This window comes from Vitis riparia, chromosome 10 (genome assembly GCF_004353265.1).
Source record: "Vitis riparia cultivar Riparia Gloire de Montpellier isolate 1030 chromosome 10, EGFV_Vit.rip_1.0, whole genome shotgun sequence".
In the NCBI taxonomy this organism is placed as follows: domain Eukaryota; kingdom Viridiplantae; phylum Streptophyta; class Magnoliopsida; order Vitales; family Vitaceae; genus Vitis; species Vitis riparia.
Window position 1 is genome coordinate 13278057 of NC_048440.1, and position 60948 is coordinate 13339004.

General features: G+C 31.5%; 2 pseudogenes; one reads left to right on the plus strand and one right to left on the minus strand.

The window, feature by feature from the left end:
• Window positions 1-10846: 10846 nt before the first annotated feature.
• On the plus strand, window positions 10847-13059 carry LOC117923109 (annotated as a pseudogene).
• Window positions 13060-19326: 6267 nt separating this feature from the next.
• LOC117923110 lies at window positions 19327-60499 on the minus strand (annotated as a pseudogene).
• Between the last annotated feature and the right edge of the window lie 449 nt (window positions 60500-60948).

Consider the following 60948-nt stretch of genomic DNA (forward strand, 5'->3'; position numbering starts at 1 on the left):
TACCAAATGAGTCATCAAAATAGGGGTTTTCATTAAGGTAAGTACAACATTGATAACGAACCAACTCTTTTAGCCATTAAACTTGATCATCTTTTCACTTTTTTTTTAGGTGGGATCTTCAACTTTTATAAGACTTATGCAATTTGAGTAAGAAACATCAATTGTTTTTTTTTTTCCTCAAAAATATCAATCATTATCTAGAAAATGAAGTCCTCATAATGGGGGTTTTCACAAAGGTGAGTAAGACATTGATAACTAACCAACTCTTTTAGCCATTAAACTTGAACATCTTTTCATTTTATTTTCTCCATGTGGGATCTTCTGCAATTGAAGTAAGAAACATCAATTTTTTCCTTTTTTTTCCTAAAAAATATCAGTTACAATCTAAAAACTGGAATAATCATAATGAGGGTTACGACATTGACATTGATAGCCATTAAACTTAAACAACTTTTCTTTTTTTGTTTCTCTATGTGAGATTTTCGACTTTTACAAGGCTTCTGCAATTTGAGTAAGAAGCATCAATTCTTTTTTTTTTTTTCCTCAAAAAGATCAATTACCATCTAGAAAATGGAGTCATCAAAATGGGGGTTTTCACAAAGGTGAGTAAGATATTGATAGCCAACCAACTCTTTTAGCGATTAAACTTGATCTTCAACTTTTACAAGGCTTCTGCAATTAAAGTAAGAAACATCAACTTTTTTTCTTTTTTTTTCCCTATAAAAATATCAATCACTATCTAGAAAATGAAGTTCTCATAATAGGGGTTTTCACAAAGGTGAGTAAGACATTAATAGCTAACCAACTCTTTTAGCCAAAACTTGAACATCTTTTCATTTTATTTTCTCTATGTGGGATCTTCAACTTTTACAAGGCTTTTGCAATTTGAGTAAGAAATATCAATTCTTTTCCTTTTTTTCCCTTAAAAATATCAATTGTCATCTAGAAATGGAGTCATCAGAATGGGGGTTTTCACAAATGTGAGTGACACTAGTAGCCAACCAACTCTTCTAGTCATTAAACTTGAACATCTTTTCATTTTATTTTCTCTATGTGGAATCTTCAACTCTTACAAGGCTTCTGCAATTTGAGTAAAAAACATCAGTTCTTTTCTTTCTTTTTTCCCCTTAAAAATATCAATTACCATATAGAAAATGGAGTCATCAGAATGGGGGTTTTCACAAATGTGAGTAAGACATTAATAGCCAACCAACTCTTGTAGTCATTAAATTTGAACATTTTTTCATTTTATTTTCTCTTCGTGGAATCTTCAACTTTTGTAAGTCTTTTACTATTGGGAAAATAAAGGGAGAGATCTAGAGTATTCACCTGTCAAGGTTAAAAGATTCATCCACAATAATAACCATCCTCAACAATAATAACAATCCAATAAGAATCAAGAATGATAATCAAGAACATTCAACCAAAAAAGAGGACACCAAATATAACATGGAAAAACCCTCCAAATTGAGATAAAAAACCATGGAGAAAATTCTTCCACTTCAATAAATGAGGATATAATAGTTAAGTCCTTAGATTTCTTCACTTGAAAACTTATATAAATATCTCAATGCTTAAGGCAGGAATCCATTACCCTAAGAAACATAAACATAAAGAAATTAGGGAGAAAACATACTATAGGGACTTCCTCAAAAGGTTGATGAAAAAACCTGTAACTTCACCTTAAGCCCTAAAACAATGCCGAGAAAACAACCCTAATTTCCTTTCCTTTTCACAATCAAATCTCCCTTCTCTCATAATACCAAAGACCTAATGTTATATATATATATATTTGAGCTTAGGGAATACCCAAATATAAAATAGCCTAACACATGGGCCCATGGGCTAAACAAACTTAGCTCAACAATCTTCCCCTCCAGCATATGAGAGAGGAATATCAATCTATAACTCCATCACATGGAGTTCAAACCTATTGTCCCAATGCACGACTGAAGCTTCTGCTTAGGAACAACCTTTGTCAACATGTTTGAGGCATTCTTCTTTATGTGAATCTTCTTCAACTTAGCCACATTTTCTTCAACCATATTTCTCAACCACTTGAACACCCATTTGTTTTCCAATGATTTTCTTCCTTTAGGAAGTTGTACCAACTCATAGTTTTCATTTTTCTATAAGGAATCCCTCTCATCTTGCATAGCTTCTTGAAAACTCTGTGACTCTCCCTCATCAATTACTAACATGTACTCAGAAAAGGGATATCTAGTAGAGGGATGATGCTCTCTAGTAGACCTCCTAGCCTAGGTTACCAAATCATCCTGGTGAAGTGACTGCTCTTCCTACTCATCATGTAAATTAGCCCTTATGCAGGTATGTCACTAGCACTATCATCTCTTAGAAGCTCATTAATTTCCTCATCTTCATTTCTGGGTTGCTTTAATGATAGAGGAATAGGTACCAGCTGAATGAAGTCATCACTTGTACCTTTAGATTGATTAGTTTTGTCAAAATCTCCCATGGTTTGATCATCTTGGAAGACCACATCTCTACTTCTCACCAATTTCTTCTTGGTTAGATCCCACAATCCGAATTCAAACTCTTCATCACCATACACAACAAAGACACGTAGAATTGTCTTATCATCAAGTTTGGATCTATGTTCCTTGGAAATATGCACAAAAGTTTTTCACCCAAAGACTCTTAAGTGGGAATAGGAAACATTTTTTCCTATCCATGCTTTCTCTAGAACCTCAAAGTTCAATGGACTTGATGGAGATCTGTTTATCAAATAGTAGGTAGTCTGAGTAGCTTCACCCCAAAATGCCTTAGACAACTTTGCAATCTTCAGTATACACCTAACCCTCTCAATGATGGTGCGATCCATCCTTTTAGCCTCACCATTATGTTGTGGATTGACAGGAATTGTTTCCTCATGTCTTATACCATTCTTAGTGCAATAAGTTTCAAACTACCTTGAGGTGTACTCACTTTCATTATCAAACCCGAGACACTTCAATTTTCTTCTAGTCTTTCTCTCAACCATGGCGTGAAATTGTAGAAAATACTGAAAGACTTGATCCTTTGATCTGAGCAAATAAATCCACACCTTCTTGGTAGCATCATCAATAAAAGTGACAAAGTACTTGTTGCCTCCAAGAGTTTCCACATCCATAGGGCCACAAACATCAGAGTGTACCAATTCTAACTTTTTTAACTTCTTCTTAGATCTGCTACTAAAGGAAACCCTATGTTGTTTTCTAACCAAAAAATGATCACAAGAAGATAAATATTCATTTTTAGCTAAGGGAATTGAGAACTTCCTTGCCAAAACTTGCAATCCTTTCTCACTCATATGCCCCAACCTTTTATGCCACAACTCTAAGGAAGTACCCTCTATAGCATATAATTCATCATTACAAACGTTCATTTAGGTCTTATACAAAGTGTAGCATGTTTCTCTTTTTTCAACAACCAATAAGCCCTTAGTGAGCTTCCATTTGCTTTTGTCAAAGTGGTTTTCATAACCTTGCTTGTCCAAGATAAGACCTGACATCAGATTAAGGCGTAAATCTAGAACACACCTTACATATTTCAATATCATCTTGCACCTAGTTTCAAAGCAAACATCAGCCATCCCTACAATCTTCGAGTAACTAGTGTTTCTCATCTTGACTGTGCCAAAGTCTCCAACTCTATAATTAAAAAACAACTCCAAGTGAAGAGTAGTATGGTAAGAGGCTGCAGTGTCTACAATCCACTTAACTCCTTGCTCATCTACATGCAAGCACTCATTTGAGAGCATTAAAACTTCATCATTGTTGGATACAGAGGCTATGGTATTCTTGTCATCTTTTTTTTCCTGATTCTGCTTATTTTGTTCCATTTTCCAAATTCGACAATTCCTTTTCATACGCCCTTCTTTTCCATAATGAAAACAATTGATTTTATCACTGGACTTGGACTTTCTCTTAAACTTGTCATGACCTTTTTGTCATCCATTCCTATTTCTTCCTCTACTTTTTGTAATGAGGGTCTGTGCATTTTCTGTTCATAAGCCTTCCTCTTTGTCTTTTCATTGAACAAATTTCCCTTCATAAGCTTCATAGACAATGCACCATTCGGAACAAAGTTGCTAATGGTCACAACAAAAGTTTCTCAACTGTCTGGTAATGAACACAACAACAAAGATGTTTTCATCTCATCATCTATAACCATTTTCAAAGCAACCAACTGATTAACAATACTTTGAAAAGTAGTCAAGTGATTTGTCATTAGTGTTCCTTCCTTTAACTTCATGTTCACTAACTTCTTTAATAAGAAAATTTTATTCCCAACAATTTTTTGTTCAAACACTTATTCCAATTTCTTTCAAAGATTATGGGCATTTTTTTCATTTGCCATATGGTGATGTAAGGATGTGTCAAGCCATTGTCTAATATAGGCAATTGCCTTTTTGTTCATCTTATTATATTCCAAATCAGAAATTTCTTTGGGTCTAGCTTATTCACCCTTAAGAGTATCTAACAAATCTTTGATGGTGAGAAAATCTTCCATATGGACTTCCACATAGCCCAATTTGAATTGTTAAGTTTAATTATGGAGGTTGAGTTTTCTTCTATCTCCATTCCTTTCAAGAATAAGGGTTCCCACAACCAAGCTCTGATACCACTTGTTGGGAAGATAAAGAGCAAGATCTAGAATATGCACCTGTCAAAGTTAACAGATTGCTCCATAATAATAACTACCCTCAATAATAATAACAACCTAACAAGAATCAAGAATATGTTTTTTCACCTTGAAAACTTATATAAATATCTCAATGCTTGAGACGGGAATCCATCACCCTAGGAAACATGAATAGAAAGAAATTGGAGAGAAAACATACCACAAGGACTTCCCTAAAAGGTTTATGAAAGAACTTGTAACTTCACCTTAAGCCACAAAATAGTGCCCAAAAAACAACCTTAATTTTTTTTTTTTTTCTCAATCAAATCTCCTTTTTCTCATAATACCAAAGACCTAATGCTATTTATATATCTATATTTAGGCTTAGGGAATACTCAAATATAAAATAGCCTAACACATGGGCTCATGGGCCGGACAAACTTAGGACATCTACAATTTGAGTAAAAAAAAATAATTCTTTTCATTTTTTTTCCTTAAAAATACCAGTCACCATTTAGAAAATGGATTCATCAAAATGGGGATTTTCACAAAGGAGAGTAAGACATTGATAGCCAACCAAGTCTTTTAGCCATTAAATTTGAACATCTTTTCATTTTATTTTCTCTATGTGGGATTTTCTAACTTTTACAAGGTTTATGCAATTTGAGTAAGAAACATCAATTCTTTTCTTCTTGTTTTTCCTCAAAATTATCAATTACTATCTGGAAAATGGAGTCATTAAAATGGGGGTTTTCACAAAGGTGAGTAAGACATTGATAGCCAACCAATTCTTTTAGCCATTAAACTTGAACATTGTTTCATTTTATTTCCTCTACATGAGATCTTTAGCTTTTACAAGGCTTTTGTGCGCAAAGATATTAAGGTCATGTTTTACTGGCCAAATATGGTATGAGATAGGATAAGGGATGTGATGTTATATCATATTTCATTTTTGGTTGGTTATGAGATAAGATAAATTATCTATCACTTATCATATCTTATGTTCGACCAAATATGATATAGGATAAGTAGTGAGATATATTATCTACCATCTATTTTTTTGTATCTCTTTTACATGAAATATGTTAATCTCATGCTAAGATATAAACTATGCATATCCGATGTATCATAATTTTTTTTTTTTTATCAATTTTTAATTTTTTTTATTATATGTTAATCTCATGGTAAGATATAAACTATGCAAAATAATTTTTTTATTATAAATTGATAAAAAAGGTTAAAAAAGAAAAACTTTAAAAAAAAAATTATAAGCTAATAGTAATATATAAATTATTAATCATGAATATTGTTAAATATAAGAGAAATTTCAATTTTTTAATAAAAAAAAAATATTGGAATGTGATATAATTTTTATTTTAAACATTTAAAATAATATATAATTCATATTGTTTTTTACTCATTTCAAAAATTAAATATAAATATAATATAACATGATATATCTCGTTGAATATGCTACCTTAAAATATTATATCTGTAGGATATATATCTTATCCTATCCTATCCCGCCAACCAAACGTAAGCTAAAAGGTTTTTATTTTTAATTTTTAAACACATTTAAAAATAGAAAATTAACACCTATTTATATGTTTTTTTTTCAAATCAATAATAATAATGTGTTGTCTATAAAATAATATAAATGGTTAAAAAAATGTTAAAAAATTATATTTTTTTTACTTCTTATTATAGAATTACAAAACAAAAAATAAAATTATAAATAAAAAATAAATTTTAAAATGGAAAACATAATTAAAAAAACATTTATTTACTTTTATACAGTTTCAAAGTCCTTTAAGTGAGTTTAAATTAAAGAAACAATAAAAAAAATCATGCAAATATAATGGAAGACTATTAGTACAATATGATATCATAGCTAAATATGACTTTTCGTTCTAAAAAAAAAAAAAAAGTCATTTTCTATGACTTTTTGCAAAGTTGAATGAAAAAAAAAAAAGATTTGAATAAAGTACCTACCTTAAGCATAATTATTTTAGGTGACATTTTCTATGATACCACAAAGTACTACTTTTTAGTACTACATAAAAGAATGTTAATTGGAAATTGTCATATGGTCTTTTGTTCTTTGCAATGATATCAATTGTTGTACTTAGGATTTTGATTTTTTCAAATACTTAAACTTTGTTGAATGACTCAAATTTAATAATATGGATGAAGAGCTCAAATTGAGGGGTAAGCATGCTATGGAATGGGTGAATTAGAATTTTGAGTGTCAAAATTGACTTTCATCCTTTTGAAATAAGCATGGTATTTGAGGAGGACAGTTGAGCGAGGTTGTTTTCAACTTCAGATTCATAGCCAATTCAATTATGAGTCACTCCACCCTAACCAATTTGCTCCATTCTACACACTCAATCCCTTTACCAATGCCTTTTCAAATTCCATGTTTTAAATTATTATAATGAAACCAATGCACCTTCTTACCTACCATATCTCGTTTACAAAAATTAAGAATATATATAAAGGTTAATTTCATTAACCTTTCTAAGGTTTTGACTAAATATATCTGGTCTCTGCTAGTTTAAAATTATTTATATGTCTTCCCCATTATTTTCATTTGATATTTTTACTCACTTCCCTTCTAATTCAAAATAAGGGAGGTATTTGATGAATTTTATTAATAGAAGCTAATTGTATTTATTTAAAACCTCCAAAGGTGAGTGAAATTAACCTATATATATATATATATATATATATATATATATATATATATATTTGGATAATCATGTTAGTGCTATAATCAGGTTTTAATGTAGTTTAATTCAAGTGTAATCTAAATTTGATTTAAAATTGTATAATATTTAAAATTGTATAATATTTATTTATTTTTTTGTTTTCTTGAATCAAATTATAGTTATATTATGTATTATTTCATTTTATAATAAAAAAATATTTTTTTATTGTTGTTTTATATGCTATTTAGCCTTTGGTATAAAAGTAAGTTCAATCCAACCCAATATTATTCAAAAGAAACGGGGTTGAATAGGTCAAGTTAATGGTAGGATTAGTTCAATGCACGTTAGGCCCGGACGAAATCATGACCCTCTTTAGTTCAATGTACCTTGGACGGTTTACCTTTGTCCAACGATGTAGAGTTTTAATGGTTATATGATTTTTACTTGCTGTAGTGAAATAAAATTGAGGATCCTTCCTTGACTATTCTAACCATAAATGTGAAGATCGTAAATAAAACTTTTAATGCTTCATGTGTAGGAATGGCAATTTCGCAAGACAATCGAGTCACCTGCCCTGCCCCGCCCCTATTGGGACGGGTATGGGAAAGCTTTGTGAAACCCGAATCGGATTCAGGGCGGGTATGGGTTTGTAGTTACCCGTCCCATCCCTCCCCGGAATTAGAATTACCAATTTACCCTTAAATATTACAAAATACCCAAAATCTCCTCCATATATATAATTTATTCTTCCTAGATTTTTAGGGTTTTTTTCTCTCGGAAGAAAGGCTTCGTTTTCTCAGTTCAAACTGCCCTAAAAGCAAAATATTTGCTCTAAAAACCAGATTTGCAGTCTCGTAAACAAGTGATTATTGGAGTTCTTGTGGATCCCTTCCTTCCAGGTAATTAAACCTTAACTTTTGAAGCTTTGTTAAAAATTTGGCTTGTTTTTCAATTTTTTTTGGTTTTAGTTTATGGGTTTGAGGTTTTTTCAATTGTTTATCAGTAGATTTGTAATTTATATGCATTCTTGGTCTTCGTCTTATATGCATTTTTCAGTTGAATCAATTTTCGTTTTTGGCTCTTATTGTTCATGTTTCTGACATTAACTTTCACCATGTCCAAATCAATTTCATCCACATATAAATTGATTTTTGGGGTTTATACGAATAAGAATGATGATTTATGGGTTTTTCATTATTTTAGGGTTCAATTTTGCTATTCATGTTTTTGCATAAACAAGTTATTATAAGAGAACGATCTAATTTCATGTTGTTTTTTCATAGATGAAAACCCTAATTTTTTTTTTTCTAAATAGCTTCTGGAAACATATTATTCATGCTTCCAGAAACATACAAATAGAATTTTATTGTGGCTAAATTGGTTTCAAACTATTTCAGAATATCCTAAGGATTCAGCAAAATGACATCAGAATGAGAGAAAAATTTATGTTTAATGTTTTTTTTTTAATGTTGCCATATCCATGGAGATTTTCTATTTTTATATGTTGTAGTTGTGATGTTTATTTATTTATTTATTTTTTCATTTTTATCTTAATGTTATATTTTATATTGTTATATCCATGGTATTAAGCATCAAAGATGTATTTTTTGGCAAAGAAGGCATTAGTGCTGACCTAATTGCAGTAAATGAAAATGTTGGGGCTACTTGTTGGGGCTACAGATTAATATAACTTGGAGGTGATGCCAAGGAACCCCTACCATGCCAAGGAAGGAAGGAGCTGATCAACCTGGCACATGAAGCAATGCAAAATCCAAATCATGAATCATCAAGAGGTCTAGCTTCTAAGAGAAAAAGGGTTGTTGCCCTTCTTGGAAAAGAGGAAAAAGTGGACAAAAATTTTGTTAATATTTCTCCAATGCCTCTTTGAATTGCTGTTGCTGGTGCTAGATTATTAAATAACAAAGGTATACTGCCTAAATAACTTGGATGATTTGGGTTGATAATCTACTTTTCTTCTAGGGTCAATCACATTTAATTTGTTTCCAGGAGATGGAAAGCAAAAGAGAGAGGGCCCTTGTGTTGGAACCAAGGGCTTCCGGGCACCTGAGATAAGAACTTGTAATCATTTTCACTTTAGTGATTGCATTATTGTTATTATTTTGTATGTCATGTTCATTCAAATCCTAACCCACACTATTGGTCGAAAAGGTGTAATGATTGGTGCTATCATGAGTGGGCAGATTGATGATTTTATTGGTAAAAAAAGGGTAAGATGGAGGATACTCTGTCAAGATTGTTCATATTTAAGCATTTTTCCTGCACAAACCTTCTTTCACAACTTGCTTTCTTTGTGGGTGGAATTAGGCCATGGGGATGTCATCCATGATCTGTATAGCAGGATGGTTCACAATCTACTTATCTTTTGTAGGATATCTCCAATTTTCAATTATAATTTTGATATATTTGTATATGCTTTTCTTCATGTTTAACCTTTGAATGTTTCAATGTAGGAATCTTTTTCCTTTTAGTCTAGGAGATTTCTTCGTCTTATATGGAATTGGTGTTCTTTCTTATGTGGTATGCTTTTATGTGGAGCTTCTCTTCTTGGATATGAAGTTCCGATAATTATGCAACTTAAGAAGCATTAAACATCTTTCTCTTCCTCTGGATGAACAGGTACCAGTCTTTATCGCTGAAATAACACCTAAAAATCTTTGAGGAGCACAAGCAATAGCAAATCAGGTAGAAGTTTTTATTTTATTGTTTGCATTGTTTTCAAAAGCAATTTTGTTAAAGAATAATTTATGATGGAATGATTTCAATACGATTTACTAAAAAAATGCGCTTTAATATGTTGGATTGGGTTTAAAGCCTCAGGAATTAACTTTATTGAGAGGCTTGTGTGCTCTTAGTGCTTTGGATGGTAACAGGCTCACTTAATTTTTATGTGCTTTCCCTTATCTGCTATTGACGTCTATGGACTTCAATTTCTAAGTTCTATGGGGTTTTAAGAGTGATGAATACGGTATTTTGATCCAAACAATTATTGTATTCATAATTAGCTTATATTATTTGAAAAAGAAATCTACTTTTGTGCATTTTTCATCCTTCACTGTTTTGTTTTTTATAAAGATTGAGTTTTTGTGTTTTTCTTCAACCCCTGGATTGACATCTATACTATTATTACTATCTCGTTTTTGGTCAATGTATTCTCTTTTTGGATGGTGCAGTTGCATTTTGAATCCATCGATGTCTGTTTTAGGGCACTGGTCTAGTTTCACTAGTCGTTAGTAGTTTTCAAGCCCTTCTTATTAACTACCTTAGTTTTTGCTGGGACTTTGTTGTTCGTCATTATTATTATTACTATTATTATTATTGGTGTTGCCATATGTATAAGTTAAGTCTTTGATTTGTCTTTTATCATACACATAATGTCTTTTAGTGTCCAAAGGTAACCAATAGTGAGTTTCCTCTTTTTAATGAGAATTGCAGATATTTATATAATGGAAATTGATTCATTCTCTAAACCCTGTAGTTTTTCTACTCGTATTCTGATTAGGTTGCAATTGAAGACCTGGAGCATATCTTAAATGAGGTGAAGACCCACATCCTTTCTTCTCCTCCTGATCCATCTCCTATGAGGACAATGGTCTGGAGCAGTGTTGCCAATACTATTTGAGGCCTCTCTACAGGCTTTGGGGTCAACTGTGGAATACTCAGAGCATGTGGGGATGATGAGCAAGGCGACTTGTTTGTAAGTAACATGGGATCTAGTGGAGTGAACCTTTCAGCATTGAGGATAAAGAAGGGGCTAACAGCTTAGGTGAGCTTCATATTTCTTCTATATAAATGGACTAGCTCTTTGACATTTTCTCATTGGAATTTTGGATAATAAGTGCTGGAAATTTATTGACACTAGTACATCATAGTATGTTTGCCTAGTTGATGCATTGGGCAATCGTATTATGCGGCCTTGTCTCTCAAGTGATGTTAAGATTCAGGTGCATGCTGCTTTTCTGGTTTTTTTTCTTTTCACTTAAAATAGTTTAAACTCCAAGTCTTTCTTTTCATACAGTTTTCTTTTCATGCAGGCAAAGGAATTAACTAAAGAGGATTTTAAAAGGGTAAAAGTAAGGCATCTCTAGATGGAAATAGGATATCATGGATCAAGTGTGACCATGGAATTTCTTTTTACTGTTATCTTATTATTCCTTTTCTTCTTGACATGGTAGGTTAACTTACTATTAACTAGTTGGATTAAATTTGTATTCCAACAAATGATATTAGCTACTTTGTAAGTATCTAAACTATAGGCATAAAGGTACATCCATACATTTAATTTATAGCTCAGCTTCAAATGCATAGATGCAATGTAATTGCTTTGTTTGGTTATTGGTAGTGCATAGCTTCTAAAAAACATATCATTCAACGGTTTTGTTAGAACTCAATTGCTGATCCATCTGTTGTTACAGTGGTTGGTAATGAGATATGGGATATATAATTTGGAAGTTATTCATGCTGCAATTCGGATGGCCAAACAGGAGGACGTATTTGTATCCTTGGATTTGGTCAGTTTTGAGGTATGAGTTTCTTTGCATGTGATTGAAAGAAGGTCTTCCATTTGGTTTTTTGCATTGTGATAAACAAAATGAAATTATCACCATGTTAATGAAAAAAAATAGAGCTTCATAATCTTTATAATTAGTTCTCCTACACTCCCTAAAATGATCATACCTTGTAGATAGAATTTTTTGTTCTTTTCAATTAAAAGACTCACCAATCCTCTAGTGGCATAATACCATGTTTGAAAAGAAAAAAAAATGAGAGGTTGTTGTACTTTGACTGCAGTATCCTACTCATGCACTGGAACAGACTTGTTCTGAATTGCTGGGTGAGGAATTGTCTCTTTTAACCATTACTTTTTTTTTACCTTGGCCAGATGGTTTAGAACTTTCGAGGACCTCTTTTAGAGTTACTACAACCAGGGGATATAGATCTTTGCTTTTCCAATGAGGATGAAGTAAGAGAGTTGTTAAGGTGATTGCCAATTGATTTTTCCAAACCTATCATGCCAAAACAGTCGGTGATGAAAGAGAATTAATCATCCTCATCCAACTTAAAATTTTTGGTGCAATTTGTGGTAAATGGTGCTAAATTCTCTTATGATGATTGTAGAGATGACAAAAATGCTAGTCCTGAGGCTGCTCTTGAATTTCTTGCTAAGCCACACTAGGTTCTAATGGATGCCTTGCAAAAATGCGGAAGAGAGGTTAGTGCAATGTAGCTACACTGCACTTCTGTTGATGTCACCAATAAAATGCATTTTACTTGTATTTAGATGTGCCATGTGGAGAATTAGCTGCATTCTGGTTGTTAGTTTGAGTAACGTATAGAATGTTCCATTTTTCTTTCAAATGGTCCGAGTTCCAGCCATAGGGAAGGCAAAGGCAACTGATGCCACTGGAGCAGGGGACCTGTTTGCAGGTGGGTTTTTGTATGGGTTAGTGAAGGGACTATCACTGGAAGAATGCTGCCGAGTGGGCACATGTAGGGGTTGTGTTTGTTATTTAGGTTGTGTTTGTTGTCATAGAAAAACAGATTCATGAAATGGTATCAGAAATATCCAATTGACAAAAGATTGTATACTTATTGAAAATAAATTTATGTTTTGCCACATTGACTGAATGTTGAATAGTATGTGAAGAGAATGCTGATTGTTGATGTTTTTAAGAGTTGCAATCTATATCACTGTGATGTTGAATAAGACAGGAAAATAACCATGGAACCTATGTCATAGAATTTTTCAAATTGGAAAAAACTTGAACCCGAACCCGAACCCGATCCGACCCGCCCCACCCCGAAAACACATTTGGTACGGGGATGGGATTATCAAGTCTATTGTAAACGAGAACGTGACACATTAACCGGCCTAGCCCCGGGTTTAGGACAGGGATGGGAAAGAGATTTAGATAATTGGGACAGGAATGGGGTAGAGGTGGCCCGGCCCAAACCCGCCCCGTTGCCAATCCTATTCATGTGGGAAGGTGAACTTTAGATAAGATTCTTCTTCCTGAACAATTTGTAAGTAAAACATAACATGGAATGGGTATTGTAGTTGCACTGATTTTTTGTTTAACATCTTTTAGAATTTTTCTCAATTTCTATACTTTTAGTGAATACATGTGTCATCTTCTCAATAGTTTAGAACAAAACAATTTACAATATAAAATATTGTCTGAATCCTAGTAACTAGATTCATGTAGAGATAATTTTTTACCTGTGTTCTTGTGAACACGGATTGTGTTCTTATGGACACGGACTATGGTTTGTGTTCTCGATAATACGAATCATAGGTCGTATTTATAGAAACACGACGTTATTCATATTTGTTAGGACATAACTTTCGTTTCGTGTCGTAGTGAACACGATTAGACCGTGCTCCAAAGAGCACAACTTAAATTCATGAACGTTCAATTTACGCTCATAAGTATATGATTCAATATTCATGTTCATTAGAACACGAGTATTGCCCACTTCAAGTCTTTCTTTGCAAATCATCCTAGTTTTGAATTGCATATTGTATTAATTGAATCTACTACTTTTTCCCAATGCTGTTAGGGATTCTCTCTACTCTGTACTCCGTAGTCTACCATCTATTAGAGAAGAAACTCATCAAAAGATGCAGCGAAAAGAGTTTAGTAGAATTCTATGAATGAGTGGGGTATTAATGCATAGCCTTTGTCCAGATGCTGAAATGGCGAGGAGGAGCAAGTCCATGGAAATGTGAACAGAGTTAGTGATATTATGAGCAAGCCTACGATGCTAAATTCTCAGCATTGGTTTTGTTGTTGTAGTGCCTCCACTATTTTTTGTCTTTTGATAAGATATTTTAGTTGTACCATTGATTGGAATTGCAAACAATGAATGGACTTGGTACCTATGATACTCAACATTCCATTGATGTCAAGTTCAAGACAAAATAGAAATGATTGTGTCATCCCATTTGGTTGCCAAACTGGCAAAAGGATTGACGTCAGTAACTTCAGTGGTGTACCATTTACAAGTAGGTTGTTTATGCTACACGGCTTGTTAGAGAGAGCTTGAAAGGCCTGTCGTTGAACTTGAACTTGGTCTAAGTCCCAAATCAGTTGGTTTAGGCCAAGGTTGATGTCATGCCCAAGCCCCACTCCAAGGCCATCACGATCATTTCGCACTTCAAGCTTCAAAGCTCAAAGTGTAAATATTGATTCAAATATTTGTTTTATGATTAGAAGTTACCAATTGTCAAATTCTTATTTAAAATAGTAGAACTAAAATTCTAAAATCTTCAAATCTCGATTTTAAAACTAATATATCAACTAAAATACTTTTGTTTGAGCAACTTCAAACTTGAACAATAGCCAACAGTAAGTAAATTATATCATTTAATAATGTCAAAAAAAAAAAAAGTTTAAACAAATATATTAATAATGTCAAATTCTCATCCTAACCATCACTCCTCACTCGAACTAAGGGTACTTGAAAAATGGTCAACGAAGGGGAATAAACTCAAAGCCCAATAAGGACAAATCAATACAGTTTTATTGATCAACCATTTTTAATTATAATTAAAAATAAAAGATATAATGTATAATATTTTTCATAAAAACTTTTGAGTTCAAACATATCAAAGCATTCAAAACTTTTCTACTAAACATTTTCATATCTATATCAAAACAATTGCATATCAAATTCAAATCAAAAGCATTATAAAATATTTGTGTTTTGGTTATCAAACAACAAATGGTACCCAATTAGGTAGGACTTTATAAATGGATGGTTAGCCTCAAATTATTCCTTTTAAGGTGGACGGAACCAATCACTACTAGTATTAGTAACTTCTAACCAGACCTCTAAAGGTTGAAATTTAAAATAATTACATTCGCCACCAAGAAATGTAAAAATCAACTATTATATCACATTGACAAAGGCCGAAAAATCAACTATTGTATCTCATTGACAAGAGTCAAAAGCTTTAGTAGGGTCAAACAAACTAGAGTTGGATACTTTGTTTCATTTATTCAAAATATATCTCCACATTTTTTTGACATAAATAAAAGAAAAAGTTCTAATATATGTTTCATGCTAAGTATATATTTGATGCATGCATAGAAACAAGGGAGAATTGTATTTCCAACCCACTTGGGCTAGATAATTGATGTAAGGTCCTCCTATCATCTATAATTGATTAGAAGGATATGAGATAGTAATAGACAAAAATGCCCTTTTGACTCATTTTTGTCTCTATTCCACCACTCTTTACATGACACTACCAACAAATTCATCCTTATTTAACCATTTTTGGATTTTTCATTGTATTTTTTTAAACTCTTTTATAAATAGTTGAAAAATCAACATTATTTTCTATTTTTAAATTGTAAATAAGCAAAAATTATATTAATGATTCAAAAACTATTTAGGAAAATAATTTCTAAAAAAAAGTTAATTTAAATTAATAGAAATTATTTTTTACATTTTAGAAGTAAATAATTTAATGATTAAAACACTATTTAAAATAAATATATTCACTATTTTCTTTCCTTTTATACTAAAAAGTATTTTAAAGTTTTTTTTACTATTATAAAATAAAAAGTTTAAATTTTCTTTTAATCTTCTTCCTTCCTTATTTTCATAACTTTTTGAACATGACTTTTGGTAATAAGTTATATGAAATGTTGCAAATTTCTATATTGTCTCTTTTTGAAAAATATATTTAATTAAAAAATGAAAACTATTTTTAAAAATGAAAATTGAAAATCTAGTTTAGTACTATTTTTTATATGAAAATAATAAAAAGAATTAAATTTCATTTATTGATTATTATTTTTATTTTTTCTATTAGTTATTTTAATAATAAAATAAAAAATATAATATGTTCACAATTAAACAAAGGAATTGACTCATTGTGTATTTTTTTTTTATAAAAATATAATATATTCACAAAAAAAAAAATCGGATTTAAGTTTTCTATCTTGTTCTCAACCAAACTACTAGAATCATGTTTAATACACTTATAGGCACACATTCACTACAGGGATATGAAATTTGTGTCACTATACAAGGGTATTTATTATCTGTACAAAGGGTGTATAAGACTACCCTTTGTGAAAGATTTTAATCGATTCTAAACCACTTATTTATTTTCCCTTATCACTCACAGATTGTAAATCCATGTCATGCACTTTATTTAACTCCCACATGGAAATTCCAATACTTTCCCTAGTAATGATGTTTGAGGAAAAAAATTTTAACCCTAAGTCATCCACCATTTTCTCAACCAAAACCATTGGAAACATGGTTAACACACCTACGTGAACACATAACTTATGAGGGATATGGAATTTGTGTCACTATACAATAATATTACACTAATTGTACAAGAGAAATATATTAAGTGTATAAGGCTACCATTTGTGAAAGATTTCAATCGATTTTGAATAACTCCTTTTTATTTTCCTTGTCACCCATGTATACTCATGTCATACACTTTATTTAACTCCCACATAGAAATTCTAATACTTTCCCCAGTAATGATATTTAGGGAAAAAAATTTGACCCTGAGTCATCCAACATTTTCTCAACCAAATCATTGAAAATGTAATTAACACACCTAGGTGGACATATAACTTAGGAGAGATATGGAATTTATGTCACTATACAAAGGTATTACACTAACTATACAAGGGAAATATATTAAGTGTACAAGAATGTACAAGCCTACCCATTGTGAAAGATTTCAATTGATTTTAAACAAATCCTTTATTTTTCTTGTCACCCAAGGATTGTACACCCATGTTATACACTTTATTTAACTCCCACATAGAAATTTCAATGTTTTTCTCCAATAATGATGTTTGGGGAAAAAAATTTAAATATCAGTCATCCACCATTTTCTCGATCAAACCATTGAAAATATGGTTAACACACTTATATGGACACATAACTTAGGAGGGATATGGAATTTGCACCACTGTACAACAGTATTAGATTAATTGTACAAGGGAAATGTGCAAATGTACAAGGGTGTACAAAGCTCCTAATAGGTTTTGCATGATTTTTAAGCAACTCGAACTTGACATTAGGATGATAACTGACGGGTTTTTTTTTTTTTACAAAACTATGTCATTAAGACATTTCTTACCAAAATTAACACATAGGAAATAAAATTAAAATTAATCATGTTTGAATTGTTCATTACAAGTAAACTAAATAAAATATATATTTTACTATCTTGCCCTTATAAACATAATTTCACTGTTATCTGTAAAAGATTAAAAAATCATATTTAAATGGAATTAAAAATAAACAAAAATTATTTTTATAACATTTTTATTTTTTAAAATCATTAATTTAAATTATGACATTAGTTTTAAAATTAAAAATATTTGTTGTAATTATAGTTTTGAAGATTTCATGATTTTTATCCTATTACCTTTTAAAAATTTCTTTAATAAGAAAATATTTATTTTAATGGTTTTAAATATTTAAATCTTTATTTTAAAATATTTAGGATTAGTATGAAGAACAATTAGGTAATTTTGGAATTGAGAAATTTTGAATATCTTGAAGTGCATGTAAGTGTTTACATTATTTCTGAAATAATATGAGAATTAATAAACACTATGTGTCTAATTTGCAAGTTAGAAAAAAAATATATTTTATGAGGTATTTAAAAATTGTTTAATATATATGACAAATAATGTACAATACATTTATTATTTTGTAAGTAAGAAAAAAAAATTTACTAAGGTATTTAAAAAATATTTATTATATATTCTATAAGTTTGAAAAAAAAAAATTTGATGATGTCTAATTTGCAAGTTAGAACAAACAAAGAATACTAATATTTTATGAGGTGTTTAAAAATTGTTTAATATATATGAGAAATAATGTAAGTTTGAAATAAAGAATAATATTTATTATATATTATGCAAGTTTTCAAGGTATTTAAAATATTTATCATATATATTATGTAAGTTTTAAAAAATATATTTGAAGAGGTATTTAAAAGTTATTTACATAAAAAATGTATTTGACAACAATAATTTTTAACCATTTATCTCTCATGTTCAATTTATTGGAGAAAAATGATTGAGAAATCATTTAACTTGTTCTCACTAATATATAGGTGAGAGAAGGTGAAAGAGAGAATGAGAAAGGTGGGTGGCCGGTTAGTTTTTCTATTTAATAGTCAATGGTATTTTAGGGATTTTTTAAAAGCAATATCCTTCATCTCAATTTCTATTTTTTCATTGGGCTTTAAGTTTAAATATGGGCAATAGGAGGACCTTAGGCTAATTATCAAACCCAACTACCCTCAAAACACAATTCTCCCTAGAAACAAAAGTAACATTTTAATATTTCAAAATAATATATAAAAAGAAAATTATTTTTCTTTTATTATATCTACATTAATTTCCCTTACCTCAAAAAAGTACATAAAAACCTTGAAGAAAAATAATTTTGAAGAATCTACTCCTCACCTAGCATATATATATATATATATAACTATTAGTAATCATGCAACTTTTATTTTTATTTATTTATTTCTATAATCCTTATATTTTCTTTTTCTTTTTTTTAAATCTCATAGTGTATGATATGTTTTTCTTTCTCCATTCTTTTTATTCATTTGGATATTCAAAATTCCTCGAATTCCATCAATAAGACAACCTATATTCATAAATTTTCAATACTGTGTTAAAAAAAATCTACATGTAAAAGAGTTTTTTAATAGAGAAGACAAGAAAATCTAATTTATACCCAGGGCTTTTAAGAGAAAAAAAACTTTTCTACCCTTGATAAATTAATTTATTTAACTCTTTTATTTTATTTTATTTTATTTATTTCAAATTTACTACTTTACCCCAAAAAAATTAACCTTGGGTGTTACAGTTGAAGTGTAGCTTGCATCTTGTTCTCAAAAGAAGTGTCTTCCATAATAACTTCGACTATACATGAGGATGAAAGTTGTCAAATGACAAAAGATGTGGAAGACTTCCATTTTTATATTACTATTGAGCTTGTATTGACTTATACATTTAAGATGAGTACATTCACATATGACAAAACACCTTATTTTGGTTTAAACAAAGAAGAAGAAAGCATTTAGAGAAAACTTTTCTACTTGAGCTTAGTGCTTAGAGCTTATGGGAAGGCTTCAGAACACGTCTACGGTACATTCCAAGAGCCCATGTCGGGAAAATGTTTCTATAGCTCGGATAGTGTAGCATACAATTATTCATGAAGACTCCAGTGATTTCCTGTGATCATTATTTCAAGGTTAAGATGCATTCAAATACAAAAAAGGAAATAATGTTTGCAAAAACAGTTTTGATCGGTTAATAACTTATAACGAACCAAGATCATAGTCAGAATTACCTCTTGAGGGAAATCCCCATTGTCCAACTGTGAATTAATTAGTAGCTTAGCTGCATTGTGTAGAGGGGTTGGATCTCTCTCAACCTAGTTTAGAAGAAAGAATGAAAAATTTTACTTCGTAAATTATTTAGGGAAATTTGGAGCTTCTATCAAAATATTTGTCACTTTCATAAGCACGTATGAGAAGTAACCATTAAATGAATCAAATTCGAGAGTAACCTGTCCGGCTTCAATTAGACTCATCAAACACCATGCGGTTTGTACCAAATTGGTGCGATCCCCCTCTAGGTGTACATACACCTGTACAATGATGATTAAACTGATGAGTAAAAAATCCAACTCATATTTTCCAAGCGATGGCACTGAGTTAGAATGAGAATTACCATGTCTGGGCATGAAAGATAGCTCTCTCCCCAACCACCATTTGCTTTCTGCTTTGAAAGCAAAAAATCGACACCTTTACGAACGGTTTTGCTGTTTGAGTATGTTTTCCCAACAGCAGCTAACCCTGATAATGCAAACCATGCAGCATAGGTGAAGCAAACTCCCCAGCCACCATACCTGCCAATATTGTTTTACATGAGAATTTTTACTTCGAACTCAAAACCATCATCCATTTCCATCTCCTCAACTAAGTAGCCAAAAACGAAAGAGATGCATACCAAGATCCATCTGGCCTCTGTACATTCTCGACATAACGGGTTGCCTTTTCTATGAAGTTGTCTACTTCTTTCCTTCTATAATTAGGATACAATTTCTTGAACAACAGGAGAGTCTGGATAGCTGATGATGTGCATTCCACATACCTAAACCGCCAAATAGATAACATTAATGAGTGTATATGATGTGAAAGTGGACATGGAAATGTAAATGGACATGGACATGGACATAGAAATGGAAATGAATTAGATGAATAACAACTTACTCATGCTCGGTGACTATGTTGGCGAAAAGTTCTGAAGGATTCAACTTCTAAGAAATAAAATAAAGTGAATCAAAACCAAGAATCTGTTAGTCGTAGACTCAACTGCATTCACTGAGACCTCAAAACTTTGGTAACAACTACATCCATTTGTGATTGAAAGAAATTACCTCCAACCATTCTTCGGCTCCTGCTGGCTCCCAAACAGCCAGACCACCACTTTTGCCCTTTAGAAATAAAAAATAAATAAAAAATAAAAAATGGGACATGTATAGAGACTTTGTGAATTTACAAAATATGAATATTAGTCTGGCAGCAATTTTGAGTCTCACAAGTGAAGCAAAATATGTGTACGTACTTGCAAGGAGAAGAGGAAATTGATGGCATCAAATAAGCACTGAGGTTCGGCCTTTTTCCCCACAAGTTCTTCTGGAAATTGTGATAGTAACAGCAAGACCTATGGAAAGAAAATGGGGATATACATGAGGAACTTCTGTATTAATTACTGTAGTGTATGATCCGAATAAAGCTATATATCCTACCCTCAATGCTTCGGTTGTGCCGTCAGAGAGTTGCCAACCATGATCGCGATCAGAGAAAGTCCAAGCTCCTTTTGAAAAGTGACTATACCTACTTCGGTAATCACCAGATGGATTTTCTTGACACTGCAATTTAAATTTGGTATGATAATGGTTGTAAGCTTAATGAAGATGCAGAGCATGGTAGTGGCAGAGGTTTTGGGAGTGTATAAGTAAGAAACCTGTGATAATTTAACGAAGTCGTGACCTTTCTTCAGAGTAGTCCCATATTCTTCAAGCATACCACTTTCCAGGATGGCTTGAATGAAAAAAGAAGTGTCCCATAGCTGACTCCCAAAACTCTGCAGTTACAGCAACAAGTTAGCATTATGGATGGTGAATTTGGAGGTGATGATTGAGTAGAACCAAAATGGTTGGGTTCAGTGTGCATTTCTTCCCTCAGTTGTAGAACCAGATCAGTAATGGGTGCCTGAAATCTTGTGCCGTATAAATACGACATAGGCATGTAAACTGTTCGACTGTAGCACCACATTTTATCTGCAACACAAACATTTCCATAGAAAACAAGTTCATAAAATAAAACCATGAAGCCTAAGTGAGATCAAAATACTCAATATACAGTTACTGCATATTGCCTACCTGGATGCATGGGCAAAAATGAAGGGAAAAGCCAGAACTCTGGTGGCAAAGGGTTGCAGCCAGACCACTCATACAACCCAAACACCTTAAAACACACAAAAATCAATTAAGCCAATAGCAATGGAAAATCTTTCTTCCAAACCAACAAAAGATCACCAACTTATGAACTCACCGAGAGATAACACTTCCCCCAAGATGGTGAATAGGTTGCACCGCCGTGATCGAGAATCCATTTCCTTCCTGCTGCCACAGCCTTGTCATCAGGTCCTACTCCTAGTATACGCATGGAGATGTAGTTGAGGGTTGTTCCAAGCATTGTGCTGTGCCCCTCGATATGGAATCCCCACCCACCATCTTCATTCTAATCATCCAACACGTTCCATTACTATTCCAAATGGGATATGAAAATGTTGTGAGCCAATTAAAGATGGTGAGATGAGTTTGATTAGTACTTGATGGTTATTAATGTAGCGAAGAACCTCCACTTTGTGTTCCGGTGTTAGGCCAATATTCAGGGTTCCAGTAAAGTAAAGCACCATGATCTGCATACCAATTTGGAATAACACTTTAGGTGTTAGTTAATTCAGAAATTAAACTCAATAATTTTTTTTTTTCTCAAAAAAAAGGGGTTCTTAGAAAACATACCAGAGGAGGTGTGAAAAACAAAGGACCAGCGTTCTCAGCAGGCCAGTGACCATCCTTAGCCTGGATGGCTCTATTCAGCCTCACAGCTTTCCTCACTACAGTTGTCACTGCTTCATATGTTACTTCTTCCTTTTCTCCCAACCTCACTGGTGGTATGCTCAAATCTATTTGGTTTTCCTTGATAAGCTGTGATTTTTAATTTGGACATTGGAATGGAGGGATTATGTTGTCAGAATTCAAACTTCCTTGCGAAATTGAAAATGATTTTTCAAAAGTAAATTATTTTTAACAAATGCAAACATTTTTTTTTTTGTATCATTTTCAATTCAACCAAGTTATAGAAAAAAAAAACCAAGAAAATACGACACAAGATTTTAGGCACCCAAGAAAACAGTTTTCGATTTTTTAGAACAAAAAATCAAGAAAATACGTCTATCGATCAAAAACTATTCTCTATTTTCTATTTTCAGATAATATCTTTTACTCGTTTTCTATTGTTTTCACTTGTTATCTAAGGGCTATTTAAAAATATAATTATACAAACATGTAGAATAATTAAAAATAAAACAATAAACATAAAAATTGTTTTTAAAACATTTTTAAAAAATATTAAAAAAAAGTTACAAATATTTTAGGTTTTTAAATAAACTTTTATTTTATAAAACATTAAAGAACAGTTTTAAAAAAATTATTTTCAAAAACTGTTTTACATAACTGTTTTGCATAACTATTTTTTCTAACAGTTTTCTATTTAATAGAACAAAAAATAGAAAAAAAAGAAAAGAAAAGAAAAACATTTGGTAAATAGAAAACTATTTTCAATTTTTTGTTTTTAGGAACAAAAAAACTTATAAGATCACATCTTTTAGTTTTTTTCAAATGTTTTCACTTGTTTTGTAAGAGTTATTTTAAAAAATTAATTATATAAACATGTAAAATGATTAAAAATAAAGTGTTAAATATAAAATTATTTTTAAAACATATTTTAAAGTATTAAAAATAGATTAAAAATATTTCAAGTTACCAAACAGACTTTTGTACTACAAAACATTATAGAACAATTTTTAAAAATTATCTCTCATAACTATTTTCGAAAGTAGTTACGAAAGAGGGCCTAATGTTTTACCATTTTTAAAAATTAACTAATGGAAGATACTACATACACTATCACTTTTATCACATTTTTTATTATAGACATTCCGGCAAGTAAAATTATATTTACTAAAAAGTGATTAGTTGTATTAAATAAAAAAAATAGCATTTTACTATTACTAAATTTTCACTTTACAAGGTGAGAAAGATGACAAAGGTTTTGGCCTTTTTTTTAAAGAAATATAAATATTTGCTTTTGGGCAACTAAATTATATGTCCTGATCATCAAATTTCCAATATGAGGAGGAGCTTAGTTGTTAGTTGCAAAAAGTGTGGTTTGGCCATATAGTCCAGGTCTCATTGTCCTAAACCTGAAATATCTTTTTCCTTGGCCAGTTTTCAAAGAATATCAAAGTATGACCATTAATTACCAGTTGATGCCCAAAGGCAAGTACGGTCCTCTCACGCCCACCCCTAGTTGCATCTTCCCATCCAACTGGAAACTCGGTGAATTTAGGCCAAGACCCAGAACAAATTTTAGTTGAAAAACCATATATATATATATATATATATATATATGTATAAATTTCCATGAAGGCCCTTTAATTAATATTAAATTTTATTGTGATCACTTCATCAACCTCAGAAGCAAAATACCATGTTGGAAGATAGTAGAGGAAAATTTTTTATCCAAAGAAATCATCATGAATAAAAGAGCATATACCTGCATCCTCATTAGGAGATCCCCATTAGGTTTGTAGCGAAACCGATTCTTTGTGAAATTTTCCTGGACTTTCCTGACCTCTTCTCGCTCTTCTGGGGTCCCAGCTTCACGGTCGAACTCCCAGGTCTGCCTGCCAACAAAGTTGTTGAGGCTGTACAGCCATGGACCATGCCCTTCTGCAATTTTGAGCTTCCACATACTGCATTTTTGTTTATATATATAAACATCGTCATCACTTCAGCTCATGCAGTAACATTCTTATCCATTAACCATATACTATCAAGTATAGAAATATCGAGATCATTGTTTCCCATGGTTTAAAACAAGACCAACTCCAATTTTACAGAGAAGGCATGCAGACAATTGCAGAAGCAGAAGAAGAAACGGGAGGAGAAGGGATAAAACTGATATTTCCAGGTTACAAAATAAAAAAATAAAAAAATAAAAAGGAAGCCTGCATGTTATAATTCAAAAACAAACCTACCCAGAAAGTTTTTGCATAGAATTCTAAAGAAGCGATATAGAGAAAAAAAAAGAGAAAATTTTATAAAATACGAAACCTGAACTATGTCTGTGGAAGATGTAGGCGAAGAGAGGTTGAGGAGTTGATGAGAAGCGAGAGAGGTGGTCACTCCTTTATATAGACTCCCAATTGGCAAAGGGAAGGACGTGGTTGAAGATAGTAATTGATAATAAAAATAATTATAAAATGTTTAATTGTCTTTGGTGAGCATACAGTCTATACTACTCAGAAAGTACTCGAGGGAGGGGCCAATTTCTGACTGCGTCGTTAATGCTTCAATTAATTAATAAATGAATCCCGTAGTTGGCACGTCAACTTATTTATTCCAGCTACGTGGAGAAATGTAGGTCTGGGCTTTGATAATTCATGCCCCTAATTTGTCCATAAATCTATGTAAAATTAAAAATAAAATAGAATAAAGAAAAAGAGGACAAGCTTTATGTGAATGATTTTTCACGTGATTTTCGACCAAACTTTTATTCCAATAGAAATTTTCTTAGAATTATAAAACAGTTATAATAGATTCTAAAAAAAAATTGAATTGAGAGGAGAGGTAAGTTAGGGTCGGTCTTGGCGTGCATCAAAGTCTTGGCTTGTGAGCCTAGGGTTAGAAGGAGGAGGCAATTCTTGATCCATCCTGGCCATTGTCTGCAGTACAACTCTGTATTTTGCAAAGCTGAAGGTCAGTTATTATCAAATTGGTTGACAGATGAAGATTTGACTTTGTAGCGACCATTCAATTACATTTTTTTTTTTTTTTTTTTTTTTTGAGGCTTTGCAGTCTCGACTTAGCATTAGAGATACTCACCAAGCATCCAGCTAACTGTACGGTAATATAAATAGGTAAGTTTTCTCCTTGTGATACCCAAACCTACTCTTTTATCTTAAGATCATAGGGATAGGTTTAGATATTAACTTCGGACAAAAATAATTAAGTTTTTTTTTTCAAAAAATATTTATTAAAAAGACAAATACTTAAAACAGGGAATAGAAATGGATGCAAAAAGAAAAAAAAAAAACCAACTATAATATAGAATAATGTGCATAGTTGCAATAAATTATTTTTAACGTGAATGATATTTTGTTGCTTCTCAATTACTTAAGAAATAATAATAATAATAACCTTGACTATGGGGCAGATATCCATGCAAATATGCAAGTCCCTTCCTCTATCCTATAACCAATAGTATTTTTTTAGTTAACCTTATGAAGTGATATTTATTTTATAAATAAATACATAAAAGTTAAAGATAATTAATGATTTAGTAAAGTTGATAAACTTGAAGAGAAGTGCATGAAGTGATTAGAAATTTTAGGAAAGATTGATAAAAGTGAAAAGAATTATGTATTAGGTTTTAATTAAGTAAAGGCTTCTTGAAAACTACATTATATTGATCGGGTTTTCAATGTTGTTAATTTTTCACAATTTGATTAATGAATCATTAAATATATAATAATAATAATAATAATAGTTATATTAAAAATTATCTAAATCAAGCTAATAACCCAACCCAATCCGACCTGACCATTGTGCATGCGTGCGGAATTGTCTAATGTCTAAAGTGTGAAGATAGAAATATATAATAGTATGGACAATAAAAAGAGTACTTTCAAGTCATTATCAATCGAGTAAAAATGAGTAATGTGGGTGGAATTAGGGAGGCAGGCTCCAATTTTGGACCAGTTAAATGCCAAATTATTCAACCTTGGAAGGCTCAGCTAGCCGGATTAATTATTCATTTGATGGGTCTTTTTGAGGTGAGTTTTTTAAATTATTAAAGAGTTGTTATATTTTATATAAAAATTATTATTATTTTTTAATTTAAAAATAAAAAATAAAAAATATAAACTATATTAAAAATTATAATTATTTGTTTTTCAACTTAATATTTAATAGAACATAATTTTTAAGATTAAATAGTTCTTAATACTATAAAGCATTAAGTTGTTTGTTTTTTTAATATTTTATTTTTATTAAGGGTTAAGTTGTTTGTTTTTTATATACTAGAAATCAACATCTTAATGTATTAAGAAAAATAATTTTTAATTAATTCTTATCTCACAAAAAAAAAAATAATAATTTAACATATTTCTAAAAATTTTAAGATAATAAAAATTATTTTAAAAGTTGTTGAAGTTAAAGTGGTGAAAAAAGAGAAAAAGATGGTGGTCTATAAAGATGTTGATAGAAGAGAAAAATGATAAAAATGAAGATTTATTATGATAACAAGAATTGAGGGTTGAGATTTTTTAATGGATTTAAAAATGTTACTTTTTTAGAAAAAATGAAGTATTTTGTCTTTTGTGATTCAGTTTAAAATATTTAAAAATAAGTAATAAGTTAAATAAAAAGTTAAAAACAAATACCCTCTTACTAATAAGTTTTAAAAAATAAACACACTTTTAGATTATTTTCTCCTCAATTCATAATGGACAATCGAATAAAAAAAAATTATAATTTTTTTCTTTCTTTTCCCCTTCCCCTCTTTTTCTTTTTCTTTTTATTTTTTATTTTTTTTATTTTAAACTTCTTAACAACCAAACATAGTTATAGTTCATTAATCCTTAAGTGGACTTAATTACTACTTCAAAAAATTCAACTAGGGCTTTTTCAATTTCATTTTTTGTATGATCAATACTCTTAACTTAATTTTCCACTATGAGGCCATCCTAGAAGTCAAGATACTTTCCTTAAACAAATTCAAAACAAATAATATTGACAAATCACTCTACATTGTTTTTATTTTTTATTTTTTAAAGAAAAAACTGTTATAACCATATTTTTGTTGGGATTTGAATTTCTTTGTAAAGAAATATTTTTCCATGGCTATCACCCAAATAATGACAAAACTTATCTTGTTAGTGTCTCTTTTACCATTAGAAAGTCTGCTTAAGATGAGATTAGAGGTGATGGAATGGAAAGATGTTGCCCTTATAGATGTTCCCCTTCTGATGTGAAGTGTCTAATTAATGTTGTTGGTGTGAAAGTTAATGAAGTTGAAATTGTGAAAGAAGAGAAAAAGGTGGTGGTACATGAAGGAGAAGATGAAAATGACAGACAGGAAGATTTATTATGATACAAGGGTTGGGGTTGAGATTTTTAAATGAATTTAAAAATGCTATTTTTTCTATATAGAATATTTAAAAATAAGTAATAAGTTAAATAAAAAATTAAAAACAAATATTTAAAATTTGAAAGCAAATTATTTTTTTGTAATAAAAAAAAAAACCCTCTTAGGTTATTTTTTCCTCAATTCTTAATAGATAATCAAATAAAAAACAATTATAATTTTTTTCTTACTTTTCCCTTCCCACTCTTTTTCATTTTCATTTTTTTTATTTCAAAATTTTTAACAACCAAACATAGTTATAGTTTCTTAATTCTTAAGTGGACTTAATTACTAGGGCTTTTTTAATTTTATTTTTTGTATGATGAATACTCTTAACTTAATTTTCCATTGTGAGGCCATCCTAAGAAGTCAAGATACTTTCCTTAAATAAATTCAAAGCAAATAATATTGGTGAATGACTATCACCCAAATGATTTTTGTAACCATATTTTTTGTTAGGATTTGAGTTTCTTTGTCAAGAAATACTTTTCCATGGCTATCACCCAAATAATGAAAAAACTTATGTTGTTAGTCTCTTTACCATTAGAAAGTCTGCTTAGGATGAGGTTGCAGGTGATGGAATGGAAAGATGTTGCCCTCATAGATGTTCCCCTTCTGCCCAGTCAACCTTTTATTCAAGTCAATTATAATTTCTAATGAGAATAATGCAACATCAACAAAATTTCTATACCTTTATTGATTGCCTCTTTGTATTTATTGCCTTTATTCATCAAATACATTTTTTTTCGGTCTTTTTTGTAATATGTGAAAGTGAAAGGAGGTTGTATGACTTTATTTTTGGGTCAATTTCAGTGGTGGGTTCTAATTAATATTGTTGGTGTAGGGGATTAATTTGGAAGGATCAATGCCATAGATTTTTTTGTTAAAGTTGTTTTCCTCCAAGCAACTTAGAGTGTGTTTAATAGTAATTTTAGAAAATATTTTAAGTTTTTTTATTATTTGAAAGATAAAAATTTCCAAGTGTTATAAAAGCTAAAAATACTTCGTAAAATCACTATTAAATGCAATCTTACTTTCGGATTTTAAATTATTTATTTATTTATTTAGCAATTTATTACTTGTTTCTTAAATTTTGTACTGAAAGAAAAAAAATTTAAAAAATTTAATTTTTTTATGGTAAAATTAATCAGTTAGTTTTTCTTTAATTCTTAATACTGAGTAGAAATGAAATATTAAGAAAACAAACGATGTAAGACTTAATATTATTAAGCACAACTTAGCTTTAAGTTCTATATAGAATTAAGTAAAAAAAACAAATACCGCCCCATTAGTGTTTGATAAATCAACTTAGGGTGATTTAATATCTTAATTTAAGTTATTAAATAGATTAGATATATTTAATAAAATAATTTAATATCATAACTTAAAATATTAACTCCGAATAAATAACTTATTCTTAATTTTAAATCATTTTTACTTTATTTGCCTACATCTAATAATAATATATCTTACAACCATATAGTTCCACATCCATAACTTATTTTTCATAGTAAATATTTTGTGGTTATATTAACTATTTACAATATTTTAACTATGAATGTTTAATAAATAATGAGAATAAATATCAATTAAAATCAACTTAAATTATTAAATAATAAATAAAAAAACTAGTTATTAAGAAACCTTATTATAAGTGATATAAAAAGAAAAAAAAAAGTCACAACAATCATGAGAGACGACAATGTTCCCGCTAGATATTTGAAAACAAAAACTTTAAAAAATATTAAATTTATATCTTATTTAATTATAATATAAATAACAATTATATTTATTATCACTCCAATAAACACGAGTTTTTACAATAAATAAATTTATAAATAAAATATAGTATTTTATGGTAAAAAAAATCATGATAGCTCATGACTCATGAGCAATTATTTTTAAACATAAAAGACAAAAATAAAATTTTACCACAAAACAAAATTTGTGACATTTAACCGCAAAACAAATTTGCGATCACATGTCATTTTTTGCCGTAAAACAAATTAATTGCTGAAAGTTAATTGTTACAACTATATTTAATGGTAACATGTGATGGAAGTTTACAAAACACAAAAATCTAGGGTCTAACAAATGAGTCATCAGAAAGGGGGTTTTCATTGAAGTGAGTAATACATTGATAGCCAACCAACTCTTTCAGCCATTAAACTTGATCATCTTTTCATTTTATATTCTTTAAGTGGGATCTTCAACTTTTACAAGACTCAATTTGAGTAAGAAACATCAATTTTTTTCCCCTCAAAAATATCAATTATTATCTAGAAAATGAAGTCCTCATAATGGGGTTTTTCACAAAGGTGAGTAAGACATTAATAGCTAATTAACCAACTCTTTTAGCCATTAAACTTGAACATCCTTTCATTTTATTTTCTATATGTGGGATCTTCAGTTTTTACAAGGCTTCTACAATTGAAGTAAGAAACATCAATTTTTTTTCCCTTTTTTCCTCAATAATCATAATGAAGGTTAAGACATTGACATTGATAGCCAACCAACACTTTTATCCATTAAGCTTAAACAACTTTTCATTTTTTTTTTCTCTATGTGAAAATTTCAGCTTTTACAAGGCTTCTGCAATTTGAGTAAACATCAATTCTTTTACTTTTTTTTTTTTCCTCAAAAAGATCAATTACCATCTAGAAAATGGAGTCATCAGAATGGGGGTTTTCACAAAGGTGAGTAAGATATTGATAGCCAACAACCAACTCTTTTAGCGATTAAACTTAACCTTCAACTTTTACGAGGCTTTTGCAATTTGAGTAAGAAACATCAATTTTTTCCCTAAAAAAAGTCAATCACCATCTAGAAAATGAAGTCCTCAGAATAGGGGTTTTCACAAAGGTGAGTAAGACATTAATAGCTAACCAACTCTTTTAGCCATTAAACTTGAACATCTTTTCATTTTATTTTCTCTATGTGGGATCTTCAACTTTTACAAGGCTTTTGCAATTTGAGTAAGAAATGTCAATTCTCTTTTTTTTTCCTCAAAAATATCAATTGTCATCTAGAAATGGAGTCATCAGAATGGGGGTTTTCACAAATATGAGTAAGACATTAATAGCTAACTAACTCTTCTAGTCATTAAACTTGAACATCTTTTCATTTTATTTTCTCTGTGTGGAATCTTCAACTTTTACAAGGCTTCCGCAATTTGAGTAAGAAATATCAATTATTTTCTTCTTCTTTTTTCCCCTCAAAAATATCAATTACCATATAGAAAATGGAGTCATTAGAATGGGGATTTTCACAAATGTGAGTAAGACATTAATAGCTAACCAACTCTTGTAGTCATTAAATTTGAACATCTTTTCATTTTATTTTCTCTTCGTGGAATCTTCAACTTTTACAAGGCTTCTACCATTGGGAAGATAAAGGAAGAGATCTAGAGTATTCACCTATCAAGGTTAAAATATATATATATTTTTTTAAAACGAAGAAGTTTGCATGTTATATTCAAAAACTGATTTTGCTGGTCACAATTTCGATGATTTTGTCGAGACAAGCCTTCAGGAGAGCATGACTTTTGAGCTTTAACCGTTCTAGTACCTATGACTCCTCAGTAGATGATTATGTTGAGGCGATGATAGTTGCTCCAGTGAACTATTTTGTTTGAGACCTACTAGTGGATTGTTCCTTTGAGGAGACAATAGATTCCTCCAGCAGGGTATCTCGAGTTAGAGGCATCCAGATTATCATGACGTTTTGTCAGGCCTCATGATTTTGTCAGATGGGTTGTGAAAACTTTTTTTTTTATAGTTGATTTGACCATTTCGACTCGTTAGCGAAGTATCTTTTGAGACTCATGGAGTCTCTTTTAGACCCTTTTAGTGGATTGAGAGTAATGGAGACACGACACATTGGGGTATATATTCCCCTCAGTTTTTCCTCGCAGCTTGGCATTCAGAGCCACCATCTCTTCATAGTTATAGTGTTTAGAGCCACCATTTATCCACAATTATGGCGTTCAAAGTTGTATTCTTGATGTTCAGAGCTGTTGTTCACAGTTATGGCATTCAGAGCTACATTCCTAACATTTAGAGTTGTCATTTTCTTTTAGTTCGACATTCAAAGTCATCTTCTTCAGTTTAGGCGTTCAGAGCCACTAGGCGTTCATACCCACTAGGCATTCAAATCCACTAAGTGTTCAGAACTATTAGGCGTTCAGAGCCACTTTCCTTCATAGGCATTCCAAGTCATAGGCCTTTAGAGCCATTTCATTTCATAGGCATTTAGAGCCATCATCGCTCTCACATTAGCATTCCCAACCACCCACTTTTAGTTTAGGTCTTTAGAACCATTACCCTCATAGGCGCTTAGAGCCACATTCTTTAGTTTAGGTGTTCAGAGCCACCTTCCTCGATTAGGCATTCAAAGCCACAGTTTTACGTGTTCATAGCCACTCTCTTCTCCAGTTTAGGTGTTCAGAACCACCATCCTCAGTTAGGCATCCAGAGCCACCCACTTTCATAATTTAGGCATTCAGAGTCATAGTTTTAGGCATTTAGAGCCACCTCTTTCAGTTCAGACGTTCATAGCCACAGTTTTAGGCATTCAAAGCGACCCTTTTTCAATTTTAGGCATTCAAAGCCATTTTTTTTCAATTTAGGCATTCATAGCCACAGTCATATGCCTTTAAAGCCATTTCCCTTCATAGGCCTTTAGAGTCATTCTCCCCATAGGCGTTCAAAACCACCATCTCAGATAGGCTTTCAAAGCCATATTTTTAGGTGTTTAGAGCCACCATTTTCATAGACATTCAGAGTTATTTCTTTCATAGGCATTTAGAGCCACAAGCCTTCAGAGCCATTCTTCCCATAGGCATTTAGAGTCATAGTTTAGTTGTTCAAAATCGTTCTTCTCAGTCTTGGCATTCAGAGCCACATTTCAGGTGTTCAGAGTTGTGATTTTCCAGGGTTTGTCCTTTTCCATTGTGTGTGATATAACTCTTTGAGCCCATAGCATGTGTCTTGATTATATTGTTGGATACTCTACGCCATGTGTCCTCATATGGTACACGTATGGTTTTTCCCTTTATGCTCATCCCTATGCTCCTAGATGGTTCGAATGCTACTCAACTTTGACATAGATTTACGAGTCACATTTGGAGACATCTTAGAGGAAGTCTGAATCCATAGCACAACTTTAGAGGAACTCTGAGAGCTACCATTTTCTTAGAATTTTAGAGCCTCTTTTGTTCCTTTGTTTGTTTGAACGAGTTTGTGTTCTACTTGTGTGCCTTTAGGGGTCTTTCTTTTTTCTTCGGTAGAGTTCACTTCATTCCACTCACTATTCACACTTTCTTTTCACTATAGTGTTTATATTCCTTATGCTGGTGAATTCTATCGAAGAGTGGCATATTTGTAGACCCTTCTTTTGGACCAAGGGACATTTTTTTTTAATTACTTTTATTGAATACATTTTATGGGATTTTTGTCACCACTTTCTTGCCACCCGGGAAGCTTGGTTCTTTTTAGGGCAAAATGGTGAAACACCATCTCTATAGAGGAGAGTGGGGGACGACTTCCACAGGTGAGCGGGCTCCATGGAACGCATGGCCAAAGACACTACTACGTCGGCATGGTGGTGGTTAGGATGGAGACATCTCTGAGCAAGGAGCAGTAAAGAAGGTGGAGGCTTGGAGGGGAAGAAAACAAGCTCAAGGAAGTAAGATAGGGGGCGATTAAAAAGAGAGTTGGGAGGAGCAAGTGGGAGACTTTGGCTATGTTTGAAGAAACTAGGGAATCAAGCGTAGGAAGCTAAACAAACCTTTACTTGAGGAGAGAATTACCAGGTAAGGTTGTTTTGGGTTCATTGATCATTACTGATCATCATACTACTCTTATCTCTTTTTCATGTGATTATTTTGCATTGTCTATGAGGTTGCTTTGGTATGATCATTGTGGTTCTCCATACGTCACTTTTCAATCTTCCAAAATTTGTGTACTAATGCTAAAGTTTGTTTTTTACTCTTATTATGGTTTGTGTATGGATTACTTGTGGCATGGTCTCATTTATTGTTTACATGGCTTTGTTTGGATATATGTGTAAATCTGGATTCATCTCTATTGTGTGATGTTTTGAGATTAATTGTTTACGTTATAAACCCTTTCTTTGGGTTCATCACATTCCTATCGAGCCCTGCCCCCCCATTGAGAAAACAGGATATGATCAGTTCTTTTTGTTATTTTCCTCTTATTTCTTTTTGGGGTTTTGTTCTTGATTTTGCGCGTCTCGAATGAGTCGTCTCTGGCTCATACACCCATATGTCCTATCTTGATTTGTGCATCTTTGTTCTTTTGTTATCAGATGCGTTAGAGAAAGTGGGTAAAACTCAGTCTATTTCATCGTTGTTGGCTAGACAGAGTGGTTCTCTTTCTGGCAAGCTCGAATTTCATGGCTAAGGACTCCAGTTCTCAGAATATAAAGCAAATGGTTCAAGAAGGCAACTCTAGATAAGGGTCATACCGAATGAAAGAATATTGATTGGCATTACTGATATTCAAATCCTACATGTAGAAGCTACTGGTCAAGATGACACGTGATTACATGGTGGTCACATCATTCTGGATTGTTTTCGAAACAAAAGGGGAAGACACATAGGAAAAGAGTAGTTGAACTACCCCTTGCAAAACTGAATTAAATTCAAGAAGGAAGTGACGCACTTCAAGGTTGATCTGTCTTTCGCTGGTTCGCCTAAAGCGAGAAACCTCAAGTTCCAAAATGGGTAACAACATATTTTCTTACTATCAACTGGTTGCTATAGGTGGATCAAAAATTGAATTCAAAGCTTACAGAATAGTTGAAGAAGGATGGCGTTAGTAGTCAACAAGCGTCTCTAACCATTGATGATGATAAGCAGACAAATTACATGGGTCTTTGGTGGGATAATCTTCATTCTCGTCCACTGCACTGCCAGAATCCCTGGTGGGCACATCAACCCTGCTGTGACATTTGGGTTGTTCTTGGCCAGGAAGGTGTCTCTTATCTGGGCTTTGGCCTATATGGTGGCTCAGTGTTTAGGAGCCATTTGCGATGTTGGGTTGGTGAAAGCCTTCATGAAATCCTTCTACAATTCACTTGGTGGTGGCGCTAACTCCGTCGTTGTCTACTACTCCAAAGGCACAGTTTTATTTATTCTAAATTACTATTTTACCCCAAAAATTAATTTGGGGTGTTACGCTTGAAGTGTAGATTGCATCTTGTTCTCAAAAGAAGTGTCTTCCATGGTAACTTCGTCAATACATGAGGATGAAAGTTGTTAAATGACAGAAGATGTTGAAGACTTCCATTTTTATATTACTATTGAGCTTGCATAGACTTATACATTTAAGATGAGCACATTCACATATGACAAAACACCTTATTTTGGTTTAAAGAAAGAAAAACAAGAGAGCATGTGGAGGAAAACTTTCTAACTGAGCTTAGTGCTTAGAGCTTCTGGAGAGGCTTTAGAACACGTCTACGGTACATTCCAAGAGCCCATTTTGGGAAAATGTTTCTATAGCTCGCATAGTGTAGCATACAGTTATTCATGTAGACTCCAGTGATTTCATGTCATCATTATTTCAAGGTTAAGATGCATCCAAATACAAAGAAGGAAATAATGTCTATGAAAACAGTTTTGATCGATTAATAACTTATAACCAACCAAGATCTTAGTGAGAATTACCGTTTGGCACCTTTACCAACGGTTTGGCTATTTGAGTATGTTTTCCCAATAGCAGCTAACCCTGATGATGCAAACCATGCAGCATAGGTGAAGCAAACTCCCGAGCCACCATACCTGCCAATATATTTTCACATGAGAATTTTTACTTCAAACTCAAAACCATCATCCATTTCCATCTCAACTAAGTAGCCAAAAACGAAAGAGATGCATACCAAGATCCATCGGGCCTCTGTACATTCTCAACATAACCGGTTGCCTTTTCAATGAAGTTGTCTACTTCTTTCCTTCTATGATTAGGATACAATTTCTTGAACAACAAGAGAGTCTGGATAACTGATGATGTGCATTCCACATACCTAAACCGCCAAATAGGTAACATTAATGAGTGTATATGATGTGAAAGAGGACATGGAAATGGACATGGACACGAACACAGAAATGGAAATGAATTAGATGAATAACAACTTACTCATGCTCGGTGACTATGTTGGCAAAAAGTTCTGAAGGATTCAACCTCTGAGAAATAAAAGAAAATGAATCAAAACCAAGAATCTGTTAGTCGTAGACTCAACTACATTCGCTGAGGCCTCAAAACTTTGGTAACAACTACATCTATTTGTGATTGAAAGAAATTACCTCCTAGCATTCTTCAGCTCCTTCTGGCTCCCAAACAGCCACACCACCACTTTTGCCCATTGGAAAATTACAAAAAAAGGGGGCCATGGTTTGAGACTGTGAATTTACAAAATATGAATATTAATCTGGCAGTAATTTTGAGTGTCACAAGTGAAGCAAAATATGTGTACATACTTGCAAGGAGAAGAGGAAATTGACGGCATCAAATAAGCACTGAGGTTCGGCCTTTTCCCCGACAAGTTCTTCTGGAAATTGTGATAATAACAGCAAGACCTGTGGGGAAAAAAAAAAGATATGCATGAGGAACTTCTGTATTAATTACTGCAATATATGATCGGAATAAAGCTATATATCCTACCCTCAACGCTTCCGATGTGCAGTCAGAGACTTGCCAACCATTATCACGATCAGAGAAAGTCCAGGCTCCTTTTGAAAAGTGACGATACCTACTCCGATAGTCACCTGATGGATTTTCTTAACACTGCAATTTAAATTTGGTATGATAATGGTTGTAAGCTTAATGGAGATACAGAGCATGGTAGTGGTAGAGCTTTTGGGAGTGAATAGGTAAGAAACCTGTGATAATTTAACGTAGTCGTGACCTTTCTTGAGAGTAGTCCCGTATTCTTCAACCATACCACTTTCCAGGATGGCTTGAATGCAAAGAGAAGTGTCCCATAGCTGACTCCCAAAACTCTGCAGTTATAACAAGAAGTCAGCATTACGGATGGTGAATTTAGAGATGATAATTGAGTAGAGCCAAAATGGTTGGGTGTTGTAACAAACCTGCACTTTCATTCCATCCTCTACCATCCATAAGTAGTCGGGAATTCGGGCAAGGTGATGCTTGAAAGCATCTGAATTTGAGTCTGGATTCTCTGCCCAAACAACTATCATGTGGAAAGCCTGCAGAAATTGATGTTGCCCCAATATAAGAACAATGTCTAAACCTTCAATTACTTGACCCCAATGCATTCCAGCATTTCTTCTAATCTATTCCTTCTCTCCTCTCACACTCTCACTCACCTTCTCCACACACCCTTGAGTTATATATCTACTATTCTCATCTTCCCAGTGAATGATATCAATTGCTTTCTTTACAGCCCTCTCTCTAGTTTTGAAGACGGGCCAATGTCTCAGAATCGGCTCACCAAAGTGATAAAGCCCACCCCAAAGCACATCTTGTATGAGGGAATGGGGGTAGTAGTAATCCTCCTGCATCCGTTCAATATTTTAGCACAACGTTAATGGGGGTGGGGATGGATTTAGCATGCCCCATTTCACAAAAAAATTGCACTAAAAATATACAGAGTCTCATTATAAAACCAAAACTAGCTCTAACCACTTTCTCTACAATCAACCAACCTTTGCACATAAAAGCCGCGCTTTAGCCCAATGGATTTCATGGTATGGTTCACTGTGCATTTCTTCCCTCAATTGTAGAACCAGATCAGTAATGGGTGCCTGAAATCTTGTGTCATATAAATACGACATAGGCATGTAAATTGTTCGACAGTGGCACCACATTTTATCTGCAACACAAACATTACCATAGAAAACAAGTTCATAAAATAAAACCATGAAGTCTAATTGAGATCAAAATACTAAATCTACAGGTACTGCATATTGCTTACCTGGATGCATGGGCAAAAATGAAAGGAAAAGCCAGAACTCTGGTGGCAAAGGGTTGCAACCAGACCACTCATATAGTCCTAACACCTTAAAACAAACAAAAACTAATTAAGCCAATAGCAATGGAAAATCTTTCTTCCAAACCAACAGAAGATCACCAACTTATGAACTCACCGAGAGAAAACACTTCCCCCAAGATTGTGAATAGGTTGCACCACCGCAATCGAGAATCCATTTCCTTCCTGCTGCCACAGCCTTGTCATCAGGTCCTACTCCTAGTATACGCATGGAGATGTAGCTAAGGGTTGTTCCAAGCATTGTGATGTGCGCCTCGGTATGGAATCCCCACCCACCATCTTCATTCTAATTATCCAACACATTCCATTACTATTCCAAATAGGAGATGAACATATTGTGAGCCAATTAAAGATGATGAGAGGAGTTTGATTAGTACTTGATGGTTAGTAATGTAGCGAAGAAGCTCCAATTTGTGTTCTGGTGTTAGGGCTATATTCAGGGTTCCAATAAAGTATAGCACCATGATCTGCATATCAATTTGGAATAACACTTTAAGAGTTAGTTAATTCAGAAATTAAATTCAATAATCATTTTTTTTCTCTTAAAAAAATGGGTACTTAGAAAACATACCAAAGGAGGTGTGAAAAACAAAGGACCAGCGTTCTCAGCAGGCCAGTGACCATCCTTGGCCTGGATGGCTCTATTCAGTCTCACAGCTTTCCTCACTACAGTTGTCACTGCTTCATATGCTACTTCTTCCTTTTCTCCCAGCCTCACTAGTGGTATGCTCAAATCTATTTGGTTTTCCTTGATAAGCTGTGATTTTTAAATTGGACATTGGAACGAAGGGATTATGTTGTCAGAATTCAAACTTGTGAAATGAAAATGATTTTTCAAAAGTAATTTATTTGTAACAAATGCAAACATTTTTTTTTTTTTTTGTATCATTTTCAATTCAAGCAAGTTAAAAAATAAATAAATAATTAATTAAATAAAATAAAAAACCAAGAAAATACAGCACAAGATTCTAGGTACCCAAGAAAACCGTTTTCCATTTTTTAGAACAAAAAATCAAGAACATATCTATTTTTTATTTTCTACTTTCAAATAACATATTTTACTTGTTTTATACTATTTTCACTTGTTATCTAAGGACTATTTTAAAAAATAATTATACAAGCATGTAGAATAATTAAAAATAAAACAATAAATATAAAAATTATTTTTAAAAAATATTAAAACAAGTTACAAATATTTTAGGTTTTTAAATAAACTTTTATTCTATAAAACATTAAAGAACAATTTTAAAAAAAAAACTATTTTAAAAAATTGTTTCACAGAATTGTTTTTAATAATAGTTTTCTCTTTACTATAACAAAAAATAAAAAATAAGAAAAAAAACGTTTGGTAAATAGAAAACTGTTTTCAATTTTTTGTTCTTAAGAACAAAAAACATAGTATTGTAAGATAACATCTTGTAGGTTTTTTTCAAATGTTTTCACTTGTTTTGTAAGAGTTATTTTAAAAATTAATTATATAAATATGTAAAATGATTAAAAATAAATTAATAAATATAAAATTATTTTTAAAACATATTTAAAAATATTAAAAATAGGTTAAAAATATTTCAAGTTACCAAACAAATTTTTATACTACAAAACATTATAAAAGAGTTTTTAAAAAGGGAAAATTGTCCCTCATAATTGTTTTCAAAAATAGTTACTACACTGGACCTAATGTTTTACCATTTTTTAAAATTAACTAATGGAAGATACTACATACACCATCACTTTTATCACATTTTTTATTATATACATTCCCGGTAAGTAAAATTATAATTACTAAAAGGTGATTAGTTGTATTAAATATTAAAAAAAAAAATAGCATTTTACAATGACTAAATTTTCAAGGTGGCAAAGATGACAAAGGTTTTTGCCTTTTTTTTTTTATATATATATAAAGAAATATAAATATTTGCTTTTGGGTAACTAAATTATATATCCTGATCATCAAATTTCCAATATGAGGAGAAGCTTAGTTGTTAGTTGCAAAAAAGTGTGGGTAAGATGACTTAGTTATTAGTTATATATATACACGTATGTATGTATGTATAAATTTCTATGAAAGCCCTTTAATTAATATTAAATTTTATTGTGATCACTTCATCAACCTCAGAAGCAAAATTCCATGCTGGAAGATAGTAGAGGAAAATTTTTGATCCAAAGATATCATCATGAATAAAAGAGCGTATAGCTGCATCCTCATTAGGAGATTCCCATTAGGTTTGTAGCGAAACCGATTCTTTGTGAAATTTTCCTGGACTTTCCTGACCTCTTCTCGCTCTTCTGGGGTCCCAGCTTCAGGGTCGAATTCCCAGATCTGCCTGCCAACAAAGTTGTTGAGGCTGTACAGCCATAGACCATGCCCTTCTGCAATTTTGAGCTTCCACATACTGCATATTTGTTTATATATATAAACATCCTCATCACTTCAGCTCATGCAGTAACATTATTATCCATTAACCACATACTATCAAGTATAGAAATATCGAGATCATTGTTTCCCGTAGTTTAAAACAAGACCAACTCCAATTTTACAGAGAAGACATGCAGACAATTGCAGAAGCAGAAGAAATACGGAAGGAGATGGGATAAAACTGATTTTTCCAGGTTAAAAAAAAAAAAAAAAAAAAAAGGAAGCCTGCATGTTATAAAAAAAAAAAAAAGCTGTTCCAATAGAAATTTTATTGGAATTATAAAATATTTATAATAGAATCCAAAATAAAAAATAAAAAAATTGAATTGAGAGGAGAGGTAAGCTAGGGTCGGTCTCGGCGTGCATCAAAGTCTTGGGTTGTGAGCCTAGGGTTAAAAGGAGGCGGCAATTCTTGACCCATCCTGGCCATTGTCTGCGGTACAACTCTGTATTTTGCAAAGCTGAAAGTCAGGTTAAATGGACCTTGGAGGGCATGTGACAATGTTTTCAATATTAAAAACGTTCCTATAAAAAACAAGTTTTTGGAATTTTACCTTTGTAAAACGGGTTATGTGATTTTTACTTGCTGTAGTGAAACAAAATCGAGGATCCTTCCTTGAATATTCTAACTCTAAATTTTTTTAATATTTTAATTTTTTAAACAGTTTTTAAAATGATTAAGGAGTTTTTATATTTTATATAAAAATTATTATTATTTTTTTAATTTTAAAAATAAAAAATATAAAGTATATTAAAAATGATAATTAGACAGTATTTATTTTTTTAATTTAATATTTAATAGAACTTAATTTAATATAAGATTAAAAAGTTCTTAATTAAGTTGTTTGTTTTTTTAATATTTTATTTTTATTCAGTGTTAAGTTATTTTTTTTTTATATGCTAGAAATCAACATCTTAATGTATTGAGAAAAATAATTTTTAAATTAATTCTTATCTCAACAAAAAAAATAATTTAACATGTTTCTAAAAATTTTAAGATAATAAAGTTGTTGAAGTTAAAGTGGTGAAAAGGAGAAAAAGGCGGTGGTTAGATGAGGAAAATGATAAAGACAAGAAGATTTATTATGAGGGTTGAGATTTTTTAATGGATTTAAAAATGTTACCTTTTAAGTATTTTGTCTTTTGTGATTCAGTTAAAAATATTAAAAAATAAAAAATAAGTAATAAGTAATAAGTTATATAAAAAGTTAAAAACAAATACCCTCTTATTAATAAATTTAAAAAATAAGCACTCTCTTAGATTATTTTCTCCTCAATTCTTAATCGACAATCAAATAAAAATTAATTATAATTATTTTTTTCTTTCTTTTCCCTTTCCTCTCTTTTTCTTTTTCTTTTTCTTTTTTTTTATTTTATTTTTTATTTTAAACTTTTTAACAACCAAACATAGTTATAGTTCATTAATCCTTAAGTTGACTTAATTACTACTTCAAGAAATTCAACTAGGGCTTTTTGGATTTCATTTTTTGTATGATGAATACTCTTAACTTAATTTTCCATTATGAGGCCATCCCTAGAAGTCAAGATACTTTCCTTAAACAAATCCAAAGCGAATAATATTGACAAATCACTCTAAATTTATTTTATTTAAAAAAACAAAAAAAAAACTGTTATAGCCATATTTTTGTTGGGATTTGAGTTTCTTTGTCAAGAAATATTTTTCCATGGCTATCATCCAAATAATGACAATACTTATCTTGTTAGTGTCTCTTTTACCATTAGAAAGTCTGCCCAAGATGGGATTAGAGGTGATGAAATGGAAAGATGTTGCTCTTATAGATGTTCCCCTTCTGTGAAGCGTCTATTTGTGCAAAGTTGGTGGATTTTGTTCAAGTCAATTATAATTTCTAACAAGAATAATGCAACATCAACAAACTTCCCATTCCTTTATTGATTGCCTTTTTGTATTTAGTGCCTTTATTCATCAAATACATATTTTTTGGGACTTTTTGTAATATGTGAAAGTGAAAGGTGGTTGTATGACTTTATTTTTGGGTCATTTTCAGTGGTGGGTTCTAATTAATACTGTTGGTGTAGGGGATTAATTTGGAAGGATATCCACCACTCAATTTAAATGCATTTTTTTTTCAAGTTCTTTTCCTCCACCAACTTAGGGTATGCTTGCAAGTAATTTTGAGAAGTGTTTCTAACATTTCTAATATTTGAAAAATAAAAAATTTCAAGTATTAGAAAGACTAAAAACACTTCCTACAATCACTGTCAAACACACTCTTAAAATTTGTTTCGTAATAATTTTAGGAAGTGTTTTTAGTTTTTTTGAATACTTCAAAGATAAAAATTTCCAAGTGTTACAAAGCTAAAAACACTTCCTACAATCACTATCAAATGCATTCTTACTTTCGGATTTCAAATATATATATATTTTTAATAATTTATTACTTGTTTCTTAAATTTTGTACCAAATGAAAAAAAAATATTTAATTTTTTTTAAATGGTAAAAGTAATTAATTAATTTTTCTTTAATTCTTAATACTTAGTAGAAATGAAATATTAAAAAAAAAAAGAAGCAAACAATGTGATGCTTAATATTATTAAGCACTATTTAGTTTTAAGTTTTATCTAGAATTAAGTAAAAAAAAAAAAAAACAAATACAGCCTCATTAGTGTTTGATAAATCAACTTAGGATGATTTAATATCTTAATTTAAGTTATTAAATGGATTAGATATATTTAATAAAATAATTTAATATCATAACTTAAAATATTAAGTCCAAATAAATAACTTATTCTTAATTTTAAATATTTTTAACTTTATTTGCCTACATCTAATAATAATATATTTTACAACCATATAGTTCCACATCCATAACTTATTTTTTATGGTAAATATTTTGTGGTTATATTAACTATTTACAATATTTTAACTATGAATGTTTAATAAATAATGAGAATAAATATCAATTAAAATCAACTTAAATTATTAAATAATAAATAAAAAAACCTACTTATTAAGAAACCTTGTTTTAAGTGACAAAAAAAGAAAAAAAAAAGTCACAACAATCATGAGAGATGGCAATGTTCCCTCTAGATAATTGAAAACAAAAACTTTTAAAAACATTAAACTTATATTTTAGTTAATTATAATATAAATAACAATTATATTTATTATCACTCCAATAAACACGAGTTTTTACTATAAATAAAATATAGTATTTTATGGTTAAAAAAAATTCATAAAAGCTCATGACTCATGAGCAATTATTTTTTAATAATAAAAAACAAAAATAAAATTTTACCACAAAACAAAATTTGTGACATTTAACCGCAAAACAAATTTGCAATCACATGTCACTTTTTTCCGTAAAACAAATTAATTGTTGAAAGTTAATTGTTACAACCATATTTAATGTTAACATGTGATGGAAGTTTACAAAACACAGAAATCTAGGATTTACCAAATGAGTCATCAAAATGGGAGCTTTCATTAAGGTAAGTAAAACATTGATAACGAACCAACTCTTTTAGCCATTTAACTTGATTATCTTTTCATTTTTTTTTTAGGTAGGATCTTCAACTTTTACAAGACTTATGCAATTTGAGTAAGAAACATCAATTGTTTTCCTTTTTTTTTTTTTTTTTCTTTTTCCTCAAAAATGTCAATCATTAAAATGAAGTCCTCATAATGGGGGTTTTTACAAAGGTGAGTAAGACATTGATAGCTAATCAACTCTTTTAGCCATTAAACTTGAACATCTATTCATTTTATTTTCTCTATGTGGGATCTTTAACTTTTATAAGACTTCTATAATTGAAGTAAGAAACATCAATTTTTTCCCCTTTTTCCTCAAAAATATCAGTTACAATCTAGAAAATGGAATAATCATAATGAGGGTTACAACATTGACATTGATAGCCAACCAACTCTTTTGGCCATTAAACTTAAGCAACTTTTCTTTTTCTTTCTTTTTCTCTATGTGAGATTTTCGGCTTTTACAAGGCTTTTGCAATTTGAGTAAGAAACATCGATTCTTCTACTCTTTTTTTTTTCCTCAAAAAGATCAATTACCATCTAGAAAATGGAGTCATCAGAATGGGGGTTTTCACAAAGGTGGAGTAAGATATTGATAGCCAACCAACTCTTTTAGCGATTAAACTTGATCTTCAACTTTTACAAGGTTTTTGCAATTTAAGTAAGAAACATCAATTTTTTTTCCCTCAAAAATATCACTCACCATCTAGAAAATGAAGTCCTCAAAATAAGGGTTTTCACATAGGTGAGTAAGACATTAATAACTAACCAACTCTTTTAGCCATTAAACATGAACATCTTTTCATTTTATTTTCTCTATGTGGGATCTTCAACTTTTACAAGGCTTTTGCAATTTGAGTAAGAAATATCAATTTTTTTTCTTTTTCTTTTTCTTTTTTTGCCTCAAAAATATCAATTGTCATCTAGAAATGCAATCATCAAAATGAGGGTTTTCACAAATGTGAGTAAGACATTAGTAGCCAACCAACTCTTCTAGTCATTAAATTGAACATCTTTTCATTTTATTTTCTCTACGTGGAATCTTCAACTCTTACAAGGCTTCTGCAATTTGAGTAAGAAACATCAATTCTTTTCATTCTTTTTTTTCCCTCAAAAATATATCAATTACCATATAGAAAATGGAGTCATAAGAATGGGGATTTTCACAAATGTGAGTAAGACATTAATAGCCAACCAACTCTTGTAGTCATTAAATTTGAACATATTTTCACTTTATTTTCTCTTCGTGGCATCTTCAACTTTTACACGGCTTCTAGCATTGGGAAGATAAAGGGCTCTATCTAGAGTATTCACCTGTCAAGGTTAAAAGATTCATCCATAATACTAACCACCACTCAATAATAATAATCACCATCAACATTAATAACAACCCAACAAGAATCAAGAATGATAATCAAGAACATTCAACCAAAAAGAAGGACACCAACTATAACATGGAAAAACCCTCGAAATGGAGATAAAAAACCACGGAGAAAATTTCTTTCACTTCAATAAATGGGGATATAATAATTAAGTCCTTAGATTTCTTCACCTTGAAAACTTATATAAATATCTCAATGCTTAAGGTGAGAATCCATCATCCTAGGAAACATAAACAAAAAGAAATTAAGGAGAAAACATACCATAGGGACTTCCTTAAAAGGTTGATGAAAGAACCTGTAACTTCACCTTAAGCCCCAAAACATTGCCCAGAAAACAACCCTAATTTCTTTTCCTTTTGACAATCAAATCTCCATTCTCTCATAATACCAAAGACCTAATGTTATATATATATATCCAAATATAAAATAGCCTAACACATGGGCTCATGGGTTGAAAAAACTTAGCCCAACAATTTCCCCCTCCAGCACATGAGAGAGGAATATCAATCTATAACTCCATCACATGGAGTTCAAACCTACTGTTCCAATGCATAACTAAAGCTTTTGCTTAGGAACAACCTTTGTCAACATGTTTGAGGCATTCTTCTCTATGTGAATCTTCTTCAACTTAGCCGCATTTTCTTCAACCACATCCCTCAACCACTTGAACACCCATTTGTTTTCCAATGATTTTCTTCCTTTAGGAAGTTGTACCAACTCATAGTTTCCATTTTTCTACAAGGAATCCCTCTCATCTTGCATAGCTTCTTGAAAACTTTGTGGCTCTCCCTCATCAATTACTAACATGTACTAAAAAAAGGGATATCTAGTAGAGGGACGATGCTCTCTAGTAGACCTCCTAGCCTGGGTTACCAAATCATCCTGATGAAATGACTGCTCTTCCTACTCATCATGATAAATTAGCTCCTATACAGGTATGTCACTAGCACTATCATCTCTTGGTAGCTCATTAATTTCCTCATCTTCATTTCTAGGTTGCTTTAATGATAGAGGAATAGGTACCAACGGAATGAAGTCATCACTTGTACCTTTAGATTGATTAGTTTTGTCAAAATCTCCTAAGGTTTGATTCTCTTGGAAGACCACATCTCTACTTCTCACCAATTTCTTCTTAGTTGGATCCCACAATTTGAATCCAAACACTTCACCACCATACACGACAAAGACATGTAGAACTGTCTTATCATCAAGTTTGGATCTCTGTTCTTTGGAAACATGCACAACAGTTTTTCACCCAAAGGCTCTTAAGTGGGAATAAGAAACATTTTTTCCTATCCATGCCTTCCCTAAAACCTCAAAGTTCAATGGACTTGATGGAGATCTGTTTATCAAATAGTGTGCAATTTGAGCAGCTTCACCCCAAAACGCCTTAGACAACTTTGTAATCTTCAGTATACATCTAACCCTATCAATGATGGTGCGATCCATCCTTTTAGCGACACCATTATGTTGTGGAGTGCCAGGAATTGTTTTCTCATGCTTTATACCATTCTTAGTGCAATAAGTTTCAAACTCCCTTGAGGTGTACTCACTTTATTTATCAGACGTGAGACACTTCAATTTTCTTCCAGTCTCTCTCTCAACCATGGCATGAAATTGTAGAAAATACTAAAAGACTTGATCATTTGATCTAACCAAATAAATCCATACCTTCTTGGTAGCATCATCAATAAAAAGGACAAAGTACTTGTTGCCTCCAAGAGTTTCCACATCCATAGGGCCACAAACATCAGAGTGTACCAACTCTAACTTTTTTAACTTCTTCTTAGATCGCTACTAAAGAAAAACCTCTGTTGTTTTCTAACCAAAAAATGATCACAAGAAGATAAAGATTCATTTTTAGCTAAGGGAATTAAGAACTTCCTTGTCAAAACTTGCAATCCTTTCTCACTCATATGCCCCAACCTTTTATGTCACAACTCTAAGGAAGTACCCTCTATAGCATATAACTCATCATTAGAAACTTCCTTTAGGTCTTATACAAAGTGTAGCATGCTTTTCTTTTTGCAACAACCAATGAGCTCTTAGTAAGCTTCCATTTGCCTTTGCCAAAGTGGTTTTCATAACCTTGTTTGTCCAAAATAAGACCTAACATCAGATTAAGGCGTAAATCCGGAACATGTCTTACATCTTTCTATGTCATCTTGCACCTCATGTTGGTTTCAAAGCAAACATCACTCATCCCTACAATCTTGAAGTAACTAGAGTTTTTCATCTTAACTGTGCTAAAGTCTCCAACTATATAATTAGAAAACAACTCCAAGTGAAGAGTAGCATGGTAAGAGGCTATAGTGTCTACAATCCACTCAACTCATTGCTCATCTCCTTGTAAACACTCATTTGAGAGCATTAAAACTTCATCATTGTTGGATACAGAGGCTATGATATTCTTTTCATCTCCTTTTTCCTAATTTTTCTTATTTTGTTCCATTTTCCAAATTCAACAATTCCTTTTCATATGCCCCTCTTTTCCATGATGAAAACATTTGATTTTATCTCTGGACTAGGACCTTCTCTCAAACTTGTCATTACCTTTCTATCCTCCATTCTTGTTTCTTTCTCTACTTTTGATGATGAGGGTCTGTGCATTTTCTGTTCATAAGCCTTCCTTTTTGTCTCTTCATTGAACAAATTTCCCTTCATAAGCTCCATAGACAATGCACCATTTGAAACAAAGTTGCTAATGGTCACAACAAAAGTTTCCCAACTGTTTGGCAGTGAACACAACAACAAAGATGCTTGCATCTCATCATCTATAACCATTTTCATAGCAATCAACTAATTAACAATACTCTGAAAAGCATTCAAGTGATTTGTCATTAGTGTTCCTTCCTTTAACTTCATGTTCACTAACTTTCTTAACAAGAAAATTTTCTTCCCAACAATTTTTTGTTCAAACACTTACTCCAAATTCTTCCAAAGATTATGGGAATTTGTTTCATTTGCCACAGGGTGATGTGAGGATGTGTCAAGCCATTGCCTAATATAGGCAATTGCCTTTTTGTTCATCTTATTATATTCCAAATCAAAAATTTCTTTGGGTCTAGCTTATTCACCCTTAAGAATATCTAACAAATCTTTGATGGTGAGAAAATCTTCCATCATGGACTTCCACATAGCCCAATTTGAATTGTTAAGTTTTATTATGGAGGTTGAGTTTTCTTCTATCTCTGTTCCTTTAAAGAATAAGGGTTCCCACAACCAGGCTCTAATACCACTTGTTGGAAAGATAAAGAGAGAGATCTAGAGTATTCACTTGTCAAGGTTAAAAGATTCCTCCATAATAATAACCACCACTCAACAATAACAACCACCCTCAACAATAATAACAACCTAACAAGAATCAAGAATGATAATCAAGAACATGTTTTTTCACCTTGAAAACTTATATAAATATCTCAATGCTTGAGGCGGGAATCCATCACCTTAGGAAACATGAACAAAAAGAAATCGGAGAGAAAACATACCATAGGGACTTCCCTAAAAGGTTTATGAAAGAACATGAAACTTCACCTTAAGCCCCAGAATAGTGCCCAAAAAACAACCTTAATTTTCTTTCTTTTTCTCAATCAAGTCTCCTTTCTCTCATAATACCAAAGACTAAATGCTATTTATATATCTATATTTGGGCTTAGGGAATACCCAAATATAAAATAGCCTAACACATGGGCTCATCGGCTGGACAATATTAGGACATCTACAATTTGAGTAAAAAACATTAATTCTTTTCATTTTTTTCTTCAAAAATACCAATCACCGTTTAGAAAATGGATTCATCAAAATGGGGATTTTCACAAAGGTGAGTAAGACATTGATAGCCAACCAACTCTTTTAGCCATTAAATTTGAATATCTTTTCATTTTATTTTCTCTATGTGGGATCTTCTAACTTTTACAAGGTTTATGTAATTTGAGTAAGAAACATCAATTCTTTTCCTCTTTTTTTTCCTCAAAAATATCAATTACCATCTAGAAAATGGAGTCATTAAAATGGGGGTTTTCACAAAGGTGAGTAAGACATTGATAGCCAACCAATTCTTTTAGCCATTAAACTCGAACATTTTTTCATTTTATTTCCTCTACGTGAGATCTTTAGCTTTTACTAGGCTTTTGTGCGCAAAGATATTAAGGTTATGTTTTATTGGTTGAACATAGTATGAGATAGTATAAGGGATGTGATATTATATCATATTCCATGTTTGGTTGGTAATGAGATAAGATAAATTATCTATCACTTATCATATCTTATGTTCAATCAAATATGATATAGGATAAGTAGTGAGATATATTATCCACCATCTATTTATTTATTTATTTTTATCTCTTTTACAACTAAATATGTTAATCTCATGCAAAGATATAAACTATGCATATTCGATATATCATAAATTTATTTATTTTTTTATCAATTTTTAATTTTTTATACTCATTTTGCAAAATAATTTTTTTTATAAATTAAATTTATGGTTAAAAAAGAAAATTAACAAAAAATTATAAACTAATATTAATATATAAATTATTAATCATGAATATTGTTAAATATAAGAGAAATTTCAATTTTTAAATAAAAAATATTGGAATGTGATATAATTTTTCATTTTAAACATTTAAAATAATATATATTTCATATTATTATTTTTTACTCATTTCAAAAATTAAATGTAAATATAATATAACATAATATATCTCGTTGGATATGCTACCTTAAAATGTCATGTTTGTAGGATATATATTTTATCATATCTTATCCCACCAACCAAACATAAGCTAAAAGGTTTTTATTTTTAATTTTTAAACACATTTAAAAATAGAAAATTAACACCTATTTATATGTTTTTTTTGTCAAATCAATAATAATAACGTGTTGTCTATAAAATACTATAAATGGTTAAAAAATGTTACAAAATTATTTTTTTACTTCTTATTATAGAATTACAAAAAAAAATTATAAATAAAAAACAAAATTAAAAATGGAAAACATAATTAAAAAAACATTTATTTACTTTTATTCAATTTCAAAGTCTTTTAAGTGAGTTTAAATTAAAGAAACAATAAAAAAAATTCATGCAAATATAATGGAAGACTATTAGTACAATATAATATCATAGCTAAATATGACTTTTTGTTCCCAAAAAAAAAAAGGAAGTCATTTTCTATGACTTTTTGCAAAGTTGAATGAAAAACTATTTGTCAACTTAAAGATTTGAATAAAGTAGCTACCTTAAGCATAATTATATTAGGTGACATTAATCGGAAATTGTCATATGGTCTTTTGATATCAATTGTTGTACTTAGAATTTTGATTTTTTCAAATACTTAAACTTTTTTGAATGACTCAAATTTAATAATATGGATGAAGAGCTCAAATTGAGGGGTGAGCATGCTATGGAATGGGTGACTTAGAATTTTGAGTGTCAAAATTGACTTTCATCCTTTTGAAATAAGCATCACATGGTATTTGAGGAGGAAAGTTGAGCTACGTTGTTTTCAACTTTAGATTCATAGCCAATTCAATTATGAGTCACTCCACCCTAACCAATTTGCTCCATTCTAAACACTCATTAATCCCTATACATATGTCTTTCCAAATTCCATGTTTTAAATTACTTTAATGAAACCAATGCACCTTCTTACATACCATCTCTCGTTTACAAAAATTAAGAATATACATAAAGGTTAATTTCATTAACCCTTCTAAGGTTTAGGCTAAATACTTTTGGTCTCTATCAGTTTAAAATTTCATCAAATGTCTTGCCCATCATTTTCATTTGATATTTTTACTCACCTCCCTTCTAATTCAAAATAAAGGAGGTATTTGACGAATTTTATTAACAGAAGCTAATTGTATTTAGTTTAAACCTCGGAAGATGAGTGAAGTTAACCTATATATATATATATATTTGGGTAATCATGTTAGTGCTATAATTAGGTTTTAATGTAGTTTAATTCAAGTGTAATCTAAATTTGATTTAAAATTGTATAATATTTAAAAAAAATTATTTTATAGAATAATATTTATTTTGTTTGTTTTCTTGAATCACTTAGGAATGGCAACAGGGCGGGTTCGGGACGGGTCGCCCTCATCCCAACCCCACCCCGTTTATTAAAAATAATTCTCATCCCCATCCCGTTTAAAAAATTAAACGGGGCAGGGCGGGTATGAGAATTTTTTTTTTAATTACTTTTAAAATTTTTAATTACATTAAAATAAATATATTTTATAAATAATAAAATTATTATATTTTTTATAACTTATTTTGTTAAATTTTTTATTATTATCTATATATTAAAAATAGTAAAATAAAATTTTAAATTAAATTAATTTTAAAATTTAAATTAAATTTAATTTTATACATAAACGGGGCAGGGTGGGGCGGGATGGGGCAATACCCGAACCTGCCCCGGGTTTTAAAAAAAAATCTCATACCCGTTTAAAACCCGTTTATTAAATTTAAACCCCGTCCCATTAGGGGCGGGTACCCGAAAAAACCCGCCCCATTGCCATCCCTAGTTGCACTGATTTTTTGTTTAACATCTGTTAGAATTTTTCTCAGTTTTTATACTTTTAGTGAATACATGTGTCATCTTCCCGGTAGTGTAGAACAAAACAGTTTACAACAGAAAATATTATCTGAATCCTAGTAACTGAATTCATGTAGAGATAATTTTTTACTTGTGTTCTTTTGAACACAGATTTTGGTTTGTGTTCTTATGGACACGGACTATGGTTTGTGTTCTCGATAATACGAATCATAGGTCGTATTCATTGGAACATGGCTTTATTCATATTTGTTAGGATATAACTTCCGTTTCGTGTCATAGTGAACACGATTAGACCATGCTCCAAAGAGCATGACTTAAATTCATGAACGTTCAGTTTGCGCTCATATATATATGATTCAATATCCGTGTTCATTAGAACATGGGTATTGCCCACGTCAGGTCTTTCTTTGCAAATCATCCTAGTTTTGAATTGCATATTGTATTAATTGAATTTACTACTTTTTCCCAATGCTGTTGGGGATTCTCTCTACTCTGTACTCTGTAGTCTACCATCTATTAGAGAAGAAACTCATCAAGAGATGCAGCGAAAAGAGTTTAGTAGAATTCTGTGAATGAATTATGAGTGGGGTATTAATGCATAGCCTTTGTCCAGATGCTGAAATGGCGAGGAGGAGCAAGTCCATGGAAATGTGAGCAGAGTTAATGATATTCTGAGCAAGCCTACGATGCTAAATTCTCAGCATTGGTTTTGTTCTTGTGGTGCCTCCACTATCTTTTGTCTTTTGATGAGATATTTCAGTTGTACCATTGATTGGAATTGCAAACAGTGAATGCACTTGGTACCTATGACACTCAACATTCCATTGATGTCGAGTTCAAGACAAAATAGAAATGATTGTGTCATCCCATTTGGTTGCCAAACTGGCAAAACGTCAGTAACTTCAGTGATGTACTATTTTCCAGTACGCCGTTTATGCTACAAGGCTTGTTAGAGAAAGCTTGAAAGGCCTGTAGTTGAACTTGAACTTGGTCCAAGTCCCAAATCAGTTGGTTTAGGCCAAGGTCGATGTCATGCCCCAAGCCCGCAATCACGATCATTTCGCATTTCAAGCTTCAACGCTCAAAAGTGTAAATTTATTCAAATATTTATTTTATGATTAGAAGTTACCGATAATCAAATTCTTATTCAAAATAGTATAACTAAAATTTTAAAATCTTCAAATCTCGACTTTAAAACTAATATATCAACCAAAATATTTTTGTTCAAGCAACTTCAAACTTTAACAATAATTAACAGTAAGTAAATTCTAACATTTAACAATGTCAAAAAAAGAAAAGTTTAAACAAATATTCTAATAATGTCAAATTCTCATCCTAACCATCATTCTTCACCCAAACTGAGGGTACTTGAAAAATGGTTCACATAAGGGAATAAACTGAAAACCCAATAAGGAAAAATCAATACAGTTTTATGGATTAAACATTTTCAATTATAATTACAAATAAAATATATATAATGTATATTCTTTTTTATAAAAACTTTTGAGTTCAAACATGTTAAAACATTCAAAACTTTTCTACCAAACATTTTCATATCTGTGTCAAAACAATTGCATATCAAATTCAAATCAAAAGCATTTAAAAATATTTGTGTTTTGGTTATCAAATAACAAATGGTATCCAATTAGGTAAGAGTTTATAAATGAATGGTTAACCTTAAATTGTTCCTTTTAAAATGGATGAAATCAACCACTACTAGGACTAGTAACTTCTAACCAAACCTCTAAAGGTTGAGATTTAAAATAATTACATTCCCCATCAAGAAATGTAAAAATCAACTATCATATTACATTGACAAAGGCCAAAAAATCAACTATTGTATCTCATTGACAAGAGTCAAAAGGTTGAGTAGGGTCAAACAAACTAGAGTTGAGATTTTGTTTCATTTATTCAAAATATATCTCCACATTTTTCTGACATAAATAAAAGAAAAAGTTCTAATATATGTTTCATGCAAAGTATATATTTGATGCATGCATAGAAACAAAAGTAACATTTTACATATTTCAAAATAATATATAAAAAGAAAATTATTATTTTTTATTATATCTGCATTAATTTTCCTTACCTCAAAGAATCTACTCCTCACCTAACATAATATATATATATATAACAATTAGTAATCATGCAACTTTTATTTTTATTTATTTCTTTCTATAATCCCTATATTTTCTTTTTTTTTAAAAAATCTCATAGTGTATGATTTATTTTTCTTTCTCTATTCTTTTTATTCATTTGGATATTTGAAATTTCCCGAATTCCATCAAGAAGACAACCTATATTCATAAAATTTTCAATACCGTGCTCTAAAAAATCTACATGTAAAAGGGTTTTATAATAGAGAAAATAAGAAAAATCTAATTTATACTCAGGGCTTTTAAGAGCAAAAAAACTTTTCTACCCTTGATAAATTATTTTATTTTACTCTTTTATTTTATTTTATTTCTTTCAAATTTACTAGTTTACCCCAAAAAATTAACTTGGGTGTTACGGTTGAAGTGTAGCTTGCATCTTGTTCTTAAAAGAAGTGTCTTCCATAATAACTTTGACTATACATGAGGATGAAAGTTGTCAAATGACTGAAGATGTTGAAGACTTTCATTTTTATATTATTATTGAGCTTGTATTGACTTATACATTTAAGATGAGTACATTCACATATGACAAAACACCTTATTTTGGTTTAACCAAAGAAGAAGAAAGCGTATAGAGGAAACCTTTCTACTTGAGCTTAGTGCTTAGAGCTTCTAGGAAGGCTTCAGAACACGTCTACGGTACATTCTAAGAGCCCATGTTAGGAAGATGTTTCTATAGCTCGCATAGTGTAGCATACAGTTATTCATGAAGACTCCAATGATTTCCCGTGATCATTATTTCAAGGTTAAGATGCATCCAAAAACAAAGAAGGAAATAATGCCTATGAAAACAGTTTTGATCGGTTAATAACTTATAACCAACCAAGATCATAGTCAGAATTACCTCTTGAGGGAAATCCCCATTGTCCAATTGTGAATTAATCAGTAGCTTAGCTGCATTGTGTAGAGGGGTTGGATCTCTCTCAACTTAGTTTAGAAGAAAGAATGAAAAATTTTACTTCCTGTAAATTATTTAGGGAAATTTGGAGTTTCTGTCAAAATATTTTTCACTTTCATAAGCACTCATGAGAAGTAACCATTAAATGAATCAAATTCAAGAGTAACCTATCCGGCTTCAATTAGACCCATCAAACACCATGCGGTTTGTACCAAATTTGTGCGATCCCCCTCTAGGTGTACATACACCTGTACAATGATGATTAAACAGACGAGTAAAATATCCAGCTCATATTTTCCAAGCGATGGCACTGAGTTACAATGAGAATTACCATATCTGGGCATGAAAGATAGATCTCTCCCCAATCACCTACGAACGGTTTTGCTGTTTGAGTATGTTTTCCCAACAACAGCTAACCCTGATAATGCAAACCATGTAGCATAGGTGAAGCAAACTCCCCAGCCACCATACCTGCCAATATTGTTTTACATGAGAATTTTTACTTCAAACTCAAAACCATCATCCATTTCCATCTCCTCAACTAAGTAGCCAAAAACGAAAGAGATACATACCAAGATCCATCCGACCTTTGTACATCCTCAACATAACCGGTTGCCTTTTCAATGAAGTTGTCTACTTCTTTCCTTCTATGATTAGGATACAATTTCTTGAACAACAAGAGAGTCTGGATAGCTGATGATGTGCATTCCACATACCTAAACCGCCAAATAGGTAACATTAATGAGTGTATATGATGTGAAAGTGGACATGGAAATGTAAATGGAAATGGACATGGACACAGAAATGTAAATGAATTAGATATATAACAACCTACTCATGCTCGATTACTATGTTGGTGAAAAGTTCTGAAGGATTCAACTTCTGAGAAATAAAAGAAAGTGAATCAAAACCAAGAATCTGTTAGTCCTAGACTCAACTGCATTCACTGAGGCCTCAAAAATTTGGTAACAACTACATCTATTTGTGAATGAAAGAAATTACCTCCAACCATTCTTCAGCTCCTGCTGCCACACCACCACTTTTGCCCTTTGGAAAATAACAAAAAAAGGGCCATGGCTAGACTTTGTGAATTTAAAAAATTGGAATATTAATCTGGCAACAATTTTGAGTGTCACAAGTGAAGCAAAATATGTGTACATACTTGCAAGGAGAAGAGGAAATTGACGGCATCAAATAAGCACTGAGGTTCAGCCTTTTCACCAACAAGTTCTTCTGGAAATTGTGGTAGTAACAGCAAGACCTGTGGGAAAAAAAAAAGGATATGCATGAGGAACTTCTGTATTAATTACTGTAGTATATGATCAGAATAAAGCTGTATATCCTACCCTCAATGCTTCAGATGTGCAGTCAGAGACTTGCCAATCATGATCGCGATCAGAGAAAGTCTAGGCTTCTTTTGAAAAGTGACAATACCTACACCGATAGTCACCTGATGGATTTTCTTGACACTGCAATTTAAATTTGGTATGATAATGGTTGTAAGCTTAATGAAGATAGTGAGCATGGTAGTGGTAGAGGTTTTGGGAGTGTATAGGTAAGAAACCTGTGATAATTTGACGTAGTCATGACCTTTCTTGAGAGTAGTCCCGTATTCTTCAATCATACCACTTTCCCGGATTGCTTGAATGCAAAGAGAAGTGTCCCATAGCTGACTCCCAAAACCCTGCAGTTACAGCAACAAGTGAACATTATGGATGGTGAATTTGGAGGTGATAATTGAGTAGAACCAAAATGGTTGGGTGTTGTAACAAACCTGCACTTTCATTCCATCCTCTGCCATCCATAAGTAGCCAGGAATTCGGGCAAGGTGATGCTTGAAAGCATCTGAATTTGAGTCTGGATTCTCTGCCCAAACAACTATCATGTGGAAAGACTGCAGAAATTGATGTTGCCCCAATATAAGAACAATGTCTAAACCTTCAATTACTTGACCCCAACGCATTCCATCATTCCTTCTAATCTATTCTGTCTCTCCTCTGACACTCTCACTCACCTTTTCCACACACCCTTGAGTTATATATCTACAGTTCTCATCTTCCTAGTGAATGATTTCAATTGCTTTCTTTACAACCCTCTCTCTAATTTTGGAGACAGGCCAATGTTTCAGAATCAGCTCACCAAAGTGATAAAGCCCACCCCAAAGCACATCTTGTATGAGGGAATGGGAGTAGTAGTAATCCTCTTGCATCCATTAAATATTTTAGCACAAGGTTAATGGGGGTGGGGGTGGATTTAGCATGCCCCTTCTCACAAAAAAAAATTGCACTCCAAATATAGCAAAAATGTCTCATTATAAAACCAAAACTAGCAACTGCAAAATCCCAAACCACTTTCTCTACAATCAACCAAACTACCAACCTTTGCGCATAAAAGCCACGGTTTAGCCTAATCGATTTCATGGTATGGTTCAGCGTGCATTTCTTCCCTCAGTTGTAGAACCAGATCAGTAATGGGTGCCTGAAATCTTGTGTCGTGTAAATACGACATAGGCATGTAAACTGTTCGACAATAGCACCAAATTTTATCCGCAACACAAACATTTCCATTGAAAACAAGTTCATAAAATAAAACCATGAAGCCTAATTGAGATCAAAATACTAAATATAAAGGTACTGCATATTGCTTACCTAGATGCATGGGCAAAAATGAAGGGAAAAACCAAAACTTTGGTGGCAAAGGGTTGCAGCCAGACCACTCATACAACCCAAACACCTTAAAACACACAAAAATCAATTAAGCCAATAGCAATGGAGAATCTTTCTTCCAAGCCAACAGAAGATCACCAACTTATGAACTCACCGAGAGATAACACTTCCCCCAAGATGGTGAATAGGCTGCACCCCCGCGATCGAGAATCCATTTCCTTCCTGCTGCCAGAGCCTTGTCATCCGGTCCTACTCCTAGTATACGCTTGGAGATGTAGCTGAGGGTTGTTCCAAGCATTGTGCTGTACCCCTCGATATGGAATCCCCACCCACCATCTTCATTCTAATCATCCAACACATTCCATTACTATTCCAAATAGGAGATGAAGATATTGTGAGCCAATTAAAAATGATGAGATGAGTTTGATTAGTACTTGATGGTTAGTAATGTAGCGAAGAAGCTCCAGTACTATGTGTTTCGGTGTTAGGGCAATATTCAGGGTTCCAGTTAAGTATAGCACCATGATCTGCATATCAATTTGGAATAACACTTTAAGAGTTAGTTAATTCATAAATTAAATTCAATAATCATTTTTTTTTCTTCAAAAAAGGGTTACTTAGAAAACATACCAAAGGAGGTGTGAAAAACAAAGGACCAGCGTTCTTAGCAGGCCAGTGACCATCCTTGGCCTGGATGGCTCTATTCAGCCTCACAGCTTTCCTCACTGCAGTTGTCACTGCTTCATATGTTACTTCTTCCTTTTCTCCCATCCTCACTAGTGGTATGCTCAAAACTATTTGGTTTTCCTTAATAAGCTGTGATTTTTAAATTGGACATTGGAATGGAGGGATTATGTAGTCACAATTCAAACTTCCTTGCAATGATTTTTCAAAAGTAATTTATTTTTAACAAGTGCAAACATTCTTTTCTTGTATCATTTTCAATTCAAGCAAGTTAACATAATAAATTTAAAACAAATACCCTCTTACTAATAAGTTTAAAAAAATAAACACTCTTTTAGATTATTTTCTCACCAATTCTTAATCGACAATCAAATAAAAAACAATTATAATTTTTCTTTCTTTTCCCTTACCTCTTTTTTTATTTTTATTTTTATTTTTTTAAAACTTTTTAACAACCAAAAATAGTTATAGTTCATTAATCCTTAAGTGGACTTAATTACTACTTCAAGAAATTCAACTAGGGCTTTTTCAATTTCATTTTTTGTATGATGAATACTCTTAACTTAATTTTTCATTATGAGACCATCCCTAGAAGTCAAGATACTTTCCTTAAACAAATTCAAAGCAAATAATATTGACAAATCACTCTAAATTGTTTTTATTTTAAAAAAAATTTGTTATAACCATATTTTTGTTGGGATTTGAGTTTCTTAGTCAAGAAACATTTTTCCATGTCTATCACCCAAATAATGACAAAACTTATCTTGTTAGTGTCTCTTTCACCATTAGAAAGTCTGCTCAAGATGAGATTAGAGGTGATGGAATGGAAAGATGTTACTCTTATAGATGTTCCCCTTCTGTGAAGTGCCTATATGTGCAAAGTTGGTGAATTTTGTTCAAGTCAATTGTAATTTCTAATGAGAATAATGCAACATCAACAAAATTCCCATACCTTTATTGATTGCCTCTTTGTATTTAGTGCCTTTATTCATCAAATGCATATTTTTTGGGTCTTTTTTGTAATATGTGAAAGTGAAAGGTGTTGTATGACTTTATTTTTGGGTCAATTTCAGTAGTGGGTTGTAATCAAGGATGAAAATATCGGTAATTACGGATATATCGGTACTTCGATTTTACGGATTTATCGAAGATATATCGGCGGATATTTTGGAAAAAAATATTGATAAGTCTAAAATTGATCAAAATTTATACAAATATAAGAAAAACTTCATAAAAATGTAATTAGAAGTATAATGATATTTTTAAGTTGTTTTATTAAATAATTTGATATATGTATAATATGATTTATCATATTTGATAATAATATCGTATGCATCGATAAAAATATGAATTTTATAAGTGTACATTTATTATTAAATTACATCAAATATTATTTTATGATAATATTATAATACATATAATTTTAAAATATATTTAATATTAAATTTATGATTCATTTAATTTAATTATATTAAATGATATAAAATAAAAGATAATATATCTATAATTTTTTTAATATTTAATTAATCTATTAATAATATTAAAAATATTATGAAAAAAATAATGATGATAATTTTTACATTTTTTTATAATAATTATAATTAATTTGTTTTCAAAAATATTCTTTTGTGCTTACTTCTAATATATATATATATATATACACGTGTGTGTGTGTGAACACACACGTTTGGTTAAAATTAACAAAGGGGAATGGAGGTCTTTTACATGGGAAAAGTGGGGAATGAAGCCCAGGTAGGAGACTGGCTGGGGAAGGGGAGCTTGGGCAGACTGATAGGCCTGGGCAGAGGGGCAGGTGGAACCGTGGAGGTCACACACGTTTGGTTAAAATTAACAAAGGGGAATGGAGGTCTTATACATGGGAAAAGTGGGGAATGAAGCCCAGGTAGGAGACTGGCTGGGGAAGGGGAGCTTGGGCAGACTGATAGGCCTGGGCAGAGGGGCAGGTGGAACCGTGGAGGTCTCATATATAGGCAAAGTGGGGAATGAAGCCTGAGTAGGAGATTGGCCGGGGAAAGGGAGCCTGGGTAGAGGGGTAGGCAGTCTGGGCAGAGGAGGGCGTTTTCTTTTTGCAGAAATATCACCAAAAAATTGGCAATAAATTGAAGAAATATCGGTGATTTTTTTTTTTTGTGACAACAAATTAATGAAAAAAATCGGCGATTTATCGCCTCCAACCGATATATCGCTGATATATCAACGATTTTTTGGTGATATTTACCGAAATTTCTCATCTCTGATATATCACCATGATTTATCATGTCGAAACCTTCCGATACACGATATATCGCCGATATATCCCAATATTTTCTTCCATGGTTGTAATTAATACTGTTAGTGTAGGGGATTAATTTGGAAGGATATTCACCACCCAATTTATATGCAATAGATACTCAATTTAAATGCGAATAATTTTTTTTTAAAGTTGTTTTCCTCTATAGAGTGTATTTGGTAGTAAATTTAGAAAGTGTTTTTAGTTTTTTTAATATTTGAAAGATAAGATTTTTTAGGTGTTATAACAATTATAAACACTTACTAGAATTACTACCAAACGTATGCTTACTTTCAAATTTTAAATAGTTTTTTTTTTTGTAATTTATTACTTGTTTCTTAAATTTTGTACTGATTGATAAAAAATATTAAAATATTTAATTTTTTTTAATGATAAAAGTAATTAATTAGTTTTTCTTTAATTCTTAACACTTAGTAG